The sequence below is a fragment of the Mytilus galloprovincialis genome, chromosome 12, assembly GCF_965363235.1.
Source record: "Mytilus galloprovincialis chromosome 12, xbMytGall1.hap1.1, whole genome shotgun sequence".
Taxonomy (NCBI): Eukaryota; Metazoa; Mollusca; class Bivalvia; order Mytilida; family Mytilidae; genus Mytilus; species Mytilus galloprovincialis.
Genome location: NC_134849.1, coordinates 31490418 through 31562506, shown reverse-complemented (window position 1 = coordinate 31562506; position 72089 = coordinate 31490418). Strand labels below are relative to the sequence as shown.

The following is a 72089-nucleotide window of genomic DNA, read 5'->3' as shown; positions in this document are numbered from 1 at the left end:
AACAACATGTGCCTGAACATCAACATGTGTCTGAAAACCAACAAGCGTCTTAACATCAACATGCGTGAACATCAACAAGTGTCTGAACATCAACATGTGCCTGAACATCAATACGTGCCTGAACAACAACATGTGTCAACAAAAAAGAAGTCTGAACATCAACATGTGCGTGGACATCAACACGTGCCTGATCATCAACATGTAACTGAACACCAACAAGAGTCTGAACATCAACATGTGTGAACATCAACAAGTGTCTGAACATCAACATGTGTCTGAACATCAACAAGTGTCTGAACATCAACAAGTGTCTGAACATCAACAAATGTCTGAACATCAACATGTGTCTGAACATCAACAAGTGTCTGAACATCAACAAATGTCTGAACATCAACATGTGTCTGAACATCAACATGTGTGAACATCAACATGTGTCTGAACATCAACAAGTGTCTGAACATCAACAAATGTCTGAACATCAACCAGTGTCTTAACACCAACAAGAGTCTGCACATCAACATGTGTGAACATCAACAAGTGTCTGAACATCAATAAGTGTCTGAACATCAAAGAATGTCTGAACATCAACATGTGTCTGAACATCAATAAGTGTCTGAACATCAAAAAATGTCCGAACATCAACAAGTGTCTGAACATCAACATGTGTGAACATCAACAAGCGCCCGACTATCAACAAGTGTCTGGACATCCACTTTGTCTGAATATCAACAAGTCTCTGAACATCCAGTGTGTCTGAACATCAACGAGAGTCTGACAATCAACATGTGCCTGAACATCAACAAGTTATGGACGTCCAGTGTGTCTGAACATCAACTAGAGTCTGATAATAAACATGTGCCTGAACATCATCATGTGCCTGAACATCAACAATTGTCTGAACATAAACAAGTGTCTGAACATCAACAAATGTCTGAACTTCAATAAGAGTCTAAACATCAACATGTGTCTGAAAATCAACGTGTGCCTAAACATCATCATGTGTCTGAACATAAACATGGGTCTAAACATCAACAAGTTTCTGATCATAAACAAGGGTCTGAACATCAACACGTGTCTGAACATCAACACGTGTCTGAACATCAACATGTGTCTATAAACATCAACATGTGTCTGAACATCAACATCTGAACATAACAAGTGTCTGAACATCAACATGTGCCTGAACATCAACATGTGTCTGAACATCAACACATAATTCATAACTGTACTTCAGTGAATTTCAATTCAAATATTTTAATAAATAAATTGCTTCACTGACTGCAGATGGATACGTCTGCAGAGGTCCAACTCTGAATAGTTGGGTCTAAAATTGAAAATTTTCATGCTTGATACAGGTCTGAATTTTGGATTGTATTTAAATATTTGACACATAATAAGTTTTTGACACAGAATAACTGTATTCAAAGAACACAGAATTGGTTATAGGATTAGAATTTATACTTAATTTGTTTGCTTTTGTGCAATTTACTGTGCTGTTGCCAATTGACTCTCCCCCCCAAAAAAATGGACCTCCTTTTTTTTTACTTTTGTGCAATACACTGCGAATTGATCCCCCTCCCCAAATAAATTTTATTTTTAAGTTCACCCTTTTATCGCAAAAAATTCACGTTTTGCCTATTACTGTAAATTAAAAAATTATTGTGAAAATGCTTCAGAGTTGAAGAAATTTTCCTTTAATTTCTAAAATCTGAAATGAAAAAAAATTGCCCCCCCCCCCCCCCTAATTCCTATTCCAATAATTTCCCTCAAGAAATGGTCATAATCTAGCTTCAAATTTTCAATGGAGTTACATGTATTACCATAACTTCCTATTTAAATACATAAAAAACGACACATAAGGATATTTCTTAATCAGCATTTTTTTAAATATTAACTTCTAAAATTAAATTGACAGCTTATCATCACAAGACAATACAACATTAATGTATACATAATTTAATAGCAGTGTAAGGGAGGTAATCCAAACTCATAGTTTGTACTTTTTTTTAATTGTCCAGGACACCTTTGTCTTTCACCCTAATTCGATTTGAGCCATAACCCCACCCCTAAAGCCAATTCTAACCATCCCTTTGTGGTATGGAACCTTGTTATATAATTTCAGAGAGATCCATAAAATATTGTCTGGAAACTAAAAAAAATGCTTATTTGGGTCCCATTTTCCCTAAACTTTTAGGACCACAACCCCCAAAATCAATCCCAACCTTTCTTTTGTGATTATAAACCTTGTGTTTAAATTTAATAGATTTCTATTCACTCATACTAAAGTTATTGTCTGGAAATCAAGTGTCTTCAGATGACGACGTAGACGACCTCAAAATTTTTGCGGTCGTATAAAAAGTTATATATACAACATTCTTCCCGGCAACCAACTAGAGGATCTTCCTGTGTTACTAACCTGCATCTTCCACAATTACAATTTTTGTATACAAATCATCACAAAAGGGTAATAACTCTAAAAAGACTTACTTATTAATTTCAATCACATAGGTGTTAAAAATACTGTAAATTCATAAATTATTGTGTACATTTATTATTGCAATTTTTACATTTACCACTGAAATTCATTTTGATTTTTGCCATATTGAAAAAAAATCCTGTTTAATTCATATAAAAATTTTCAAAATGAGAGTTTAAATTATTGATATTAAAACTCTGAAGCATTTTCACAATAATTTTTTAATTTACAGTAATAGGCAAAACATGCATGTTACCCTTATGTTCTACTTTGCAGCCATGTTGGACATGAACTAGATACCTTAATGATAATTGTGTCCAAGTTCGATTCAATTTGGGTTAGTAGTTTCACAGGAAACAATTTTGTAAAAGTTAATGACTACACCAGACTGCAAGTGATGATTAAGCACACTTATCCTCTCTATTACGTCAGCTAAAATAAATCAAAGAATACTATCCCAGTTTTTATCTATTCTTTTTGGGATCTCGCTAACATGTTTAACCCTGTCATATTATGTATGTATGTGCCTGTCCCAAGTCAGGAGCCTGTAATTCAGTGGTTGTCGATTGTTTATGAGTGACCTTTTTGTTTTTCGTTCTTTTCTTGTACATAAATAAGGCTGTTAGTTTTCTCGTTTGAATTGTTTTTCATTGTCACATGTGTCATTTCAGGGCCTTTGATTAGCTGACTATGTGGTATTGGCTTTGCTCATTGTTTAAGGCCATACAGTGACCTATAGTTAATTTGTGTGTCATTTTGGTCTCTTGTAGAGAGTTGTCTCATTTGTAATCATACCACATCTTCTTTTTTTTTATATTAAACAATATGCATTGTACTGGACATCACAAAAGTTCCTGAAAAATTTTGATGTCATAATAGAAAATATCTGTTGCTACATTGGAAAAGAGTTTGTTGTAGGACGTCAAAAGTTTAAGCGGACCGATTCTCTGTCAAACGGCAGAAGCGTGACAGATTTCCAAATAGTGATAAGATGAATTTCTAGTGACACTGAACAAATCATGTTGTCCCCTCTGAACATTACCTCATGTGAATGTTGCAAACAATTTATCTTGTATTTCAGTGTTCATTTGTTATTGTGATTATATCATGAAGGAAAAATCACTATTTAACTGCATATATTAATGCAAGTTTTATTACTGCAAATCCTAATACTGTCACATTTTTCACATTAATAATTCCTGAATTTACAGTATCACATGAAATACTGTAATCTTATAGATCTAAATCTTTGTCTATACTGCAAGAAGATAACATGGGTCTGGACTCTTAGGACTAAAATGTCAGACAGTGAGATCATTTTCCTGTGGACTGTTGTCCTCTGTTCCAGTTGGTGTTCCACCAGGTGTTATGGTCTTTGCTGCAGCCACTTTTTTCTGGTGTTTAGAACCTATCAAAATACGAATAACTGTATAAGTAAAAAGTAAAATTACAAAAATACTAAACTCTGAGGAAAATTCCAAACAGAAAGTCCCTAATCAAATGGCAAAATCAAAAGCTCAAACTCATCAAAGGAATGAACAACTGTCATATTCCTGACTTGGTACAGGCATTTTCTGATGTAGAAAATGGTGGATCAAACCTGGTTTTATATATAAAGCTAGCTTAATCCTTCATCATTGTTCATTTAATTTCAAATAAATCAAATACAAAACGGTATTAAACATGCTAAAGTAAGATTAGAAACAGCAGTGTTCCAGCTAGGCTGTTTCAGAGGGCGCAGCGCCCGCCCTTTCCCAGGTGCCGCCCTGTGCCCTTTTTACAGTTTCCTGGGCGCCCAGCCTTTTTTAAAGATCGATTGTATATTATTTTGTTCGTATTTATATGATCCGCTAATTACTAAATTTACCTGGCGAAAAGTTTTAACAGGATATAAAGATTTAATCACTGCAAGTGTGTTATGATATTTCTCCATAGAGAGAGTTAAAAAATTTAATATTTAAAGGGCGTTGCTTGCCAACCCTTTTAAATAATTAAAATTTCACTAACGTTGAGAGTGGAAACATATCATAATATACAAGTTTTAGTGGTAGAATCTGTTTTTCTTATGATTTTTATCCTTTCTTTTCAAACATTTGCAGAACATTGTGGTCTTTTATAAATGTGACTTCATCAGGCAAGGTCACAATAGGAAATTCAGAAGAAATCTAGCGTCATAATTAAATTTTGACCGATCATCATGATCATTTGCTGAGAAGATTTTGCACTAGTGATGATAAACAATTTTCTCGCACCTCTTGGGAAATGTGAAAATAGCACATAAATTAGAGAAGAGTAAATCTCCTTGTACATGTTCTTCTCACCTACTTTACAAATGTAGAAATTTAAAATTTATTCATTCAGAAAATGAACATATAAATGAACAAATGTATTTAACCTTTGTCAAACAGTTAGATTTTGGCTACTGTTAATTCTTAAATTTTTGCATGCATTTTATTATTGCAAATTTTGTAGACTGAACAGAAATGATCGATATATCATTGCGGTTTTTTTCAGGGGAAATCTGGATACAGTGTTATAGGTATCAGATATGAGAATGAAAGTATTATAGCTCTTCAATTGTTTTTATACTACTGCAGTCTTAAGCTTGGCTTTTAAATCATTCAGGAAAGGGCTTTTGACATATACAATTTATAGTGATGTTTCCATTTTATAGATAACTCCTATAAGTTCTCTTTTGTGAAATCTTTGAGCTCAACATATCACCTGATGTTCACTTGAACTAAAAAAAAACACAATTGGTGCCAACATGCAGAGCAGGGACCAGAGCAACCCTGGTTTTAGGTTCATACTGTTTAATCTTAAAATTTATGTATGGTATTTTGAATTGTGATTTGTTATAGTTTTTTTTAATAATAACCACCAATAGGGTAATATCATTATGTTATATGAAGAAGTAACCAATTGGTTTTCAACGCAGCAAGAAAATCATGCACCTGGAGGTGGTACTCAGCTGGACCCTAAATAAAATTGTGTACTACAAAATATACTAGTTCAGTGCAAATGGACCTCACACTAAAATCCAAAACATATAAATGAAATAAAATTAATAAAACATACAAGAAAAACAATTAAAGGCTCCTGACTTGGAACAGGCAAAAAATGTGGTGGGGTTAAACATGATAAATTTTTACAGCACTTAAACAGTTTCCTTACAAAATACCTGTTCCGGCATCTTTATCCAGGCCATAACAAAATCATTCTATATCTTAATACAACAAAAGTCAAAATCAATGAAATGACAAAGAACAGTACAAAAATTACAAACAAGAAACCTAAAAGCTTAGCAACACAAAAACCACCATAGGGAAGATCTCAGGTGATCAGGAAGGGTAAGCAGATCCTACTCCACAATGTCTCACCTGTCATGTTGAATTTCCTCATTTTCAGTCTACATATATATATGATATTTCCTTACCAAATCTATGTTGTTCCAGCTGCTCCAATGAATTCAGCAGCACATCACAAAATTGACAGGTAAATCCACTAGCTTGTAGTACTGAGGGCGATACTTCACCTGAAATTGATTTACATTATTATCAACTTAATGAATTAACAAAAATTTTTATGTATTACTGTGTGTACTGTAAATTCAGAAATTATTGCGATGTTTTTATTATTGCCACAAATGTGATAGGGTTATAATCGCAATAATTTAAACTTTTCATATAAATTGAACAGGATTTTTCACCATTTTGCAAAAATTTAAATCAGGTTTACATGTTTAAGTCCAAAATGACAAAAATCACAATAATAAATGCACGCAATAAGTTCTGATTTTACAGTTTTAAATATCAGTTTATCAACAGACTACAAAGTTTTCTTTATCCAATATCCAATAATAGGCATTAACATATCTTTTACACAGAGAATATAATCTAAATATGTTTTTAAATTTCAAATGTACATAAAAACAAAGTAAACATCACTATCTCAAACAAGAGTATCTTTACAAATCCTTGGTTTGCAAAAGTGGAGATAGTTCAGTTATATTACCTCCAGGTTTGATTTCTAATGCCAATGTCCTCATTCTTTTAGCATGTTTCTTTCCATCATAATGTTGTCTTTCTTGTGATTCAGCATTGAATTCAATATCACATGCATCACATCTACTGATGTGTAGTTTTCTCTTCAGGGGAAGGTTCCCTAGAGCATTATTCACCACGGCTTTCATCACCGGAGTGATTCCCAGAAGAGAATTCACCGTCTGCTGGTCTATTGCTCCTGTTTGTCCATTGTCTAGTGTATCACTGAATCTTTTTCCTTTAATTGGTGCACACAGATGAGATGGAGGCCGTGGTGGTGCACACAGATTAGATTGAGGTCTTGGTGGTGCTCCCATTGGCATCAGGTGAGGAGGGAGAGGTCTAGCTTGTGGCTTTATGTTAGATGCAGGGGATCCTCCCTGTGCTGCAGGTTGTTTGGGTGCACTCTGTGCCATCAGATGAACTGGAGGTGGAGGAGGAGGAGGGGGGAATAAAGGCTTGTTACTCAAGTCTATCTTCCCAACATTTCCTATCACAGGAGTCAGTTTAGATGCAACGAAAGTTCCATAGAGTTTAGGTTCAGCAGCAGGCAAGGCATCTTTCTCTGAAAATATATATTTATAATATAACTTGGGGTTTTTAGGTGGGTTTTTTTCAAGTCATCAATCTCGGCAAAAGAAGAACAATGGAAAATTCATGTAGACAGTTTTGGCAAAATCTTAAGTCTATGCATATGGGATTCTGCAAAAAATATATATGACAGATTGTGTAATGTGGATTTATTTGTAGGTGCAGGGGCCAGGGCCTAATTTCCTCCATAGAAATGTAAATCATCAATACTCATAAAATTGCATATCAAATACTACAATGTATTGACTTACTCGGGCATTGGTGCACTTTAATCTAACCTAGACACAAATTTTTACTTGTAAACAATGTAGAAATTTTAAAGCAAGCTAAACTCTTGCATTTTCTACTTGTCTGTGCGAGACAAAAAATATATGGATAACATATAATTAAAGATATCTTCATGATCACTCTTATCTTTTAATCGTCCTGAACATGCATGAAATATTTGCCATTGGAGTTAGGAAATCAACAATCAATCAACATGATCAATCTATAAATTTGAAAGCTTTTCTTTTTTTATCTCAAGCAATGGACTATTTCAAAACCTTTGAAAAAATTGCATTGAAACTGGAATTCTTTAAAAGTCAAGAACATAATTACAGTGCTGTAATATTCTTTTCTGTAAGTCATGTATTAAAGTGATTTGGTTAAAATCAATATCTTTATTAAATACGGTAACTGTTAATTTGATTAAAGAAAGGATTCCAGCTTAATACTACAGAATACCAAAGGTTTTAAAAGAAATATTCCATTGCATACCATCAGACAGCTAAACACTTAGTTGATTCTGTATTCTATTGCCCTGAAATAAAATGTACAGGAACATATTTTATTATCTATTAAACTAAAAAATGCATTTAAAAATTCTCATTTTTTTCAGATACAGGCCTTTGCTGTTCAGTGTAAGCCAAGGTTCTGAGTTGAAGACTAAAATTTGACCTATAATGGTTAACTTCAATAAATTGTGACTTGGATGAAGAGTTGTCATTGGCATGCATACCAGATCTTCTTAAACATGTATCTACTCTCTATTGAAAGTTAATTCAACGATCTTCCGAGAACTCGCAGGACCTGCATATTGACAAGAGAGCAGATAGATATATCCCAATACTTCACGTTATATGGTGAAATACTGTGCTTATGGATAATACACATGTACACAAATTGAGGTTCTGAAGTAAAATTTTACTCTTGATGAGTTAAAATGGCTTAAATTTCAAAATTATATATACTTTAATTTGTAAAAGCAGTATTACACCATATACAATTTAAAGCTTTTGGTAACATACATAGATTTTCAGGTCAATATTCAGTTCTAGTGTATTCTCAGGGAATTGTGGTACATGTACCAAAAACTTACTTTACCATGTCTCTATGTCAGAAAACAATATAAATATCCCCTAATTATTTTACTATTTTCTTTGGTTGCACAACTTGTAATTTTGTAAATAATTTGTAATAATGCTAAAGGACATTTAGACTGGTAATTTTAAACAAAACAAAAATTGTCAGGAAATTCCATTTTTAAGTTATTTTATATCAAAGTGCCAGCTCTATTGATAAGAATGGGTATATAAATTCTTGTCTTTCATTCATTAAGTAAAGGCAATTTCAAATAAATAGTATGACTGACTTTAACAGCCCTGATTTTTAAGATCAAAATATCTACATCAGCATTTTAGACTTTCTATTTTTTTTAATCACTGTAAATTTAAACACATGATAAAACATTAAAGAATATGATGAATAAGTTCCTAATCAGAGAAAAAAAAGTTGAAGAGTTTTTCCTGCAAACTATTGAAATAACCTTGCATTGGAGTAAAACGCAGAAAAGTCTGCATGAAACTATCTAAGAATTGGATCACAATTTCAAATATTTTATTTTCCTTAAAGCAAGATTTCCATTGAGAATTTAACACACTAACACCATAAACATTATAAACACCATTACAGATGCAATGTCAATCTTTGTGTTCTGTAAGTAATATTCTGTAAAAGCAGAAATTAATGCGATGTTTTTATTATTGCAAAAAATGTGACAGGGTTATAATCGTAATACTTTTAAACCACATTTCAATTTTTTTATATATACTGTATGGATTAAACAGGATTTTTCTCAATAACGCAAAAATTTAAAATCGCATTTTGACAAAATTGCAATAATAAATGCATGTAACGATTTCTGAATTTACAATAAACAGGCTATTATCTGAACTTGGAATTATTTTTAATTATGGAATTTGCATAATTTCTTGAGCTTGAAAGTTTTAATAAATTCCATGTTGATCATGTTGATTTGGCATTATCATGTTTTGAGCGGTTCATATAAATTTCCATACAATGTATTTTGTATAGATAGTGTTGTTTCTTCTTTGTAATACACTGAATAGCACAGCACAGAACATTAGAGTACAGAATAAACATGGAATATTTCAAAAATTTCAAGCACAAGAAATTATGTAAATTCCATAATTAAAAATAATTTCAAGTTCAAAAAATAGACTATTAATAATTGTTTAGGCTTAAATTCATACCTGGAGCCAATCCAATGCCTTTTTCTTTCAGTTTCTTGAGGTGCTTTGCACCAGCCCTGTGTTGAGCTAGCTGCTCCTGGGAATTTAAATTAACATTACAAGGCAGGCACTGAAATCCTGGCATCTTTATAAAATCAAAAGGTCAAAGAAATCCACTACAAATACAAGAAATACAATCATGAGTATTGACAATACAATATTGAAAAAGACACATGTATTATAATTAAAGACATATAAAAGCAAAACAGCTTGAAAATTTTCAACAGAGACTGAGCTCTGCTAACATATATCTAGCCTACAATATGTACATGTACATTGTAGGTCCTGTAGCAGCAAGCACAATTTTTTACATTACTTTAAATTTTGAGTTATCTTTTATCTGGATCTAAAGGCTGAGAAAATTTTCTTTTCTGAGTTCTGACAAAAAAATGGCATTTACATCGCTGTTAAAAGGTAGTTGGAAGCTGACACAGAGAGAAAATTTATATGATCATTATATACAAATATTCTAAGTACAAATGTACATGTATTTGAAAACAGTAAGTTGCATTGGCATATAATGTTTCATGGGCTATCCTTTTCATGCATGTGTATGTGGTAAAACCTGCAAAAATTAGTTTCTTAATGATCTATTTTATGTACATGTTGGAGACTTGGTGTAACATGTTAACTAATTAACCAAATAATATAGGTTGTTTTTTGTTTATTTTTTGTATTTTGTTCTTGGTGTCTTAATATACATTGGAGTTATCTCTCCTGTACCAGCTTTTTTTTATTAATCATAAAATAATGTTTAATGATTGTCTTTGTCTTAAATGATGTATGCATGTTTGTATTTTATTTTCTTGTTTGTAAATGTAATTGATATTCCCTTACGCACCCTTTAATTTGGAAAATAAATGATTTGAACTGATTTTTTAACTAATAACTGTACATGTAGATCTTTCATTGCTTCACAAGGGCTTGTATCATACATTTGTAGGTATTTTTGGGAAGGAAATATATGCCAGCCTACTGCTATGTATTTCACATTGCAGCCTTATCACCTATTTAAATTCCTTTTTAATTTAAACTTATTAGTCACAGGTATTTGGGGCATGTAACCCCTTGTTTTGCTGTACTGTAAGCTAATATTTCTTTAGGGACAAAACTTAAAGGGAGCCCAATCACCCATGTCTCCTAGATTTTGAGCTGGGCCCCTATTAAATCTTTCTGGTAAATTTCAGTTGAACATATAGAAATTAATTATGTAATATCTGGTCTGGGCTCCCAGCTTGAAATTCCCTTGGAAGTTTAGTCCCTGTTCTTTACCTTGGGTTCGTGTGGATAGTTATTTAAAGTTACTGTAATCGACTAGTAGTGAGACTTGTTTTAAAATGTCTATATGTTGTAGAAAATGTTTAGTATGGGAAAAAAGACTTCAGTGGGCCCAAAAAAAGGGCATGCCCCAAATACCTGTGGTAAAGACATAACGTAGCTGCAGAACTGTATAACTAGATCTTTGATAGCTGCGGAAACATAGCTCTACAGTTCTGCTGCTAGATCTTTGACTAGTCCAAATAATTATGACGTCTTGAGAGGCTATTATATTCATTTCATTTGATGTTGCTGTAAGGCGTCAATGCAAAAAAATATAATAGACTTTCAAGAGGTCATCAATATTTAAGACTAGAACTTGACATGTCATGTGAGTTGATAGAGGGGGGATAGGACCTTTATCAGGATTCCGGGATCGGTGTTTTTAAGCTCGGTATTTCGGGATTGACCGTTTCAGGATCCGGGAATTCTTTTTTTCAAATTTCAGGACCTCAGGATTTCTTGTTTTTAAGCCCGGGATTTCGGGATCAGGTGTTTTTTTTTACCCAGGATTTCAGGATCAGGACCCCCCTCTCTTGATACATGTACAGTGACTGGTCTGATAGAAGTTATTACAAGTATCCTGTCCAAATCTACCCCTTAGCATGTATCTTCGCGAGAAGCTCTACTGCGATAGTCGATTTTAACATACACCCAAGGATTTGTATTGTTCTTACTAGGCAAATCCTTGAAATTCCGTTATTCAGTTATTGGCATAGATTTTCCAACTCCTGTGGTTTCTTTTAAGTATGACAATCGCTATTAAAAGATCAATCCTTTAATTGCTTACGTAAACATCCGTTTTATGAAATATGATTGTTCATGTATGTCAATTTATTGAGTATCAAGAGACTTTTGGTGTGGTCCTTTTTGATTTTTGCATGGTCTAGGAGCTCAATCCGAATTTGTGTCCGGTTTTAGTTTTTATGTTTTACGATAAAGTGTTCATTTACAAAAACTGTCAATAAAGTGCTAATTTCATTTTTTTTTTGTTACTTTTTTTAAACTGAAAAAAAAAACTTATTCTTCAATTCGTGCATATAATAACCAATATATCATATATTTTGTAATACAAAATCCTGATTTCAAATTTTTGGGGATCGATGAATATTTAACGTGAGGGTACCCAAATTGAACACATCTCAGAGTTTTTTTTTTAATATTAACAGCGCGTATACTAACATCTGAGATTCTAAAAGCAGATACAATAACAACCACCAAGTATTTACATAAATTTTACAATATGATATGGATTCAAAATTAAATTGGTGAAACCATATAGTAAATAATGATACATCTACAAGCCTGAAGCTTAAATAAACGGTAGGTTATTATTGTTATGCCATCTATGCCTCCTGACTTCCCATTTTTCAATCTTTTCAAGATTTTTGTAATTTCCTCTTACCTGATCATGGACCTGTATCTATCTCTCTTTCCTCGAATTCATAGATTATATTGATATTAAATGGTATTTCAGGTTCTGGTCTGTTCAAGACTACTTTTTGAAAGTGGTCTTTCCATCTTTTAAGTTTTTCGTCATGGTTAGATAATGGACTTCCAGACTTATCTTTATTGACTTGGGGTGATTTCAGTTTTTCATTGCAAAGCGTTGAATGTTCTAGGTATTTCATATACTGTTTTCATTATACCATTGTTTGCTGCTTTTTCTGCTTCTTCTATAAAAGTTTTCTGTCCATTGCCTTTTGTCATTTCTCATACTTTTCTTCACCTCCTTGTCTTTGTCACTATACTTGGCATTTAAGCTGTTCTTAACTCGTTCTGATCTACTGTTGTTAGTTCTTTCCTTTAGTTGTCTTCCCTCATCTACAAGTTTCCATGACTCATTGGATAGGATTTTTACCAACGCGCTCGATCTTTGAAACATATATAGGGTGTTAGTTGCTTTTTCTTTATAGCATTTTCTTATACCATCCCAGAATGTGTCTATGTTCTCTAGTTCGTCTAAGAGTTGGAATTTCGTTCATCAGCTCAATTGAGAATGTTTTTCTTACTTCTGGACGTTGTAGTTTGGTGGTATAGAATCTCTTTCTTTGAAGTGTCTGTTACTACATTGTATTTCTTAAGTGTTATTCTTTAAGGGAGCTACCATTTGATTTTTATGGGGGGGCTAGGATGAAAAATTTTGTCCTGCATTTTTTTTTAACTGTAATATCTGTCCTGCCTTTTTATTTTTCACTCTGTTCGGTCCTGCCTTTTTTTTTTTTTTTTGTTTATCCTGACTTTTTTTACCTAAATTGTCGTCCTGACTTTTTTTTTTGCAAGTGTCTCATCCTGCCTTTTTTTTTGACTCATAACTCCTGTCCTGCCTATTTTTTTCAAATTTCATCCTAGCCCCCCCCCCCCCCCCCATAAAAATCAAATGGTAGCTCCCTAATTTGCATTTGAGGAGTTCGTGATCGCTGCCAATGTCTGATCCTCTCATTGCCCTTGTGCCGGTTCAGTATTGAAGTTCTGTGTTGTGCATATACTCATAAGTTAAAAAAAATTATTTTCACAAAAGCTTTTTTAATTCCTTTTTCGACAATGGTGTCCGGTACTTCTCACATTTTACAGTAAAGGGAAAACAATCATTTTTGATAAAGTTAGTAAAAAAAACTATTTTTCAATCTTGAAAACAAATTGCCTTGCGTGTAAGGTAAAGGTAATATCTTTGGTTAGCTTGCTTGCTAGCTGAACCGTGAAATCATTATGAGGTAAGATATACGACCATCCTTTCGGAGTAGTGTACGTAATCCTACAGACAGATTTTGTTACCCGTTAAGACTAAAATCTACTATCAAGGGAGGGTAGCATACATAACAAAATAATGACTTCATGGTTTAGCTAACTAGCAAGCAATCTAACAAAAGATATTACCTACGCCTACACACTGAGGCATTTTGCTGCATTTCAATAACAGCATTAATGGAACCCATTCTACTTCATCAGATGCACAATTTGACAATCAGTGTCTCTATAAGGAGCCTTAAAGGATGCTTCGAAAAACGTATTTACAAACATTTCAGAGCTGATTTAACAAAATAGAGAGACCTCACCAATTGTATGGTCAGAGTTTAATATTCCTGAATGCCAAAAAAAAAAATCAACAATAATTAACATTTTGTTTATTAACATAATTATAAAAGCATTGGGACATTGTATTCAACGTACGATTGTCCCATTATCAATGTTTCGTGTCTATCCAAATAATGTTAATATGGCACGTGAATTTCAAAGGTTTTTCGAATTATCATGTTGGTTAAAATTTTCACAACACACACACTGCAACCGATTATAAAGAAAATACCAACGAGCTGCAGTATCACATACATACTAGTGTGTGCGTATGTATTGTCATTTGATAATTCACCTTGGACATTTACATAACTCGCACTAGTATTATAAAGTTCAACTGCTGAAATCAGATGTTTGTCAGAATGATTATAAACATCAAAGTTTCTACTAGAATTATAAGCTCCAATAATGAACATTAGGGTTGTGTTCCACATGATTTTTTAAAAGTTAATAATACCCTCCGCGTTCTCAATGGCGTTCGAGTCACGTTTTCAGGGATGCCATCTGGTCGTTGCGTTCTCGACGTTATGAAAGAGGGACGAAAGATACCAAAGGGACAGTCAAACTCATAAATCTAAAACAAACTGACAACTCCATGGCTAAAAATGAAAAAGACAAACAGAAAAACAATAGTACACACGACACAACATAGAAAACTAAAGAATAAACAACACGAACCCCACCAAAAACTAGAGGTGATCTCAGGTGCTCCGGAAGGGTAAGCAGATCCTGCTCCACATATGACCTATGCGTTCTTCGTTATAGTGAATGGTGTGTTCTACCAAAGTGTTCGTTCTCTTTGTGTGTGCTATCAATAAATTGTCTACAATAATTTCCACTAGATTCGTTATGATTGAATTGGAAATTCGTATACTTCGACAAGGTATGTTCTTTTTTGTTTTCATAAGACAATTAATTGTGCTTATACCTTTCAGCCATATCAATTGCAAATAGACGCACTTCAACGTATGAGAATATTCCTTTATATACAAAAAAAAAACCTGTAGCCTATAGACTAAATACCTTTAATCCTAGTAAAGTAATACTGTAGTTAATCAGGATTTAATCCGCATAGACAGCTTAGTTTAATGTTTTCTCGAAGTATCATAGGAAATACGCAAAGTATATTTCTAAGTTTCAAATAACTCGAACGGTGTACGAAATTGTTTTTTTCTTCTAATCAATACCTTGCAAAAAAAATTGCTAATTTGAAAGAATATTTCTTACAGGGATGTTTCTTTCTTACTTCAGCGCGGTTATGTTTCTTACCATTGTAAAACGTTCATCACTTTCAGTATCGGAATATAGAAGTTCATTCTCTTTCCGAATCCGCTCATCTTTATAAATTTCAAGAAAATCACAACAAGAATTGTCGTTGATACGAAGTAAACTGTAAATTTCGATAGAACAGGGATTTGTGTAGCAATATATAAATATTTGTATTGGACCACACACTTGAAAGAAAAATCTGAATGGATTAAGTGCATCAAATATATCCTTATCGATTCATTGGTGATTCTTTCCGAGTATTTCGGCTTCCTCTACCATAATAACAGACTTCCCGGTGTCCTACACGCTCCCTTGGGCCTGTTGGGTGGGGATTGGTCTGGTGGTGGGATAATATTTTAAAGGATACATCTCCATTAATCCTTAGGGAGTGTACATGGATCCGCTGTACCCTTGCAGTCAATCAAGGGGTGCGTCTCAACTGGCAGAATCTCGAAGTACATACATACATTGAATCATGAATGGCTGCTGAGATACGCCTTTTTAATCTATCCTTCTTTGACAAATTGGTTTCATTTTCATCTCTCATGATATCGATTTACAACGAGAGTTTGTAAGTACTTTCTCTGTGATGTATAGTAGAAGCCTTTTTATGATTTAAATAAGTTCCAAACAGACGAAATAATCTGGAACAAATATTTCTGATTGAAACAAGATATTGAATAGAAACAATCTAATGGAAGGCTTATAATTTTGCATATCAGTTTCAGATTTAGGTAACATAATTAACACTCATACTCAGTAGCAATCTAATTAAAAACCGATCTCTCATCGCTCCTGTTTCTGATATGTCGCGTGGGAGCTCGCGACATATCAAAAACAGGAGCGATGAGAGATCGGTTTTTAATTAGATTGACTCAGTAGTGCTCGAATTGAAAAAAAAATTGATATACTAAATAAAATACAAAGTTGTAGAGCTTTAAATACCGAACAATTGTGCCAAATACGACTAATGCAACCTTTCCCTGGGGATAGGGACTATTAATATTTTCTATAGTATATATTGTCCCTGCTGGGTATAGACAATTTTTTTACAGGGAATCCTAAGCGTTTTGAATAATTCAACATTTTGTATTCAGTAACAGCTCATGACTCGAACTTCTCTTGGACTGAGTTTTACTACGTATTGTTATATGCGTTTATTTTTTTACATTGCCGCTAGAGGCATAGGGGGAGGGTTGAGATCTCAAAAACATATTTAACCCCGCCGCATTTTTGCGCCTGTCCCAAGTCAGGAGCCTCTTGCGTGATTTTTAATTTTAGTTTCTTGTATATAATTCGGAGTTTAGTATGAGGTCCATTATCACTGAGCTGATGTAGATATTTGTTTAGGGGCCATGCAGCTGAAGGACGCCGCCTCCGGGGGCGAGAATTATCGCTGCATTGATGACCCATTGGTGACCTTCTGCTGTTGTCTGTTCTATGGGTTGTTGTCTCTTTAACACATTCCCCATTTCCACTCTCAATTTTACTCAATGATATTTAATGTCAACACTTAAAAGCCGACTACTGGGCTGTATAGTGATACCCTCTGGAACGAAACATCAAGCAGATTTTAGTGCCACATTTTTGGCAGCTGAATCCAAATTTAATTTATTGTCCCTTTATTTTTTTTTTGTGTGTCTGTTTTGGTTGTTTACCCATTTCTGTCTCAATAATGGTACTATAAAAAAAAATAATGAAATGTCTCGCCTTCTTTACTGACCATTGATTTTATGTTGATTGTCCTAAATATAAAACTTTACTATCAGTATCACATAAACTTAACATGATCCAAGAAAATGAGGTCAAGGTCAGAAAACTCCAACGGAAAATACATGTTCACCTTACAATCATTCAATACACCAAATAAAGATGACCTATTGGTTATAGTTTCGCATAAAAAGACTTAACCAGTAAAACTTAACATTGACCAATGAACATGAAAATGAGGTCAAGGTCAGATGAACCATGCCAGAAAGACATGTACACCTTACCATCAATCTGTACATTAAACATATTTGCTCTATTGCTTATGGTATCCAAGAAAAATACTTAAAAGAGGGACGAAAGATACCAAAGGGACAGTCAAACTCATAAATCTAAAACAAACTGACAACGCCATGGCTAAAAATAAAAAAGACAAACAGAAAAACAATAGTACACACGACACAACATAGAAAACTAAAGAATAAACAACACGAACCCCACCAAAAACTAGGGGTGATCTCAGGTGCTCCGGAAGGGTAAGCAGATCCTGCTCCACATGTGGCACCCGTCGTGTTGCTTAAGTGATTACAAATCCGGTAAATAGTCTAATTCGGTAGGTCATATTCATGAAAGGGAAGGGGATTGTAGTTACGACGTAAAGAACATATCCGATATCATTTGTGAAACGGTTATTCCATAACGGTCAACCAACTCGTGATGGCGTCCGTAAAATTTACGAAGGGATGATTTCAACTTCACCATTTGGAACTCTTGGTTTAATAGCTTCCTTGTGAGCAGCAAACCTCTATCAAGAAAATCATGATAGGAAATGCAAGCACGGGAATATCGTATCAATTGGGAGATATATACCCCGTATGCAGGTGCTGCTGGAATGTTGCTACTTAGAAATGGAAAGTTCACAATTGGAAAGCTGAAATCATCTCTTTTGTCGTAAAGTTTTGTTTTCAACCGACCCTCATTGTCAATTTCTAGATGTAAGTCAAGATATGAAGCCGACTTAACTGTATCTGTAGTATCCTTTATCTCTAGTTCGATTGGATAGATGCGTTCCACATAGTCACCAAATTTTGAATTGTTTAGTGAAAGAACATCATCTATATAGCGGAAAGTAGAGTTAAAGGATATTGCTAACTTCTTATCTTTCTTCCTAAGAAGTTCCTGCATGAAGTCAGCCTCATAATAATAAAGAAACAAGTCGGCGAGTAGAGGGGCACAGTTTGTTCCCATTGGAATGCCGACAGTCTGTTGAAAAACACGTCCTCCGAACGTAACAAATATGTTGTCAATCAAGAAATCAAGCATCTTGATAATATTAAGTTAGCATTGACCAATTCATATATGAACCATGAAAATGGGGTCAAGGTCAAGTGATACCTGCAAGACAGGCATATACACCTTACAATCATTCCATACAACAAAATTATAGTTGACCTATTGCTTATAGTTTAAGAAAAATATACCAAAACACAAAAACTTAACTTTGACCAATGAACCATGAACATTAGGTCAAGGTCAGATGAAACCTTTCAGTTGGACATGTACACCAAGGTACAAGCAGTCTCTGATATATATTGACTTGACCACTAAAACTTAACCTTGTTCACTGATCCATGAAATGTGGTCAAGGTCAGATGAAAACGGACATGAGGGCCTTGCAAGTTCGCACATACTAAATATAGTTATCCTATAATTTAAAATAAGAAAGAAATTAAGGACTACAAAAAAAACACCTTTTTTTTAAAAAAAGTAGTCACTTAACCATGAAAATGGGGTCAAGGACAACAGATATATGACAGACAGAAAATGTGTAACATAATGCATCTATATACAAAGTATGAGGCATCCAGGTTTTCCATCTTGAAGTGAGCTAAAGCTGGATCAGTATCCCCATGTAGAGCTTTCTGGGACAAAAATCCCAGACTACATATATTGTTGTGCAAGTGGGAAATTTAGCTAGCTATTTCTTCAGGTTTAACCCACCATTTTCTCCAATATATGCCTTGTTTTGAGATTTGGTAAAACAAGTCTGATAAGAAAAGCCAAGAGTGGTTATCCCAGACTTAGCAACTTTTACAGGTTAACTTTATATAATCAGCACCGGTAACCCTATTACATAACCATCGCCTGTCTAAAGTCAGAAACCATGTAAAAAATCTAAATACCTTTTGTTTTTGAGAGAAGTAAAGTGTTGATGTCAGACCTTTATAACTCATTGTAACTGCTTTTTTTGACTTACTACTATTCACAGCTTGACAATATAAAAATTTTGTAAGGGTTCCGCGAAACCCAGTGTCTTGCCTACTTTTGCTGTAAATTGCAGGATCAACAAAAATGAGGGGGAAAATCAATAAAAATATTCCGCTTGATAACATGTTTGGATTGTAGGAAGCTTCTGTCCAAGTTTGGTAAAAAATCCTGGATAGTTTATGAATCTAATAAATGTTTTAAAAACTTTAACTGCAGACTGGATGTAATGTTAACTGGAAGAAAAACTAAGTCCATTTATAAGTAAATTACAGATACACAGGTACAAAATATTAACAAAATTTCCTTCTAGATACTAGCTTTTGATCATAAACAAGCTTCTTAGTTTGGTACAAATAAAAAATAGTATAAGAAAGTTATCAAATTTTTTTAAAATTTAACCACAGAGTGAATGTGTTGTTTCCTGGCAGAAAAAAAGTCCATTTAAAGTAAAATATGGAAAAAATGGATTTGTCATTTTACAAAATTTACTTCTGGATACTATCTTATGATCATAAACAAGCTTCTGTCCAAGTTTGGTACAAACCTAGGATAGTTTAAGAAAGTTATTAAAATTTAAAAAACTACAACCGCAGAGTGATGTAATGTTTTCCCGCAGAAAAACTAAGTGCATTTATAAGTAAAATACGGAAATAATGGAATTTTATTTTCACAAAATTTACTTCTGGATACTATCATATGATCATAAATAAGCTTCTGTACAAGTTTGGTAGAAATCCAGGATAGTTTAAGAAAGTTATTTAAATTTTAAAAACTTTAACCACAGAGTGTATGTAATGTTTTCCCGCAGAAAAACTAAGTCCATTTATAAGTAAAATACGGAAAAAATAGAATTTTATTTTCACAAAATTTACTTCTGGATACTATCTTATGATCACAAACAAGCTTCTGTCCAAGTTTGGTAGAAATCCAGTATGGTTTAAGAAAGTTATTAAAATTTCAAAAACTTTAACCACAGAGTGAATATTTGTGGACGCCGCCGACGACGACGGGATGTAGGATCGCTTAGTCTCGCTTTTTCGACTAAAGTCAAAGGCTCGACAAAAAAGATGTGGTATGATTGCCAATGAGACAACTGTCCTCAAAAGACCAAAATGACACAGATATTAACAACTATAGGTCACCGTTGACAATGTTTACTTTAAAATCAGTGATTATCCTTTATCACTTGCAAAAAGTGTGAAAACCAATCAATGTGATTGCACAAAATTTATGAATGAAATTATGAACATGATACATGGGAGTTTTTGCAAACTAGAGGCCCTCAAGAGTCTGTGTCGCTCACCTTAGTCTATGTGCATATTAAACAATAGACACAGATAAATTCATGACAAAATTGTGTTTCGGTAATGGTGATGTGTTTGTAGATCTTATTTTACTGAACATTCTTGTTGCTATAAATATCTCGATCTATAATGAACTTGGCCCAGTAATTACAATGGAAAATATTTTGTAAAAATTTACCAAAATTTATGAAAATTGTTAAAAAATGGACTATAAAGGGGTCAATTGACAATTTTGTTCATGTTGATTTATTTGTAAATCTTACTTTGCTGAACATTATTGTTGCTTACAGTTTTTCTCTATCTATAATAATATTCAAGATAATAACCAAAATCTGCAAAATTTCCTCAAAATTACTAATTCTGGGGCAGCAATCCAACAATGGGTTGTCCGATTTGTTTGAAAATATCAGGGCTGATAGATCGGGACCTGATAAACAACTTTACCCCGCATCAGATTTGCTCTAAATGCTTTGGTATCAGAGATATAAGCCAAAATCTACATTTTACCCCCATGTTCTATTTTTAGCCATGGAGGCCATCTTGGTTGGTTGGTCAGGTCATCGGACACATTTTTAAAACTAGATACCCTAATGATGATTGTGGCAAAGTTGGCCCAGTAGTTTCAGAGGAGAAGATTTTTGTAAAAGTTTACGGACAACAGACGCCGGACGACAGACACCGGACGACAGATGCCGGACGACAGACGCTAAGTGGTGAGAAAAGCTCACTTGACCTTTGAGGTCAGGTGAGCTAAAAAGTAAGTCAAAGACAAAGACACCAAGTAAAGATATTTTATTTGTTACATCTTTGAAAACATAAATAGAACTAAAATAAAATTAGCACAAATAACATTAGCTCCAATCACAAAACCAATGGTGAGATATGTTTCTAAAAATAAATATCACAATACATGGTTCTAAACATATACATAGTAAACGTGTCTGTCTTTATGTATGCAAAATAAGATATTAAATTAAAATAACATGCACTAATAAATACCATTAGCATGTGAAATTGAATTTTGCAGCATAAAAAAAGATATACAGTTTAACATCCAATCAATGAATACAGGTGATGCAGTACATATTATATTCATAAAAATCAGATAATTATAATCATCATTTACCTCTATTAACCATGTTTATGATAGGAAAATAGATACCTTTCAAATTTGTTTTGGTAGTGTTGTTCTAAGGGATGTAAGTTATTATCTCCTTTTTGAAATTTGTTACAATATTATCTCCCTTTGGAAATTTGTTACAATATTATCTCCCTTTTGGAAATTTGTTACAATACATGTATTATCTCCCTTTGGAAATTTGTTACAATATTATCTCCCTTTTGGAAATTTGTTACAATATTATCTCCCTTTGGAAATTTGTTTAAGGGGAGATTAACAACTTACATTTCTATTATTCTTTTGATAAGTTTACTAACATATGCGATTTTCTTTCATTAAGATTATGAGATCATGTTTTGAAAGCCTTAACCAATCTAACGATACTTGTTGTAAGTAAGGTTTGAAATAACAAAAAATAGGAAATTTTGTTATGCACATATTTTTGATATTAAAAATCACTGAGAGAAAACCCAACTCCAGATACACCAAAATTATAGAGAATGATAAAAAAATTCAACACCTAAACACTCTATTAACTTTCATTCATTGAAAATTAACAGAAATGTGCTGTCTAAAATTAATCATCACAACCATATGGTACTGTGTGGATAGATAGATTAAATTAAAAATACCAAGGTTGAATTAAAAATACCGGTTTTAAAGAAAACAAAACTCTACAAAAATTTGGATTGTACAACTATATGTATATCATTGAAATTACAAAACAGCATTACTGCATAAATAATGAATGTAACAGTCAAAAGCAAAAACTTTTTAAGAGGCATAAATTACTTTCCAAGAAAAAATTTACAACCAATTTATTTTTTTACTAATATAAACCTAGTTTAAATAATAACGACCTAATTCTACAAATGAGGTATATCAAAATCTGAATGTATTAGATATATGCATTATGGAGCATTGGTACTGGCATAAATTGTAGAATAATTTTAAAATTAAATAATCCCTGCAACAACTCATCATGGATAAGGATGACATATTTGCTACTGGAGATCAAGCAAAAAAAAACAACAACAAATGTATTATGATTTGTTTCTTTTTATATATCATTTCCCAACCAGAAGAGGTCATCTAAGTTAAAGTTAACATAATGTAGAGGTCAACTTATTTAGATGACCTCAAACCTTTTCAGAGATAAAGCAACATATTAACAAATGGCTTTTCCCTTTGAAATTTCAATTTCGTTAGCTTAATAGTAACTCTAGAGGAGATTATGAAAATATGATTAAAATAACTTATGTGCTGCCATCCCATAATATCATTCAATCAGCACATCATAATATCAACCAATCAACACTTCACAAATCTGTGTTAAGGATCTCCTAATTGTTATTCCTCAATGGATGGAAAGATATGGCCTTGTAGCTTCTAAGAAGAATGTTGAAAAGTAACCAATCAAAATCAAGCATTGTCTCTGACAGCCATGTTTTCTATCAGTTCGAAAACGAAATAGGAACTTTCAAAAGGGACCATCTGTACATTCAACTAAGTTTTAAATGATTAAGAGAATTGACAACAATGAGCAATGATTTGAATGTTGGACATTGGAGCACGGATACGAGACAGATAAAACCAGGTGCTCAGCAGGGCGCAGCTTTATACGACCGCAGAGGTCGAACCCTGAACAGTTGGGGCAAGTATGGACAAAACATTCAAGCGTGATACAGCTCTGAATTTGGATTGTGATCAAATTTTTGACATTACATGGTTTTTTTTACACAAAACAAATGTCAAGATTTTACAAATCAATTAAAGATTTCTTCTTATTTAAATCTAAAATTAAATAGTTGACACAGCATAGGTTTCTGACACAGAATGAATGTGGTCTAATGAACTTAAAAGTTTTTTTTTGCCTTTGAGCAATTCACTATGCTGTTGAATATTAATCCTCTCAAAAAATGTTTGAAGAAATTTTCTTTTTATTTATGAAATCTGAAATGAGAAAAATTTAAACCCCCCCCCCCCCCCCTTTTTTTCACATCCCCGTTTCCCTTTTTCCAAAACTGATATCAATTCAAATTTCTAATGGAGTTTGCAACAATAACTACTCTTTTAAATACATCATAAAATATTAAAATGTAAAATAAAGTGCTTGTTATCACTGAATGGTAAAGATTGGTTGGTAGTAAAAGTGAATATACATTGTTTATTGTATAAAACAATAAAAAAAACTTCATCAGCAACATTTTATATTGGCAAATTTCCAATGAAGCTATTTACATAAAGTTATTGGCAAATAAAAATAGAAAATGACATCATAGTCATGTCTGGCAAATTTCCAACATACATTATCTAAAAACATTTTAGATAAGATAAGGAAAAAAAGCTTCATCAGCAACATTTTATATTGGCAAATTTCCAATGAAGTTATTTACATAAAGTTATTGGCAAATAAAAATAGAAAATGACATCATAGTCATGTCTGGCAAATTTCCAACATATATTATCAACTACTATTCTATACAAAGAAAGATAACTCCAATTGAAAATTAATTGCTATTGCACAATATTGTGCAATTAGATATTTCTTGCTATTGTGCAATACTGTGCAATTGAAAATTAATTGCTATTGCACAATATTGTGCAATTAGATATTTCTTGCTATTGTGCAATACTGTGCAATTGAAAATTAATTGCTATTGCACAATACTTGATATGGAATCCTGATTTGGACCAACTTGAAAACTGGGCCCATAATCAAAAATCAAAGTACATATTTAGATAAAGCATATCAAATAAGCCCAAGAATTTAATTTTTGTTAAAATCAAACTTAGTTTAATTTTGGACCCTTTGGACCTTAATGTAGACCAATTTGAAAACTGGACCAAAAATTAAGAATCTACATACACAGTTAGATTTGGCATATCAAAGAACCCATTTATTCAATTTTTGATGAAATCAAACAAAGTTTAATTTTGGACCCCCATTTGGACCAACTTGAAAACTAGGCCAATAATTAAAAATCTAAGTACATTTTTAAATTCAGCATATCAAAGAACCCCAAGGATTCAATTTTTGTTAAAATCAAACTAAGTTTAATTTTGGACCCTTTGGACCTTAATGTAGACCAATTTGAAAACGGGACCAAAAATTAAGAATCTACATACATAGTTAGATTCGGCATATCAAAGAACCCCAATTATTCAATTTTTGATGAAATCACACAAAGTTCAATTTTGGACCCTTTGGGCCCCTTATTCCTAAACTGTTAGGACCAAAACTCCCAAAATCAAACCCAACCTTCCTTTTATGGTCATAAACCTTGTGTTTAAATTCATAGATTTCTATTTACTTATACTAAAGTTATGGTGCAAAAACCAAAAATAATGCTTATTTGGGCCCCTTTTTGGCCCCTAATTCATAAACTGTTGTGACCTCAACTCCAAAAATCAATCCCAACCTTCCTTTTGTGGTCATAAACCTTGTGCTAAAATTTCATAGATTTCTATTTTCTTATACTAAAGTTATTGTGCGAAAACCAAGAATAATGCTTATTTGGGCCCTTTTTTGGCCCTTAATTCCTAAACTGTTGGAACCAAAACCCCCAAAATCAATCCCAACCTTCCTTTTGTGGTCATAAACCTTGTGTCAAAATTTCATAGATTTCTATTCACTTAAACTAAAGTTATAGTGCGAAAACCAAGAAAATGCTTATTTGGGCCCTTTTTGGCCCCTAATTCCTAAAATGTTGGGACCAAAACTCCCAAAATCAATACCAACCTTCCTTTTGTGGTCATAAACCTTGTGTTAAAATTTCATAGATTTCCATTCACTTTTACTAAAGTTAGAGTGCGAAAACTAAAAGTATTCGGACGACGACGACGACGACGCCGACGCCAACGTGATAGCAATATACGACGAAAAATTTTTCAAATTTTGCGGTCGTATAAAAAAGGATAATGGAAGCTTCCACAAATATTTGAAATAAAATAATCAAAAATGTAATTTCAAAACCGGACAAAATGTGGTAACCATTGGAAATGTTCATGCGTAACAATTTAATGCATACCTTAATCAAATTTACTATAAAAAAAGAGGTATGCTATTACAATTTGTAAATAATAATGCCATCAACTGATAATTGTTTTACTTGTAAGAATTGGGAGTTTTAATGTATGTTTGAAAATAAATGGCAGTGAAGCGCTGAAAAAGCTAATGAAATGTTTTATAAACAACCTTTACCATTATATGACATCTTTATTTTTTGAAGCATTTACCGGTCTACAATTGAGGCTATTATCATGTCAATGTCAATTTTGACCTCTGCTATGCCAACAAAGACTAACAACATGGGAAAAGAAGGCATGAAACATCCTGCAATGGATCTTTTTGAGTATATACACAACACTGAATTTAAACAGCTGCCCAAAACACATTACCCATGCAAAAGCTTAAAATATAAATAAACCATTTAAAAATATGATGTTTTTTCAATGAATTTTGTAAGAATATTTTCTCTAGGATACAAGTTAATGAACTATTTAAGTATTAAAAACGTAATATGTCATAAAAAAGGCAAATGAACTAACTCATTTTGCTTTCCCTCATAATAGAAAAATATGAAAAATGACAACCAACTGCAATACTATAGTCTGGAGCTATAAATATTTCTGCTATGCTTTATTTAATATATAAGGACAATGGCTCATTTTAACCTATTTGTGTACTGTTCTTGGTATGCATTCTTGTTAAAAACGACAATGACTTTTATGCAATTTGGTAATTATATTTCAGCCATGTAAAACAATGTAGTTTAATTTCAGAGAAAGATATTTATGTTTGAAATTTAGAACCTTTTGAAACCATGTTAACATTTAGTAACCTCAAATTATATATGAGCTGCATCCGATAGAAATCGACCTTGTGCAAATGAATATCAGTACATCTGTTAACCTATTTTGGGTTGAAAAAATCTCTTTAAAATGTCTGTAAAAGTTTGAAAATTGCGGTGATACATGTATAAGTATCATACTAAACAGACCAAAATTCATCTATTATCATGGTTATGCTATATTTAGGTTGCATTTCTGTAAATATTGACAATGCAATTTCCCATAGGAACTCCTTTTACAGCTAAAACTGTACCACTTTTACTATGAAGTTTTGAAAAAAATCTTATCCTAGAATTGAAAGTTCATTTGCACCACAATTTTTTTCAAAGGTCAAAATATAGGGCTGTGCGGCATATTTTCAACGTTTATATGCCCCGAACTTCTCAGAGTTGAAACTTACACTAATTTTCTTAACTACCCCTACCTCGAATGAAAGGTTACCACAGATTTCAATGTAAACAATATGCACGTGTTTATTTACTGGTAACATTCCCCAGTTCTGTCTCTTCGATATGGAACACAGAGAGCATAACTGGGAACCAGTATGTAAACAAAATTAATTTTCTATGAATATTCTATTTCTCCCCAAAAGAGGCGTGTTGTCAGAAACAGCTGTATTTACAAAGTGCAACCTATACAGACATTTATTCAAATAGAAAACTCTCTAAAATCAGTTTTTCTCACATTATGACTCATTTATCAGAATTATAGTCTTAAAGAAATCACTGTGTATACTCTAAGTTTTTCTTTACTCTACATTTTATACCCCCTCCCCTGTTGCATTTTTTTAAAGAATTTGAAAACAAGACTTTAATTATTGCCAGCTTACCCTATTTACATATTTTCTGATAAAAAATGCCTAAAACCTGTTAAAAACTGTTTTGATAACATATTGAAAGCATATCAGAATATTATAAATGTAATGTTTAGCAGTCAATCATCACAACATTCAAGATTATATAAAGTATCCAATCCAGCCTCTGTCTCCAGTCCACATCTTACTGTATGCCTATTTGTCAATTAAAGAACACATTTTCTGCCTCAAATGGTCAATTTAGAATTCTTGTCACAACAGTATCATCTGTAACCATATATCTGACACAATTTAGCTACTATATATACTAGAAGTGTTCAAACAAAGCCATATTTGCAATAGTTGTATGTATGCAGATACCAGTCTGAGATATAAATTCACTTAAAATGTTGTAGAGATGACTGCTAACATCTGATTTTTGCATAACTTCCAAACATAGTTATTGTTTCTATATCAAGAACTTTAAAATCAGAAAATCATAGCATTTACAAGTTAAATTATTTGTTTTATGACCCAGGGGGTAGGCAATTTTCTATGTTTTTTGCCCCTTGGGCCTCAAATTTCCTAAATCAATCTGCAGTTTCTAGCAATTTGAAATATTTAGTACATATTCAGGATAGAACACACTATTGTATGTTTTCTTGAGATATTTTTGTTTTTCTAGCTTGTATTTGTTATGCCGTGGTGACAAAAAAGAAGAATTAGGTGTTGCGGCTTAATTTTGGGTTATCAAAAGGACACAAATACTCCATAAATAATATTCAGGAAGGATCTATGAGTTTCAATGACTGCGAAGAGTAAATATAAGCACTTTTTAACAATTTAACTTACAAATATGCAAATGTTATGAATTAATTTTGTATCCAGGACTTTAAGTAAACTATGCATACTGTAAACTGTGAATTTATGCTGAGTCATCATATCTAAGGCCCAGGATTCTATCAATCTTCATTAAATATTTATAAAACTTCATATTTGAGTTAATTTCTTTAAAATCTGTGAAATAAAGCAAATTTGGTTAAATTCTGAATGTTCCCCTTTTTCACCCTATATAGGTTGCATTTCTGTAAATATTGACAATGCAATTTCCCATAGGAACTCCTTTTACAGCTAAAACTGTACCACTTTTACTATGAAGTTTTGAAAAAAATCTTATCCTAGAATTGAAAGTTCATTTGCACCACAATTTTTTTCAAAGGTCAAAATATAGGGCTGTGCGGCATATTTTCAACGTTTATATGCCCCGAACTTCTCAGAGTTGAAACTTACACTAATTTTCTTAACTACCCCTACCTCGAATGAAAGGTTACCACAGATTTCAATGTAAACAATATGCACGTGTTTATTTACTGGTAACATTCCCCAGTTCTGTCTCTTCGATATGGAACACAGAGAGCATAACTGGGAACCAGTATGTAAACAAAATTAATTTTCTATGAATATTCTATTTCTCCCCAAAAGAGGCGTGTTGTCAGAAACAGCTGTATTTACAAAGTGCAACCTTTAAATGTTCCAAAATCAATCAAAGTCTTTTATCACATATTTGATAAGAAAAAAATGGGTTTTGCATATTATACGTAATTTTTGTATCCAGAGGATAATTCAATTGAAGAACTTAACATTTTTTGAAGATTTTTATGGTTTTACTTGTTGTATATAATTAAATAATTATACTTCAACTTGTTTTCTCTTTTCTGTAAATCTTAAATATGTGATTTATAAATAGATTATAATATGTCTTTTCCAAATTGGCCCTGGTATCATCCCTCGGCCCTTGGTTGATATAGGAGTCTTGGGATAATACCAGGGCATATATGGAAAGGACATAATATAATCTATAAATATATGTACTTGTATACCTGCACTTCCATAAGGTTGATTTTTATTTGATGCAGCTAATATGATATAAAAACTTGACCAGACAAACATATTTTTCAGTTGAGAAAATTGGTAATATCTAAATCACATAAAGAGTCGACAAAAAAAAAAATGTGTCCACTCTTGGAGGGAATATACAACTTTAGCACTATAAATTATACCACAAGACATTACTAGTAATAAATATATGTATATATTACAAATATCAACAGCATGGAATACATATAATTACACCTAATTGTTAAAAAAGACAACCAATAGACAGATTTTATTACAAGAATCATAATACAATATTGAAAGACATGTAGATGGTTTAATACAACCCACTATTAAAGCACAATTAAGTGTGTTTCAAACACCTCTAATTCAGCCCTTTCACTGTTACATACAACATAAATTTGAACATGGCGTATTTCTAAATTTACAAAAGTTGTTATAATATATAAGCAGTGATAAATATATTAGTTACAATGCCTTTTCCTGAACTCGTAAAATGGTTCAAAACATGGAAACTTTTACTTTACTTAACAGGGGAACAAGTCATTCTTTCTTTTTATATGGACAAACAAAATTATGGAAGTACTTCCTAATTATTCAATGCACCATTTCAAAATTTCAAGTAATATCAAACCTGCTTTAAAGGTATTACAATTGGATCAAATATATGTCATGTCAATTCACCATGTCTCTGTCCCACTGCAATAATACCTATGCATTTTGAACCTCAATTCAAGATCACTTCTCTTATATGGTCAGTTTTCTCTGTTTTAGATGATGACCTTTACGTACAGGTTTGACTGTAATTCTAAACACTTTTCATTTTTCTCTGTTTTAGATGATGACCTTTACATACAGGTTTGACTAATTTTAAACACTTCATTTTCGTTCAAAAATAGTCAAGTTCAATCTTTGTTCCTAAGCTCCAACATGGACCAATATCACTTAAAAACTAAGCCAATATTTAGAAAGCTTACTAAGGAAACGTTAAATGGCACATGAGATAAAGCTATCTCTTCAAAGCTTTCAAATATACTGAGTAATTCAAATACAATCAAATTCAAGTATGCAAAAATCTACAGTTTTTGGTACAGAGATCTTCTACTTTAAAATACATATGTTGCCAATTAACTGGTTCTGCTATGATAATCAAGGAATAATAAACTGATGTTTAGAACTTCAGATACTGTATATTTAAATATGACTGTTTCAGGTAAACAGCATTTATAATATAGCATTATTAAATGGTTATCACATTGGACAATGTACCTCAATTCTAGCCTATTTGAGTACATGTTTGTCCAACATTCTTCAACTAAACTAACTGTTACATCTTTTTATATAAATTACACTAATGCTAAAAAATCTATTTTTTACTATTTGGTAGTTGACATACTTATATTAAATCTACTGTAAGCAGCTTTATTTTTGTTTAGACTGATTCAAATTCAATTGCTGAATGGAAGACAAGAAAAAAGTAAAACCCTTCATATCTTTTCAATAAATAATAATTTTCATTGAAAGACCTAGTTCCTTGAAGTAGTTAACGTTGAAAAACTTAATACTACGACTTTTTCATACTGTACAACACTCCATTACCTTTATCGATACCTTTATTACGGTAGATAAAATAGAATCCAAGATCTGATTGCTATCAAAACAATTGTTTGCTAAAGTGTACAGAATTTTTTTTTCTATGTTTCAAATCCCTATTTCAATACACTGGAATTTGCAATTGTTAAAACAGATTTTGATCGGTTTTTATTATATATTGAGTACCAACAGCCAGTTGTAGAGAGTAAAATGTAAATTCAGAAATCATTGTGATGTTTTTATTATTACGAAAAATGAGAAAGTGTTATCATGGTTATATTCGGAATAATTTAAACTTGCATTTTGAAATTTGTTATATGAATTCAGTAGAATTTTTCTCAATACATTGTATTGCAAAAATTAGAATTGCATTTTGGTCTAAAATGACTTAATCGCAATAACAAATGCATACAATAATTTCTAAATTTACAGTAAATATCTCTTCATAAAAAAACAAGCACATTTAACATCTACAATATAAAAGCGGTCTTCTATAATATCCTCCTTGACAATTTTATAATATATACTGCATAGAATTATTAAAAGCAATTGTCCTTGTAAGACACGTTTGTTCTTGATGTACCCATACCAGTGCCTTCCTCTAAGCCAGACAAATTACAGCTATTATATAAAGCACTTGAACATGGATTAGCACTTCAGATCTATTCTGTATTTACAGTTGCTACGAACTTCTTTACTCAAGCACTAGCGAGTCTTCTTATATAGTTTACTGCAAGCTTTTAAAGGAAGCTATTTGTTTTTAGCAGCCATTTTATGAGTTTTCCACAACGAATTATGAATTACAACAGCATCAATTGAGACAGATAAATGTTTTGTGCTTACAACTTGTGTAAATTTCTTTCCACCACTATTATATCTGAAGAAAAAAAATCAAAGAATAAAAATAAATAAATGAATATCTATTTGACAAAGGATATTTAGCACACAAATCAATCTATTTGAACTTTACACATCTCCAATGATAAATGAAACAGGAAGTTGTTGAGAGATGATGGTTAAAAGGCCATGCAGTGATCTTTAGTTGTTGACAACTTTAATTGTTAGTCCTTTGGTGGATAGTAATCTTATAGGTAATGATACCACACTTCCTTAAATTTTGCCATGACGCAAGGTATACATGGGATTTTGAGATTTTGTTTATTTTTTAAGGTGGAACCTAACACTACAGGGAGATAACTCTGTAAATTCAGCTAAACGTTTTAATTACATTGTGTTGTTAAAGGAATATTAAGCTTCTCAATGATCAAAATTAGTGTTTGTCCAACTGCTATATAACCAGTGTAATTTTTCTGATAAAATGGTTGGTTCAATTTTTTGGAAATTTCTATATTTTTGTCATAGGGTCAAAGTAAATCATTTGTCAAAATTTTATGAAAATTAAACGAGCCATAAAAATTTCAGTGAATGTGTTGGGTACCACCTTAAAGACTCGAGTCCTGCTACTCTTAAGACACAAGTGTCAAAATATATATCAATCCTGCTTGTTTGGTTAATGGTCTTCTTTTTTGTGTTCTATCTGTTCTGTGTTTTCTGATGCAATATTGTATATATATATATTTATGTATTAATACTTACTTATAAAACTTTTCAATCATGGAATTTGTTATCCTATTTGGCCCTACTCCATGTAACTTGATCATGAAATCTGTATCTGTATAGTACATGTATAGACTTCTATACTGACAACTATGATCTCTGAATAGAATCATAAAATGGTGAGCTTCAGAGCCTTCTAAAACCTGAAACATATAATCACAACTTTTAAAGCAATTGCAAGTCTAGTAATACTAGCATCATGTGATCAATATTTTGTAATATTACAACAACTAAATACTAATAGTATCTATACAGAGTCTTCCGAAATGAGATTTTTTGCTATCAGAATTCGAATTGATGTTGGAATAAGTGGATGTTTGGTGTCACTTTTATACCAAGTCTTAGTGTGTCATATCCATTTATCACATGTTTCATAGCGCCAGAATGTTCATACTGACAATTGATCCTTAAGGTAGATCATAGGTAACTATATATTTCTTGAGATAGAATTTTTTAACTCTTTGCCAAAATGAAGATTTTACAGAAAGCTTTTTTTTTCAAAAATGTAATAAAAAGTATGGGTCATCATATTTTCCAAGCTATGAGTCGTTGAAAATTGCCTAAATCTGTGACTTACCTCTAAAACTGTGTTTTTCATGGTCGTGTTTACACTTCCAGCCAGACAGCAGTGACTTATAGCATTATTTATAATACTTTTATTGGATTTGGTACTAGGTTTAACATACAACTTTGGACCTACAAAAGAAAAACTATGTATCAAACATTTACAGACGGTCACAATGGCATCATACACTTGTAATAACTGTAAAGTGAGAGTACCCAAACAGCACCTTTTTCACAGTTTTTTCACCTACTTTTTTTTTATGATCCGGACAAAAGTTTCCATTCTGTGTTTATTTTGTAGACCTATCCTTGTTTACTATACAGATTCGTGTTGCTTAGTCTTTAGTTTCTATGTTGCGTCTTGTGTACTATTATTTGTCTGTTTGTCTTTTTTAGCCATGGCGTTGACAGTTTATTTTCAATCTATGAGTTTGACTGTTCCTCTGGTATCTTTCGTCCCTCTTTGGAACCAATATAATTTTGAATCTATGTTGAATCCTAGAAAAGTGGACTTGAAGCTACGTATAACTTCAAACAATCCATGATTCTATAATGAGGAGTAGCAAATTGCATCCATGATTCAATTCACATCCTTAAAATTGAATAACAGATGTTTTGTTCATATCTATAAATATTTAGAACACCTTGACATAAGTCCATACTAATTATTATTTTTTAACGAAAGGGATACTTGTAACAGACTTTATTTGTTCATTTTTTAAAAAGATGACTTTTTTTTAACATCGCATGACAGCATTTTCACGGATTTTCCTTTTTTAGTGAACAGTTTATCCATTGATATATATACTGAGAATGTTTTGTGCTTATTTAACCATGTTTACCTATACTATGCTGAAAGTTGTGTATAGTGTCCAATCATTAAATTACAAATAGCTTCGTCTCACAGAAAACTTTGTAAGATTTCAGCAGCTATTTTTGTTGATAAGGTGCAATTTGGATACTAGACCTTGCCTTCGAATTGACTTTAAAAGAATTGTGTATTTCTTACAGAGTACCAAAGTAGTTATTCGTTGAAAATTATAAAGTCAAAAGTAACAACATCATAACATAATACAACTGCAAATAAATTTGCGATGGTATAAATAGTGGGAAATTTGAATTTGTATACTGTGGATTCATTTATTTCCTTGGGAACCAATTTTCGTGGTATGAGGAAAAATCATATTTTTGTTGATATTTGATTTCGAGGTTTTTCCAAAGTCTGAATAGAAGCCAATAGAAATTTAGTTTTTCGTTGAACATTTGAATTCTTGGGTCACATGTTAACAGGAAATCCACAAAAATTGGTATCCATCGAATATTTATGAATCCACAGTATCATGAATGAAATGAACATGATTACCTGAATAATCTGATCCGGACATAGAACCAGCCTCACTACTTCCTGAAGCAGACATTTTACCTCTACCCTGTAAATCTGAAATGACAGTCATATTCTTAACTAAAAATGGTTCTATTTATGAGAAATATTAAGAATAAATGGTGAATGGTGAAGGTGTCCATGGGACACAGATGATGCCCCCTCTTGCATATCATATAGAGGAACATAACTGATTCAAATTTGTATTTTAGATAACTATAGAAAATTTAGCAAAATTCAAACTTAAATCAGTATTTTGTAGTAATAAGCATTGTGTTTAAGTTTTATTGCATTGGGTTGAGGCAATCTAAAGTAGAGAACGTGAAGGAGTATAATTCTAGAACGGTTAAAGTGACACAATAGCAATACAATATTAAGAGGGTGGTAAAGGGAAATTTTCGTGCAACATGTTTTGCCCTATTTATTTCACTTGCAGCCGTGTAAAAGGTTCGTTATTCATTGTGTTTTGTAAAATCGGCTAAAAGATCAATGTGCAAGAATTTTTTAATTGTTCGTTCATCTTGAAATGGCAATTTTATCTCGCGTTCTTCCATGCAGATTCCCGCACTTTTGGGCCCCTCTATTAAACATGAAGAAATCCAGTAAATTATTGTTCCTAAATTGATTTTTTATTTTTGGTGTTTAAGCGCCACTTTTTAGCACTGCATTTGAGCTATTTCGTTGTGGCCAGTTTTAATTAGTGGAGGAATTGCCTTGAGAAAACCATGAACCTTCAATAGGAAAACTGACAATCCTAGTCAGTTAAGATTGGAGTCGAGTGCCCCTGCAGGAGTGGGTCTCAAACTCACAACCTCAGTGTTGACTGGCTGATGATTAAATTATTAACTACTTAGACCCCTCGGCCCTATGTTCATACAAAGACCAAAGAATACCTGGAGAGGGTGGTCTCTTTCTATGTGTCATACCTCCAAAGGCTAATGACTTCCCTTCTGCTGAAGTTGTTAGCTGATTACAGGAAACTAAAAGGTAAAAAATACAATATTACAGAGTTGATAGCATCAGTACTTCAAATTTCTGTTTAAAAAAAGAGCTATAAATATGTGTTAATAAATTAAATCAAATGTTTCCAAATAACAAATACAAAATGTAAAGTATTGCAAGTAACTGCCAAGCAATCAGGCAAATAAACAGAAAATATAGTTTTTAGTCAGTGACCTTATTTTTTTTATATTTGACCTTGATTTTCTTACCATGACTGAACTGACGAACTGTTATCCAGCAGGAACAGTACTTAATGAACCTAATGACAATCATACAATATTTTTCAAGTCAAAAAGCTCATAACAGAAAATACGGCAAATAATAAGTCTACATGCTTTGATTAATAGCCCATAATTAGTTACAGAATTTTTCCTCATGCAAAATTTCATCTAACATCAAACAAGACGTTTAATTTGAACTGTGACATTCATCAATAAAAATACATTATAGCTATTATCAGTGCTTTGAAATGTTTTTAAACAAGGTGTTTTTGGGGTTATGTTTATCATTGTGTTGCACTCTCAATATCTTACACTCAACATGTTGGATAGAAATTCATCTTATGCAAGTGCACATATAATACATATACATGCATATGATTTTGATTGATTTTGAAACAATTCATTACAAAAAAGGATATTTTTTTGGTCTGTTTTGAAAGGTTGCATATCAACTTAATTTCATAATTAATTAATAGATTTAAGCATACTGTAAACTCAGAAATTATTGCGATGTATTATTATTGCTTAAAAGCGACAGGGTTATAATTGCAATACCTAACATCCTATCTATATAGCAATTAAAAAAAAAGTTTGAACAAACCTGCTTTTCTCATTTTTCCATGATGAAATGTGTTACTGCGAGGAGGATACCGCCTTCCAGCTAAAAATAAATCATGCCAACTAAACAAAATGCAAACAAAGCTAAAAGCAAACAAATAATAATAAAAAAAAAGCAATAAACTAAAAAATAAAAGCAGAACTGGAAAGCTTAGGTGATGTAAATGACTCTGGTAATCTTATGCAGTTACATAGGCAGATGCAGTTAAAGGAGAGGTTGGAGCTATCAAATATTTTTAATACAATTAAGTACAAATAATTGGCTGATAGGAGCTCAATTAACATCAGCTTTCATCATCACCTATGACAGGGTTTCAATTAACATTAGCTTTCATCATACCAAATTGACTGGGTCTCAATTTACAATAGCTTCCGTCATATCAAATGGACAGGGCTTCAATAAACATTAGCTTTCATCACACCAAATTGACTGGGCCTCAATTAACATTAGCTTTTATCCTACCAAATTGGCTGGGCCTCAATTAACATTAGCTTTCAATGTACCAAATTGTCAGTCTCAAATAATATCAGCTTTCATCATATATAATTGGCAGGGCCTCAATTAACATAAGCTTTCAGCATATCAAATTGACAGGGTTTCAATTAACATTAGTTTTCATCATACCAAATTGACTGGGCCTCAATTAACATTAGCTTTCATCATAACAATTGACAGAGCCTTAATTAACATTAGCTTTCATCATACCAAATTGACTGGGCCTCAATTAACATCATCTTTAATTATACCAAATTGACAGGGTCTCAATTAACATAAGCTTTCATCTTACCAAATTGACAAGGCCTCAATTAACATAAGATTTCATCATACCAAGTTGACAGGGCCTCAATTAACATTAGCTTTCATCATACCAAATTGACTGGGCCTCATTTAACATTAGTTTTCATCACACCAAATTGACAGGGCATCAATTAACATTAGCTTTCATCATACCAAATTAACAGGGCCACAATTAACATTAGCTTCATCATACCAAATGTACAGGGCCTCAATTAAAATTAGCTTCATCATACCAAATTGACAGGGCCTCTATCAAAATTAGCTTTCATCACACCAAATTGACTGGGCCTCAATTAACATTAGCTTTCATTAAATACCATATTGACAGGGCCTGAATTAAAATTAGCTTGCTTCATACCAAATTGACAGGGTCTCAATTAACATTAGCTTTCATCATATCAAATTGACTGGGCCTCTATCAAAATTAGCTTTCATCACACCAAATTGACTGGGCCTCAATTAACATTAGCTTTCATCATACCAAATTGACAGGGCCTCTATCAAAATAAAATTAGCTTTCATCATACCAAATTGACAGGGCCTCTATCAAAATAAAATTAGCTTTCATCATACCAACAGGACCAAATTGACTAACATGAAAAAGGACGTCAAAGCTGTATTTGTGATTTAAGCTATAGTATTACCTGTCAAAATCAATACAAAGCAATGTCTATGATACTTAGCGCTTCTATCAGGTCTATTAAAATGGGTGTTGAAGATAAAGAAGAAAAAAACGGACAACCAACCATAATTTGAGTAATTTTCTTTACATTAAATGGGACAGAAAATCGTAAATGACCCGTGATAAAAAATATTACTTCCCTTGTTACCCAGCCACATTCAATTTAATCAAACAGCCCTCAGGTAATTACTTTTTCATCTTTTCAAAATCTTCCGTCTTAAAAGAACAAATTTTACAGTACCTGTCTGACCAAAGACTATCTTCATTGAAAACAGTTCAGTAACAGTCAGCAACTGATCATGTTTAAATACTGTGATTTCATAACCATGATAACTATGGGAATCTAATTTTCATAGATTTTAAGAAGAAAAAAAACAAAAGAATTTAATTATCACATGAAATATAATTTCCAATTGGATCTATATAAAACTAGTGAAAATCATGAAAACATCTGAAAAAAAATCTATGTTTCATGAGCCCATGTAAATTGGTTCCCATGAAGAAATAAAACCATCCACAATATGTCAATTTTACATTAGTATCAAACCTGTATTACCCGTTAAGTCTTCTTGAGAAGTGTGTAGGGGTTCTTTATGGGCAGGTTTATTTGGTTTGACGAACATGGACTGAGGTCGCGATTTTTGCCTAAATGATCGCTCTCGTTTGACGACAGGACGAGTCTCTTCATCTTCTTTATGTTTTTTCTCCTGGTACTGTCTGAAAATCTCTTCCCTTCGTAACTTTTCTTCTAATTTTCTTTGGTCTGATTGCTCCTGTTTTACCCTAGAGAGATAAGAATAAGAATATTTATTGTTCCAATTTTGTTGGTATGACCAACATGACATTTTAACATACAAACAAAACACTATGATTTGTTAAAAAAAAAAAGTTTAATCTCACATATTGAGTTTTCAGATCATTTTACAGCTCTTTTCATAATGCTAGCAAGTTAACAGTTTGTTTGGCTTGCTTAATTTGTTTGTATAACAACTGAAGAAGGCCAATGGCCAAAACGTCTTGAACAATTGGTTTATTTATACAATTATAAAAGATATGTTCCCTATTGGAATTTTGAAAACAAGGATAATTTGTTTGTATCAATGTTTGCTCAAGTATTGTTAAGATTGACAGTTTAATTTGATTGGACATTATAAAAAAATTACCTGTACACAGATTAACCTTGCCTACTTATATTGTTAGCAGATGTCTATCTTATTTACAATGCTTGAGTAAAAATTTATACAAACAAAGCAAGCAAGTCGACCAAACATTTGTCTTACTAGCGTTATGAAAAGAGCTGGAAAATGCCTGAGAGCTCATTATATATATAATTATGCAAAAATTCATGAGTATACTTGTAAGACTCAGATCAACGTCCGGTCTCTAATCAACGTCCGTTCCTCAAATCGACGTCACAATAAAATAACATTCCAAATCGACGGCCAATTTTATGCTTCTCTAATCGACGGCCAATTTTAGGCTTCTGTAATCGACGTCCAATTTTTAGCTTCTCTATATATGTTTCACTCCAGGTGTAAACAGAGTTCAAAATATGATACTCACAAAACAATTGGCTCTACTTCTTTATTTTGTGTATTGTTGAAGACTGGCCAATGCCCTCTTTATGTCGTTTGGTTTCTTTTCATTCACTTATTTACACATACACGCATGTCAATTATTGATATGAATAGGAATGACATACTACAATGTAGATTAATTTGACTAACTTTTATCAAGATAAATATTAACATATATGTTACCTATTTCGGGTTGAAAAAATCTTTATGGAATAGAGTATCAAAATATTGGATGTCAATTTGTAAATGATTTGGATGTCGATTTGAGGTACGGACGTCGATCTGGGTCTAACACACTTATGCCCTACCTCTCCTGATCTTTCCTTCTAGACATCTCAATTTCCTTGTACTGACGCTTTTTCTCCTGTTCTTCCTTCCTTTTCTGTTGAAGCTGAATAAGTTTTTCTTTCTTTTTCTGAATCTCTTCAGCTTCATCCTTAATTAAAAAAGTATATGAAAAATTGCATCCAAAGAAAAAATATGAGAACTGAATTTGTGATTTCAAGATATTTAGTTTCTTAAATGTCATTAATGCTCTTTTCATGCTGGACCTGATGTTCAATAGTTGTTGATGTGGTTCATAAGTGTTTCTTGTTTCTCATTTTTTATATAGATTAGACTTGTGACTTTCCTGTTTGTATGGTTTTACACCAGTCATTTTTTGCGGCCCGTTATAGCTTACTGTTTGGTGTGATGCATAGATGATAAATTGCTTCATTGCGGTAATAATGAGGAAATGAAAAAAAATCTGGAAATAAAGAAAAAGCGTACAGTAAAAATGTTGATTTTTTCATATACTTATATAAATGAATTTGTAGGATACTTATACAAGTGAATTTTATTTACTTATATTATAATAAATGCATATCACCTCATGTCAAGAACAGTATATATATCACATGAACTAGAATAAAATGCATGCAACATCTTTTTAAAGACATGTGTTTCATATATGGAACAAACAGGCACATTGAAGGCACATTGAAGGCCATACATTGACCTATAACGGTTTACTTTTATAAATTGTTATTTAGATGGAGAGTTGTCTTATTTGCACTCACACCACATCTTCTTATATCTACATATATATTATTTCCAAAAATTAATTTTATAATGTAGAATTAAAAAATATTTTCAGTGAGTTAACTAAAGACCTCATTCAATACGTGTCCAATAACAGACAAATGTAATGCAACATAGCCTTAATTCCATCACACATTGCTGTCAATACAATGGGACACTACAGAACTGTCATACAAGTGAGAGGTTTAGTTACTTTAAAACAAGGTTGAATCCAAAATTTTCAACATAAGGAATACCCATATCAAGTAAAAATACAGCTGTTGTTTTCCATTCCTTTGATGTGTTAGAGCTTTTGATTTTGCCACTTGATAAGGGACTTTCTGTTTCAAATTCCCTCGGAGTTCAGTGTTTTTGTTATTTTACTTTTTTCTAAACTGATTGACAATGAAATTGACATATGTCCTCCAATCAACTTACCTGGTTTATGGATGTTTCATCTTCACCAATCACAAAGCCTATACCAGAAATATTTTGTCCTGAAGCATTCTGGGATGCATCACTTCCTTGAGAGACATCCTGTGTATGACTAGTACTATCCAATTCAGACCGGTTTTGGTTGGAATTCACTTGTTCTTGTACTGCAGAAACTGAATCAGCTTTTAGTCTATTTTTACCCAATATTGGTTTGGCTTTTGGAGTACTTTCATTGAATGATACAAAGAATTCATTTTTACTTGTTAAATCATTTTCTCCTGTATGATTTGAAGAGACACCACTTAAGTCATTACTTATCACAGATTCTAAATGACCTTGAGCATTAGTCCGAGACGTGTCTGACAATGAGGACACTTGAGTCAGCGATGTATCAGTCGTTGCCCGACTAGGAGTCTGTGAAAAATTCTGATACTGTCCAGACACAGGCGTTTGAGAATGGTATGAATTTGGTACTGAATAATTATTGGAATGTATATTTGTAACGGTTGAAGTCACTGGTTGGTAATTTGTCATTGGTTGTGCTGGTGGTGGATGATACATCTGAGCACCAACATGACTAGAAGGAACAGCACTGTGCTGCAGTCCAGGAGTAGGAATACCTGGTCCCATTGGACTGAATGCTGGAACCATACCATGAGTATGAGGGGAAGACGTCATAGGCCCAGCCCCATGTTGTGGGGGCACTGGGTATGGTGGTGAATGACCAAATGCCTGTGGCTGAGCTGGAGGGTATGGACAAGAAGGAGAAAATACTTGCTGGTATCCATTATAGGGTGGAACATACTGGTTGTGACCAGTACTTGTAGCTGGATGATATTGGTTTAGACCAGCACCTGTGGCTGGCATATACTGGTTTTGACTCGGTACAACTGGACCCACTGGGACCTGTTGAGGTTGCATGCTTTGAGGATTGTAAGAAATTTCAGGACCTCTTGTCATGTGATGCTGTGTTGTCATGGGAACACTAGTATTAGGCAACCTTTGCTGGACATTCCTCTGTTGTTGTGGAGGAAGTCCTCTTGACTGTTTTATTTGTTCCTGTTGCAAAGACAATCGATTTATTTCAATTTGCAGATCTGACAGGTTCCTATTAAATTTATCTAAAGAAGTATTATAATCAGCTGTAGGTTTTGGTAAATGTTTTTCTGCAAGCCGACTATCAAATGGCGGTGGACTGTCAGGCGTCTCTGGTTTCTCAGCATAAGCCTGTGTCACAACTTCACCATCATCTTTAAACCACTTCTTGCGTACATTTTCAATAGTTTGCTGTATACCTTCACGTGAGAATGGTCGTTGTGACATACCATTAGCACTGTCATATTCATCTGATCCTGCTCTTGCAGGTGAAGGGGAATGTTCCTTTTGAGTATATTGAGGTTTTCGTTCCGTAGAAATATCTTGTCTTTGTGCGCCTGCCAAATCTTCAAATGATCCACTAGAAGAGCTTCTTGCCTCCTCTTCCAGAATACCATTTTCTGTATCACCAGGTTTCTTAAGGACATGAAGGAAAGCAGTTTTTCCAAGCTTTTGTCTAAGCCTTTGTTGCTGAACTTCATTTCTTTGTTTTTTCTTCTCGATAAGTTTCCTTTTTTCTTCTAATTTCATTTTAATTTGCAAGAGTTCTGAGGGAACTGGGGGTTCTGCTGAACCTTGTGCTGATTCCCCAGACGGACTGGCATTCTGTAAAGTTTGTTGCCATGTAGTGTGATTATTTGACGGGGCAAATGATGTCTTTTTTTCAGATCTTGCCCCATTACTGCTATTGTTAAAAGATGACTTTTTATTTTCTCCACTCTTTGGTTCCTGTCCATGCTGCATGAAAACAAGTCCAGAATTATCAACTTTTCCAAGACCTTGCTTAAGACGACGGATTTCAGCAAAATTTGTTGTCATGATTTTTTTCTCTGTATTAGGTTTAATATCATCACCAGTCTTAATAATCAGCATTTCTGGTTTTTTAAAAGAGATATCAGTCGGAGTTTTAACATCCTCAGATTCTTTAATTTTATGATCTTTGTGTATTTTATGAGATTCATGGTCGGAAAAGTCACCTGAGCTTCTACTACACACACTTCCTTCTCTCGACACTGACGTTTTTCCATCTGAATGAACAAAAGAGGATCTATCGGAACTACCTGTCACAATAGGGATGCCTGCAGCCCGTGCCGTTTCAGGAGTATATACCTGACTCTGAATGGTGTAACTTAACTTGACAGAATCAGAACTTTTATCAACTGCTCGTTCAGAAACATTTCCAGGAATGCTAAACGCGGAAAATATTGGCCTATCCAATGATTTCTGTTGTGATGTCTCTGAATCAGATAACATATCATCAGGAAGAGGCGTCACTGAGTCAGTCACACTGCTGTCTTCACTTAAACTAAACGAACAAGCGCTATCGGTAGATTTTCCTTTTGACCTTGTAGGTGACCTTAAGTCTCTACTGATCAGTTCGGGTTCCTTCCTTGTAGGGGATTTTTTGTTGATTATATGACTACGTTCTTGATCTTTACTGTGATTATTTGTTTTCTCCTTTGCAGGTTTCAGTCGTGCTGTCAAAAGAGGTTCTACGCTATGAGAACCAGACTTTATATTTGAATTATTCATGCTAGTATCAGAATATAAACCATTCTGTGTGCGAACATCGTCAAATCCACTGTGATCAGTCATGCGAGAAACACCTGATGTTACACTTTGAACTTCCATGTAATCTGGATGATCCTGATTATGTAAATTAGAAGCAGTTGTCTCCCTTTGTTGATCAGATGGATGAGTTAATGTGGGAGGCGGTGTTGGGTTAGTGTCATCCCCTATGTCAATACTTCCAATCACATCATCAGAGAAGCTGTCCATCATTTCAGTATCAATGCTTACATTGGCTAACAGATTGGAGGAGGTTGATTTTGTTGCTTCATCATCATCATTATTACTGGACCTGCAGTATATATATAAATTGATTTAATACATTCTAATTATTGAATGTTTGTTCATATCATTATCATTACCCTTTTTTGCATAGTGTATTATGAAGCAAGTCTTTCAACTAGTTGTTGAAGAACAGGTCTGTGTTTCACAGGAATCTTACACCTAGCTTTTTTTACCTAGATTAATTTAATTCTTAAATTTGACAGCAATATGTACACCAAACTTCATAATAGATACTTGTTGTTTATGTTTTGACTACGTTTGATTTTTTTGGCTTTGTTTTTTTTTTACCTTTGAACTGCTCCCTATTGATGTATACCCTCACTTGCTTTCATACTTTTATACTTTTAAACTCTATATATGCTATTGAACATTATTAATTTAATTAAGGAACAAAATGTGATTATATTCCTAAGGAATAACCTTGCTATTTTAAAAGGGTGGTACTCTTTCACCCATAGATTTCAATCCCCATGCTTGATTGTTTAAGATTTAATGAGAAAAGTTTAATAATGCCTTCTCTCATATCAAAGCTGCGATACAAGTATTATGGAGTTACTGACCAGGGTGATATAGGAGTATGGAAGGATGATAATATCAGATTATTACATGGCATTTTTCATATCGCATGTATTATCAGCCCTAGGTTCAATATCAGCCCAAGAGCCGCATGGCTATTGACCAATTTAAAAAAGATCTGCACGAGACTAAAGTCTTCTATTCTAATCCAAACTTAATCCCTGCCTTAACTGGTATTTATAGTACCTATCTTGCCAGGCTAACATTGTTTCTTGTATAACATCTCTTTCTTTAGCTGAACTTAATGACAATGATCTTCTTCCACCTCTTACTGACTGGGTTACTGAAATAATATAAGCTGCATCAGATAGAAATTTACCTTAAGCATGTGCATGTATATGTTTTAAGACTTTCATTGACATTAAAACATTCAAATATGAATTATTAAATTTATTTAAATAAATAAATAATTAAATGATGCTATAACTTTTGCACCGAAAATTCTAAAACAATAAATATTCAATTAGGGTTGACTTCATTTGTAAAATTCCATGCACAAAGTTTGTTAAAGTTATTGATGTGTAATTTCTTTTAATTTTGAGATGGTTTCAATGTAAAGAGCAAAGAGCACAATAAAAATCCATATGAAAAAATAATAAGATAAGCCCATTTCTATAGTTCTCACACAATTTATCCTTTTCCTGACCTGTTGATTATTTTTATTTAATCAACGTGTGTGTTTTTTTTTATCTCAGTTCCTCTTCAGTCAAAATTCGATTATGACGTCAAATTTTTTTGCTTTCCTCTGAATTTCCTATTGTGACTTCATGAAAAATGACGACCATGTCTGATGATGTCATATATAAAGAACACATTTTTTGGCAGATAATTCTAAAGGAAGGATTATGATTGTCTGTATATCATCTAAAAATCACAAGAGAAACAGTTCCCACCACCAAATCTCCTGCAACAAGATATTTATCCACACTTAAATTTATATTAAACATTTAAAATGCTTTGTGAGCCATGCGTTTTTTAAATTTGAAAATTTAAATGTCTGATGTGGATAAATATCATATCTCACTCAACGCAGTGGTAGAATCTATATCTATCAATCAATCAATCAATCAATCAGTTTAGACTTTCAAGAAGATAAAAGCAAAAAAAATTGAGGCCTACAATTTTTACCTGGAGGATGTTCTCTTTCTTCCGATCGCATCTGACGCTTCGGTAGAAGTGGTTTATGTGGGTGCACATGGACAGCTCCACCTTGTGGCGAATGTAGACCTGAGTCATCCATAGAACACTTTTTGAAGCTCTGTTTGGTTACATTACTTATTGGTATGTTTAGAACCTTGTTGCTTGTTATATGTTTTGCTGTTGATGGTCTTGATGCTAAAATAATAGTGAAAAAAATACATTCCTTAATGATAATGTCAAATGATTTATACAAAATACCATGATCTGTATATCAAGAACCCTAGAATTAATGTTTTTTAATTATTAATGTAACTTTATTCCATCTCTGAATTTAATGCAAAATATTCTTTTACTCATCCCCCCAAAGTAGAATACTGATGCAGATTATTTTTTTGGTCAGATTTGTAATTGTTATGTTTTTGTCATTGTCTTCCATAGTATTTAACATGTTTGGACTGTTGTTTTTTTTTCTTTTGAATTGTTTCACATTTCATGTCAGGGCTTTTATAGGTTTTGCTCTTTATTGAAGGCTGCATAGTTAGTTGAAGTTGCTAATTAAAGCCACTCTTTTATTTCATATAACTCATTATTATTATTTAATGCTAGGAAGCAATTTTTGCTTTATTAACAGCTTCAAAAACAGTCATGGTCGCAATTGTAATAGCCTTTGGTTACCGAGGATTAAATAAGATAAGCATTGTGTATAAGTTTCAGAACATTTGTTGGAGGAAAAGTCAAGTTAGAGAGTGGAAATAACAAGTTTAGCATAATTTGTTCAATATTCATTAAGGGACATAACTCCAGAACAGTAAAAGTGATTCAACCGAAATTTTCAGTTGATCTGTGTCAGTGGTATTCAGCTTTGTGCATAAGTTTCATATCATTTGGTAAAAAAAAGTTAGAGAAAGGAAATCAATTTCAGGATGTACCTGAGGACATAACGACGAACAAAGGAAAACCTTAATACCACTACGAAAAATATCATAAATTTGTATCTCATACCCTCCTTTTTTCTCATGCTGTTAGACATGGTTTGTTAGACGTCACATGTGTTCTTGACCCAGAGATCAGATGATTCCTTTGTCTCTTACATATCGTTAAATTTTCAAATACTTATTTTTTTTATCAATACAAACCTGAATCCTCTCTTGATGGGGACCTCACACAGGGAGCTGGATTTATCTCAAACCAGTGGAATAGATCAGCAACCAATGCATACAGATTCTGCTTCAAGTTATTGTGTGTATATAGGAAATCTTCATAAGACAGGTGGAAACAATTGCTGGGTAAATGTTCACCACAGAACTTCTTCACTAGACTTAGGTTATAAAGTGAGTCTGCTATACCAAGATTGGACTTCAAACAAATATCTGTCAATGAATCAATTCAGCCATTAAAATCTTAGTCCATTTGGTGTGTACTTCAGTCTTTAATTTATTATTTATTCATTCAATCTGGTAGGCAGTTGACATGCTTGAAATTAGTTCAACAAGGCCATATTTTTGTGTACATTGTATAACTGTCCCTATTCGGGAACCTTAATTCTATTAAAAAAAAGTTAATGGTTTACAATGTAGGGACTCATTTCATATCTAAGGAACAGTTAAATACAGTAAATATGCATTTTTTCTTCTTCTTAGAAACGGTGACTAAATGGATTTCAGGTATGGTAAATTTAGAAATTATTTTGTGCATTTCTTACGTGTATTATTGTGATTTTTGAAAAAAGAACAAAATGTGAGATTTATTAATGTGAAATCAAGATAATCTGCATACATAATATATGTATTGGATATTATTGAATGTGAGTTTTTATTATTGCAATTTTTCACCTAGTAGCAAAATTTCGCAATCTAATTTCTCTTGAGTTAACAATAAAATTGAGAATGGAAATGGGGAATGTGCCAAAGAGACAACAACCCGACCATTGAAAAAAAAAACAACAGCAGAAGGTCACCAACAGGTCTTCAATGTAGCGAGAAATTCCCGCACCCGGAGGCGTCCTTCAGCTGGCCCCTAAATAAATATATACTAGTTCAGTGATAATGAACGCCATACTAATTTCCAAATTGTACACAAGAAACTAAAATAAAATAATACAAGACTAACAAAGGCCAGAGGCTCCTGACTTGGGACAGGCGCAAAAATGCGGCGGGGTTAAACATGTTTGTGAGATCTCAACCCTCCCTCTATACCTCTAGCTGACTGGTCAGTCCGGTGTTCTCCATAGGCCCTTTTAGTGTCATGGTAATGTGATGCTATCTGAATTGATTTTCTTATAGATTGTGTTATGGATGTGATGCTATAATTCTAGAAACATGATGGTACTTCAAATTTCCTATTTTAGCCGGATGCTATATCTGAAATATCTGGGGAGAACACTGTGTAACACAATCGACTACTAAGACACAGTATATTTAAGTATTTTTTTATTTTCTTACCTGTCAGCTTGAGATGTTCAGGACAATAGAAATGTACCAGCACAGCCAGACAACAACCATCACCAATATCCTGCAGAAACTCCTCTATAAATGGCATGTCTAATGAGGAATCCCCTGATCTACTCACAATTCTCACCTAAAATATAAATTAATAGTAATAATTTTTAATGAAAAAATCTCTGAATTCATTATTTTGCGTTGGGATATCAATTTTCTAGATTTCATTAGTAGAGACAAACCACAAATTAAAATGTTGAAAGAATTTTCTATATAGGCATGCAAGGAAACTATTGCAAATCTGCACAATTAAGTGGGGGTCTCATTGGGGGGTTCCGATCCCGGATCCCGCTTAATGTTTTGTCAGATTCCTGTATCCCGCTTACACTATGTACGTAAGCAATTCTCATTTTTTTGTCATTTCCCGGGTCCCGCAAGACCTCATTTCCCGTTTTCACGACACAATAATTTGACTTTCACGTGTCACGCTTACAAAAAATCGACAATCCCGCGTCACGCTTAGACCCCAATGAGACCCACTTAAGTTTCCACAAAAGTACAATGGTTCTTCCATCCATAAAAAAATTGGTAAAATCTCTTGATCTATCCATTATCAACCTGAAATACAAATTAACTATATGAATCATGTCTAGATCTGTAGTTGGGACTCTTCTGATAAATATCATAATGACCAATATATTGTTAAATGATCATAATAGTACATCTACAGTGTTCACTTGTAAGTGAACTCTGAGGTTGTGTGCTGGAACCCACATACAACACTCCAGATTCTCCATCATTGAAGATGGCCCACTTATACTGCAAAGCTTGATGAAAGTAATGCTAAGGTGGTACCTAACACTACAGGGAGATAACTCTGTAAAATCAGCTAAACGTTTTAATTACGTTGTGTTGTTAAAGGGGCACTAGCTATCAAATTCATTGTAACCGATTTGACTCAAATTCTCATATTTGGTTTATAACAATGTAAAACATTTATCCAAACTATCAAAAGTCTAAAATAAACAGTTTACAGAGCATGGGGTAGATTATATATAGGTTCGTTTCGTGTGTATTTTAGTCCATCAGATGACCATATAAGCGATGTAAACAAAACAAAAAAGATACGAATAGATTAAACCAACACGTGCAATTGTATTTTTATAGGTCTGTTTGATTTTATTTTATAGATTAAAAATAGATGTTTCTCATTCTTTTTAACCATATAAGAATGATTTTATGTGCATCGAATTAGTAATCAAATGGTTTACCGTAGTTTCACTTTCATTGTTGACATTCTTTTTCTTTAAATAACCTGTACACGTACAATGCATGCGTTGTCAATCTCTAGCTAGGGGTTAACTTGAAGTTCACATGAATACCGGTTAGAATGATGATGACGTTTTCACTTGCAAGTGAATCAGTCAAAAATTATGTTTAATCGCTTATTTCAACAAAATTAAAGGAAATTGATTGCTAAAAGCAAATTATTATTTCATTATTCCAATTTGATTAATGATTGATCTAAAAAAAATCATACTTTATTTTTTTATATATATCGTAGCTAGTGCCCCTTTAAGGGAATATATTAAGCTTCTTAATGATCAAAATAAGTGTTTGTCAAACTACCATATAACCAGTGTAATTTTCCTGATAAAACGGTTGGTTCAATTTTTTTGAAATTTTTATATTTTTGTAAAAGGGTCACAGTAAATACTTTGTCAAAATTTTAAGAAAATTAAACGAGCCAAATTAATTTGAGTTAAAGTGTTGGGTACCACCTTAAACACCAACAAAAAAACAAAAAAAATCTGCAATTCCTAATTGAAATACAAAATACTTTATGATTACTCATGTCATGCAAGGTAAAGCAGAATTATGCAAGTTTATCAATACCTCTATGATATATACATCATCAAAAACTTTTCTTTATGTTAAATCTTTTTTTCTGAAGACATAGAAACTATCTATGAAAAAATAAACCTAAAAAAAAACCATTTTCATCTTCATGAACCCCAAAATATTAAATTCATTATCTAAATCTTTAAATTTCCAGAGTGCTTAACTCTCTTAGTAAACATGGTTACAGTGTACTTACATTTTCATCAGTTTAACATACCTTCATTTTGGACTGTCCTTCTAAAACCTGTGACCCCTTCTGCTCTTTACTTTGGACTGTACTACATACTTTATTGAACCAGAAGTCAACAGCATTTTCTGTGTCTGATGGTAATTCACTTGATGCATTGAAAACAGCAAAACGTCTGTCAATGAACAGAATATATTACAATTTCTACTATTACTTATTTCACAATTCAATTTTTTCATATACCTTTTGTCTTTCAATTAAAAAGTGTTTATATCTATTAGCTGTATTAAGTCACCAGCATGGATTTTTTTTTATTTAATGTTTTTGATCGGCAAACTCCGCTCCTGGAATCTGATCCAGTATTTTATTGTCTACATTTTCAATTTATGGCTGCCATTGTTGTCAATGTTGTTGTTTTCAGCCTGATATGTTTTCCACAGATTTACACATAAAATGTTGCCGTTTTTGTCATAAAGCTAGCGGTGTAATGAAAATGAATCGCTGCCATGAATAATAAAGATGAAAATAAATTTTTGCGATTGTTTGGGAAATCCAGACAAGGCAAGAACTACTGTATTTAAAAAGTTTATGCTTGGTGGTGTAAAATTTATCACCATAAATCCCTACAACCCCACCCTTGCCTTTTAAAATATTTATAAAGTTCCACTTACCTTACTGCCTGTACAACTCTTTCTACACTAACTGTTTCACTTATGTAAGCCATCATGAGACAATCGATCAGGGTTAGATGAGCATTCTGAAAGAAATAATACATCAAATTTAACATGCACAGAATCCCCATTAGCTCTTATCATGCTTATAATGTAGTAACTGTTTCACATATAGTCAATCATTGCCAGCGTCTGTTTTCTGATATTAGGCAAGATTGTTGTCCTTCTGACACATTCCTCATTTTAATTTTTAATTTTATTCTATATTATTTGGTCTCTGGTGGAGAGTTGTTTCATTGGCAATCATACCACAAATTCTAATATGACGCGCTTCTTTCACTTTATGAATAAACCAATGCTCTAAATCCAATCATTTGTTTTTTTTCCTATATATTGACTACTGCAGAATAATGAATTTATCAAATTGGCATGTATTTAATATATTTCAATAACTTAAAACATTACTAATTCAGTTATTATGACTGTAAAGTGTTGCATTCCAAAATTGACATATATGGATATAGGAAGATGTGGTGTGACCTAGATACGACAACTGTTCATGCTGGCTGTTCAAAAACTCCTCCCTCTGAAAAATCACAGTACCAGTCGTTTGCTTCTTTACAAACAAATAAGGGAGGTTTATGGAAGAGCCTACATAATCGCTTTACCCATATACACACCAGACATAGAAATTACCTTAATTGTCCTAATCAGAATCAAAATAATTGATGCAAGTTAGACTTTATTGTAGTTTTAACATGGGTAGGCATTATATTCGTGTTATTTAAGACCTCACTATCGCTTAGGCAAAAATAATCACAAATATAATGCATACCCATGTTAAAACTACAATAATGTATAGCTTGCATCAATCATTTCTTAATTCTAATTTTCATATTATATACATTGATGGGATTTGCCCCCTACAGTGAGTATAAAGATGTCATTAATAACCTGCTGAAATGGTGCATTTTTCATCAGGATGGTCTCTGTAACTTCTGTTTCATCTGGTTCCACAACATAAATACCCTTCCTTGACAGCACCTGAATGATACTCCAATGTCCTGTAATGGTCAAACATACACACATTTACAAACATACATTATTTAAATGAAGCTATATTGTGTAAAAAAACATGTTGATGTGGTTCATAAGTGTTTCTCGTTTCTCATATTTTATATAGATTAGGCTGTTGGTTTTCCTGTTTGAATGATTTTCCACTAGCTATTTTTGGGGCCCTTTATAGCTTGCTGTTTTGTGTTAGACAAGGCTCCGTGTTGAAGACCTTTGATCTATAATGGCTAAATTTTACAAATTGCGACTTGAATGGAATGAAATTACCCATGGTCCTACAGATTCTGAAAAGACCAATTATATATGATATTAAAAATGTACTGAAATCATGTAAATAATGTCAAGGACTAGTCTATACTTTAAAATTCTATTGGGTAAAAGATTATCATGTGACAGAATACAATTTAATCAATTTACATTTAAATGCAAAATTACACGTTACTCATGTTACTCTAAAAAGAATTTACAAGATGTGATGAATTTATTAACATTACTCACTATATCACATTAAACATTGTTAAAATGATATCACTGGCATACATGTACATGTATGTAAACATAATGACAAAGGCAAAATTTTCTTCATACATGTATTTTGAGCCAGACATTAATGAGTTGATACCTTGCCATTGCGAGTGCACGTTCCCAAACATATTCCTACATGCTTGACAGTACAGCTCACTTGTTACCATCAGATTAGCTAGTCTTGGTTTTACATGCAATTGTCCCTGAAAAAAAGTATACATTTAACACTTATTAATTATTTAATTTTGTTTGTAATTTATATGATATAGCCATATTGGTATCATCTGAATTTAAAATGTTCTATACACATGATACAGTACTCTGAGAAGAGATTTTCCCTAACATTTTGAAACAGTCATTACATGTGTGTTACTTTTGCTGTTCTAATTATAGTTGTTTAACTTTTTTAAATGTTATTTTTAAATGTATACGGTAATACCTAAAATACATTTTTTTTCTTCATTTAAATAATATACATTTTAAATCATACACATTGTACATGTTGTATATCAGCAGTCTCAACAGAAAATAATCACTTATAGAAGGTGATTATAAGTTTGTAGTTTTATCATGTTTCTGTTACAAATGCATATGTTTTTTTTTTAGATTTTCAATTATGGCATAAATAACCTAAAAATGAAACTAACATACTTTAGATCCAAGCAGAAGACTTGGCATTGTAAAATTTTATTCAATCACCACTTGGAATGTGCTTTTAACAAGCATGAGAAGTCTGATTACTTTTATCTTATATATAATTATCACCTTTTGGAATTTCCATTTTTTTCAAGTGATATTGAACTGTTGCTTGTAGGTTTTAAGAGTTTTATATATAGTAAATAATTATTTTATATTCTTGTCTTATGAGACAATTACATGTACAACCAATTGCAATATGCTTTAAAGAAAGTGATCAATTCATAATACATAAATAAGGCCGTTAGTTTTCTTGTTTGAATTGTTTTACTTTGTCATTTCGAGCGTTTTATAGCTGACTAGGCGGTACAGGCTTTGTTCATTGTTGAAGTTCATACAGTGACCTATAGTTGTTAATTTCTGTGTCATTTTGGTCTCTTGTGGAGAGTTGTCTCATTGGCAATCATACCACATCTTCTTTTTATGTTTACATGTATAAAGAGTGTGTGGTAACGGTTGGCAAAAATGGTTGGGGTGTCAGATCATGGTTTCTGTAGTTATATATATATTTCTTTTTTTTCTACAATTTTTTATATATCAAGAAGAACATTAATCATGTTAAGTTATAAGCTTAAACAATGACTGTTTTTTTTTATTGTTGTCAAGCTTCACAAAGATATATATATTGAAAGAAGCATAACCTTTTAGGAGCTCAGGCCAAATAAAATAGTATATGTGGTTCCAGTTACATCTAAAAAAAAAAGATAGGGTAGGCAGGTAGGGATTTTTTTTTTATTTTATGTTATTTTTTTACATTGAGTCTATGGGAGCAACATTCTGACTTTAACAGTGCTTCATGGAAAATGACAAAAAAATCTTTAGGGTAGGCTATTTTTACGACTAAAAAGTAGGGTAGGTAGAGTAACTGGAACCACACATGTATTTTTATGGCCTCATCAAGTAGCACCTGCCTCATATATCTACATGTAATCTTGTATGCATTAAACATCATAATAACAATGCTATTTCATTTCTTTTTAAATTGTATTTTCTAGTTAAATTTGACATAAATTGTAGCTGTTGCTTTACCTCTGATGTTTCGTAAAATGGAGGCTTGAATTCTGCAGGAACTTCACCTTTGTATGATTTTTCCAGGATCCAGGCAAGTGATGCTTGTAACTTTGCCTATAAAATTATACAATAATAATAAAGTGAGTTTCTCACAACGTTTTCATTGTGTTGTATTAATCATTATTGCATGTTTTAGTTAGTGTATTGCCATAATATTTTTTTTTCATTGTTCATGTTGTTTCAACATACATTTGACATAAAGCAAGATTCTGACAAACATGACAAAGTGAGATTCTGACATTTTTGTTTATGTTGAATTAATCTTAATCATATTTGGGTGAGTGTATTGTTATTACATTTTTTTTTCAAAACAATTATCTGTCATGTTATTTATCATGTTTATTTGAAATCTTCACTGTTTTACTCATACCAAGCTTAATGCATGCAGTATTGTTTTAAAAGATCAAGATAAATTCATAAAAATACTATTAATATAACTTATTGTATAAATTATACAAAAATGGTATGGAGTGAATATTTACCCATTTATATCAAAGTAAGTTTAAAACAACAATCATGATTCTCAAACACACAAAAATAATTAAACAATAACAATAAAGGCCGAATTTAGCTGTGAATACATTTGTAAATACCAATTAGCAGTAATCATATATAATTAACAATAAATAATTTTATTATCAAATCAATCATAGAACATTTCATAAAATAATTCCCAGATTTTTCAAAAAGTAAGGAGAGCTGTGGTGTAGTGGTTACTGGATAGCCCATTTGACTACTAACATGACAAACACAAAGGTTCCTAGTTCTATCCCCATTCTTGGGTGACCGTGAAAAAATTAGGGACTGAATTTTTCGGCTCTCCCTTGACACCATTTGCAAGTATGGTCTTGAGAAACGATTACAGTTTATTGGAAGGGGGCAATAAAAGGCTGACCTGTGTTCAGAGAGAGCCATATCTCTTGAACATAAGGCCACACCAATTTAATTTCTTGTTCTATGAATTATTGGACTCCAAAAATTGGGGCGAGCGATCGATTTGAAAATTTTAATAAAAAAATATTTAAAATTTGCAATTTTTTAAGGCGAGCTTGAAAAGTATTTAAAAGTAAAGGCGAGCGATTATAATTTTTTTTTGTAAACATAAAATAGTAGGTTTTGACAATATTAAAACTTGATTTATCACTTGTACTTTGACATTCCTTTAATTTAAAAAAGTAATTTTTCCCTGTTCACCAAGAAATAATTGAATTATTAAATCTGGTCTATGTATGTGTGACTGACAATGAGACAATTCTCCATCCAAGTCATAATCAGGTTGGGAAAAACCCCTTAATGTTATAAATACAAATGTATCCCTTTTATGAGGGTTCAATATAAGTTATAACATGTATAATATATTTTTTTTTGTAAAAAACACTTTTTAGTACAAAAAGGGCTCATATTTTACCAAAGAACTATATATCTATCTGGGATTAAATGGTAAAAACATGTCCAAGAATTTTGTAATATTCCTGGACTTTAACCATATTAACACATTCAATTCATTTAATATTCAAAATAACTGGACCCCTCTTTTAGAAAATTGTTTAAAATATGCTGTAATTCTCCTCTTTTTGAGTAAAAAATTATAGGTTTTCAAAGGTTTTGTATAGTAGCCAACCTGATAAAAACAAACAGATCAAAGTACAGCCTTTTACACAGGGCTTTGATCCAGATCAAACAGAAAGCTACATTGTACATGTATAAGGGACCCTAAAATTATTAGTGTACACAATTTGAACAGGAAAACCAATTATCTAATTAATATATCCAAACGGGAAAATACCAATGAACCACATCAACAAACGATAACTGCTAAACGACAGGTCCCTGAATCAATCAGGACAGGTGCAATAGATGCAGTGGCTATGGATAGTTTTGTTTCGCCAGCATAAAATATAATTGCAGATGAAGGCAAATCCTTCATATTCTAACAATGAACATTTTTTGATAGGGAATATAGGTAAGGGGAAAGACACCAATGTTTTGTTCTGTACAGGTATTTCCGCTGTTATATATTTATATCTGAGCACTCCCACTGGGGATAAATTGGTTTCATGCTGAAACAATTATTCTCACAGATATTTACACAGTCTGGTGGGGTGCTAATAGGTTTAAAATCGTTATATACAGGTTCGACTGTGATTTTCAAAACAAATGTTGATATCTTTTTATAATATTTACAAAAAAAAACAGGAAATGAACATGATTACATTTTCGGATGCGGGAAGCGGGATTGTAAAAAAAATCTGTTTTGAAAAAAATAGGTGCGGGCAGGTCTTTAAAGGAATTAAATTAGTGTGGCCTAATTATATATAGACACACTTGTAGATTTCGAAAAAGAGGACCTGTGCAGCAATACACCTTTCGCTATATGTCCTGTTTGAACTTTTGGCATCATACATTTTGTACAACAGTTACTTTCCCATTGGGGTGTCAGATATTTTCTATATAAATGTCTAATAAGACCTCAAAATTTTATGGGAACTTTTGTACATGTGATGTCCAGGAATGGTGGACACATTGGGATAATGTGTATATAAACCTCATCAATATTTTGAAATTTGGCCCTGTTGACCTGAGAATCTGCCCAGCTTAAACTACATGCATTGTGGTCATGCAACAATCACTTTTCAATTGTGGTGTCAGACATTTTGTATTACAACATCAATATTTTACACGAATATATGTGGTGTTTATTTTTGGCAGACAACAAGCAATAAGGTGCATTCAAGACTTGTGGAGTTGGTCTGCTCCGTCTTTAAATTTTAATATTATTTTATACATGTTATAAATAATAATAAGCTTTAAAGTTACAGTATGTACCTTCTGAGAATCATACTCGTCCATAGGAACTATCTCTATGACTTCGTCTGAATTGTCCATTGTGTTTGTTTCTGTTAAAGCTGTTTATAATTTCAAAAACATCATCTTTCCAAACAAATTACGAGGTAGACGAACTGAAGTCCAGTCACCATACCCTGAAGAAAAGACCAATTTAAAGTGAAAGTATATTTGTCATAGGGACCAGACTCGTTCAGGGTGTTAATGGGTAGAAGAAATTTTCGCTGTTATTGGAGAATTTACATCTTTTTCAGTGTCAAAATATATTTTGTCTGAAAATATTTTCTAAATGTATTTGCTTTTATGCGCATGCGCTATTTCTGGTTCCGTTTCCTGCAGATTGGGTTTTAGCTAAAATAAAGACCTCACCTCCGGCCTAGGGTCCGGCCAGAAAATATACGACCGGTTATTTTTCGTGCTGTCCTAAGGCAACAACCATTTGATTTTCTGGCGGGGGGGGGGGGGGGGGGGGGCTATGGATTTTTTTTTCCGGACATTTTTTTTTCTCAGTGTCAAAGTTTATTATTTTTTTTCCAAAAACTGGAAACATACTTTTTTCCCAAAAATATCCATAGCCACCCCCAGAAAATCAAATGGTTGCTGCCTAACTCTAAGTTGTCGAGTCACTTGGAACAATTTGATAACAGGGCCCAAAAATCAAAAAAATAAATACATGGTTAGATTTATCATATCAAAGAAATCCATATATTAAATTTTTGTTGAAATCAAACCAATGTTAAATTTATCAAATTTAGTTTTATTTTGGACCCTTTGGACCTTGATGTAGACAATGTTGAAAACAGGACCCACAATTAAAAATCTAAATACACGGTTACATTCGGCATATAAAAGAACCTCAATAATTCATTTTTTTTATGAAATGAAACAAAGTTTAATTTTGGACCCTTTGGACCTCATGTGGACCAATTTAAAAACGGGGACGAAATTCCAATTAAATGCTTCGCTGAGAGCAGCAAGATACGACCGCAGAGGTCGAACCCTGAACAGTTTGGGCAAATTTGGGTACAATATTCAATTTTGATACTGACTGGCAAAATTTGAATTGTGATAAAAATTTTGACATAATTTAGGTTTCTGACCCAAAATAAATGTGGTCAAAGATCTTACAAATCTATTGTGCAATACTGTGCAATGGAAGATTTCTTCTTGAAACTTTTCAAAAATTCGAAATTAAAAAATATTTGAAAAAAAAATTGGAATACCCTTCCATCAACTTTTTGAACCCCCCCCCTTGGACCAATAACCCCATATCTCAATCCCAGCCATTCCTTTGTGTTATGGAACCTTGTAGTACAATTTCAGAGACATTCACACACTTAAACACAAGTTATTGTCTGGAAAGAAGAAAAATGCTTGTTTTTGGCCCTTTTTTGGCCCCTATGACTAAATACTACATGTTTTGGGTAATTGACTCCAAACTCAATCTCAGCCTTCCCTTTGTTATACGGAAACTTCGTGGTACATTTTCAGAGAGATACATACACTGTGGTATTAAACATTGTGGTACAAATTCAGAGCAATAGAAATACTTATACAAAACTTATTATCCTGAAACAAGAAAAATGCTTATTTTGGGCCCCTAATTCCTAAACTGTTGGGACTAACATCCCCAAAACCAATCCAAACCTTCCTTTTGTGGTATTCAAGTTTCTTAAAAAAAATTCATAGAGATCCATTCACTTGAACTCAAGTCATTGTCCGGAAACCAATGTGTCTTCAGACGACGACGCAGACGCAGACGACGACATACCACTATACGATCCCAATTTTTTTTTTGATTTCGTATAAAAACTTAATACACGGTTAGATTCAGCATATTTAAGAACCCAAAGAATTCAAGAATAAAACCCCATTGCAATTGGTCAAGAAATAAGCAATGTATGCAAAGTATTAGAAAAGTATTGTTTTTGGCCCCTTTTGGCCCCTAATTGTTTAACAGTTTGGGCCATAACCCCTAAAATCAATCCGAACTTTGTTTTGTTGGAATGGAACCTTGTGGTACAATTTCAGAAAAATCCATAAACTTGCACACAAGTTATTGTCTGGAAACTAAAAAAATACTTATTTTGACCCTTTTGGGCCCCTTGTTCATAAACGGTTGGAACCTTAACCCCCAAAATCAATCCCAACCGTCCTTTTGTTGTTTCAAACCATGTGTTTAAATTTCAAAGAGATCCATTCACTTAAACTTAAGTTATTGTTCGGAAACTAAGTGTCTTCGGACGACGCTGACGACGACGACGACATACGACGACGATGACGACTACAGACGACGACGACGTGATATACCAATATACGAACGCAAATCGGTAAAAATTGATTAAAAACGGTTAAATTATAAACATGGCCGTAGCAAAAAAAAAAGAAGTGCACCAATAATATATATGATTTTTCTTCATCAGTTACATTTTTATTGTCACATAAACCCCACGAATATCAGGTTAAGAAAAAAAGTTTGATTATAGAAATGTTGGCTCCTCAGAGGTGTACATTCTTAATGAAAGTGAAAACATGAAATAATAACTTAATTTTAGCAGCCAGTTTTGTTCAATTTGGCTAAAATAAGATAAGAAACATCCCTAATAAATTATTTACTTGCAAGTAAATAATTCGACCTCAATGAAACTGTTCATTCTATTTATAACCACTTAGCTGGAAAAGGCAATGTCAACATTGAAAATGAAACAAGGATAAACTATTCGGTTAACTGAATCAATCCACAAAAACTGATTCTAATACAGCTTAAACGATGATTTACATATTTTTTAACCTATAGTATAATATGAAATCAAAAGAAAAGAATGTCAACATTGATAGTGAAACAAGGAAAAACCATCTAGTTGACAGAATCCATCCAAAAAACTTATTCTTATACAGCTCAAACGATGATTTACATATTTTTTTTGTAACCCATGAGTTACACATGCACTAGGCGTATATTCAGCTATTAAAGGAAACGAATGTCAATATTGAAAGTGAAACAATACAAGGATAAACCATTTGGTTGACCGAATCCATTATCAAAAACTTCTTCTTATACAGGTAAAACGATGATTAACATATTTTTGTAACCTATACTATGAAATCAAACAGACATAGACACATTCAATTACACGAGTTCGCTATATATTTATATGATGATTATTTTTGGTTATATGACCGTCGGCAGTCTTCTGAGGTCACCTCGGTTGTCAATTAGATGGCATGTAGACTAAACTACACACGAAATGCTGATATATATTATCGAGTACATGCGTTGTAAATTGATTATTCAATAGTTAGACTTTTTATAATGTTATAAAACAAATATGAAAATTTTATTAAAATCGATGAACATTAATTGACAGCTAAATTAAATGCCCATTTTACATTGACCAGTGGTTTAAAAAATACGTTAAAGACATACTTAAACTACCTTGTAGTATAGGATAGGAATTATGTTAACGCTCGATCTATATAATATTTAACAATATAACCCAAGCATTAACAAGACACTTTGAACAACACGTTTAGCAAGCATTATGAGAGTATTGCACGGCAATACATAGTCCTCTACCTGTTAAAAATAATTGTACTGGAACCATTAAAATTCTAACTTGATCTATAACTTTTCAAGATGTAGACTGTATAATGAATATCAAGTTAACATCTTTAAGTATGACGAAACAAAGTGTGGAAAACTGATAATTCTAAGTGATTTTTTTTTCGAAGCCCATGGGCCATTACTCTGCAAATATTATCAGACCAGTACAAAATTCGAACATGATCTGTAACTTATCACGATTAAACAATATACCAAATATCAAATCAATATCTTCAAGCATGAACAAAAAATGTGGAAACCTGATTTGCTGGACTGACAGATGCCAGACAGACTGTCAGACAGAGTGCAAACCTAAAGCCTCATTTGACTTTGTCGGCAGGTGGATAAAATACTCACAATTAACAAAAGCAAGCTCAAATTAATTTCTATGTCTAGTTGATTAGAAACTATGCAACCCTTAATATTCAAATTTTCCTTTTGTAAAGGGGCATAACTCTAGAACGACAAAAGGGACGCAATCAAAATTCAAATTTCATCTGTTCTCTTGTTGTAATAATCATTGTGTGTTTGATAGAGGCAAATTGGGGTTAGAGAACGGAAACGAAACATTCAGCAGTTTTTTCCATTTGTATAGGGGTATAACTCTACAATGGTTGAAGGGATGCCACCGGAATTCATATTGATTTGTGTTTTGTGGTAATAATCATTGTGTATAAGTTTCATAAACTGAAGTTGCATGCGGCACGGAAACAGTTTCCGTTACGTACAGAAGAACAAGGGTAACACTTAATGCACCCATCGCTACGGCAGTCGCATTAAATAAACCATTAACATTTAACAATTTTACATCATTTAATTTTGATTTAGTACATGCGTTTTGTAGCAATCATGCATGCTTATGCTGCAAACTTGTCAGTGAATGAAACGATCTTCCACATACGCATTTGCAGAGGCAGTAACGCCTCCGGACCTCAAACTATGCATACCAAAATACTTTGTCTAATCCAATATATATTAAAGTAGATAACAAAATTTCTCTTACAGTAGTATAAGAAAGCTTACCATTTCTTAATTACAGATTTACAAGATAAAGGACGAAAAATCAAATATTTACTGTCCGATGTGATGTTTGCCAAATCTAAATATTTCATTAACATTTTAAAGGGACATGTATTTTTGTCAGTTTTTGAAATGAGCACATCTCTACCCTCACGGTAAATATCAGTTTTGCTAGTTTTTCTCTGTAAAATGATGTACGAAACATGAAAAACAATATTATTTCTTTTAAGATTTGCTAATTCTGAATACCTAAAAATCCAGCAAAACTTATAAAGCACATACAAGCTATTCTAACATCTTTAAGATTAGATTTATCGTTACCATTTAGAATAACAATTTGATGCAAAGTTTGTTCTTTCTTAACTACAATTTGTCCAAAAGTTCTCAACAATCTTTCTTTCACAGAAATAACCAAAACCGATTTACACGGATTTTCAACTGAGGCTAATCTATGAGTCAAACTTATAGCATACAAAGCTTCATATATGCTGTTACTAGATTTACCATATTTGTCAAATAAACTAAATATGATGCAACAGAAATATCTGAAGCAGGTAATTTGAAATATTAATATATAAACACCACTTACAGAAAAAGTTAAAAACATATCTATACTGTCGTTGAGTGTTGTCCGCTCTAGATAACAAACACAGGAAGGTAACTGGTCTACAAGGAGCTGCATGAATATATATTGTGACTGACGAAAAGAACCTATACAAATCCATCTCCCGGTTATGAAGATATCTGAAAAATGTGTTATACCCAAAAAAGAAAATTAAACAAGTATTCATATATTAAAATACATAGGACATAAACACAATCGACCGTGCCTACTACAATATCATACTACGACATATGATACTAGGACCATGTCGCTTACTATCCGTCATCATTTACAATCTCATCTGAGTAATATGTACAACATAAAATCTCATTCACCATGTCTCTGCATACCTAAATTGATATCAGGACCATGTGAAACATCACAGACTAGCGTCTAGTATAACTGCGAGAACAAGTCAATAAACATTTTTCATTTCCAAAGATATACTTTGGACTTCTTCCTTTAGAAATAGATTCTATTCGTTTTCTCTAAATTCTAGCACATCCTTAACATAAGCTTTGCAAGTCAAATCTTTATAAAAATATATGACCAAAATGGCGAAGATACCCATCGTGGGACAATCAAGACCATTTGTTTTATATTAAATAAGATGTTTAACTGTGCGTACAACTGAATAGATAGGGGTTAAACCAATTATTTTCTCCATGCCAATTTTGTGTAAAAGCATCTACAGCTTCAGATATCTGAGGTTGGATTCCAGACAAAATGAGTTGATGTAAAAAAAGAAGATGTGGTATGATTGCCAATGAGACAACTCTCCACAAGAGACCAAATGACACAGAAATTAAAAACTATAGGTCACCGTACGGCCTTCAACAATGAGCAAAACTCATACCGCATAGTCAGCTATAATAGGTCCCGAATTGACAAATGTAAAACAGTTATAACAAGCAAATGAACCTTTTTGTCTTGTTATTCATCCCGCTAGCGAACCTGTCAATAGTAAAAGGTCCCATAAACTCTCTAAAAATTTAAAAGATCAATTCAAAATTTGGCAATCCTCAAATATTGCTAACATAATCTGCCTTTGAATTTAATGTGCGAAGAATCCATTGCAATTTAATAAATATATTGTACTCTACAAATACAGAATATAGAATAGGTAAGATTTTGTAAATCTTCCTTCGTGCTTCCAGCTTGTTCTATATGTACACAGTTTTAGTTATCAGTAAACCATTAATAAAACTTTTGCCCATACATAAATAGAGTACTAAACAACAATTAGGACTGTTCAAATTTCTCTTATCTCTCTCCAGGTGGAGCTTTTACATTTTTCAAATTCGTTCCACATTTTGTGAATTATCTTATTTTCTAATTCTATACAGTATAAACCCCACAGGCTACATAACTAACATATGCAATGCTTTGCAAACCTGCCTTTAACGCCTTTAAAGATATACCGACTAGCTGAAAAATCTAATTTTTCAAGAAAATAAATTTGTGACATAAATTCGACATATTCGTCACAATTGCTTTCATAGCTAGAATATAAAAATAAAACATAAATCTATAGATACTTATCATTGACAGTAACTGGGTCATTGCTGTTTAGATACCTGTAGCTGTTTAATGGTTGCAGAAACTGTGGCTGATTTGAAATTGAGCGGACAGTTTTTTCTTCAGTGACCATACTGCTTACAGAAGTGACATATGTCCATGGAACACGGCTCACGCCGTGCGGTGCTGGTACAAATTATGTTGATAGCAACTGAAATCGTAAGCTGGAGGAGGAACAGGGACAGTAGCGATATGTTCAACTGCTGGAGTTGAACTAGCTGTATACGTCCGTGGGCGGATCTTTTTCTCCTTGATAACTTTAAGGGCCCTAGTCTCGGCCTGACGAATCTTTTTCTCTTCTTCATCATTGTCGGCGATATAATTACTCTCGTATTCTCTAACAGTAACCTATCCACCAGTGGAGTTATCAGCAATCCTGATGACTTTATTTCTTTCTTAAGTTTACCCACCAAATCACCGATAATAGACGAAAAGAGGAAAGCAACAGATACAAGATCCTTGTGTATTTTCTTTAGACCATCCAAAATACTCTTGCTAAAACGAAACTAAATCCGATTCCCTTCTGATTTAAACTTAATATTTGCCTCATCTCTGTATTTCTTTGACACATTGTGTTGTTCTGAAAGAATGTCGGACTTTAATCAACTAATTTCTTATCTAAATAATCTTTGAGAAGACCAAAAGTGTCTACTAAGTCACGGTTTTGTTGACTTGCTTGTGAATTTGAAGCGTTATGATGTTCGGGCTGACTATGCAAGGGGTCTCTTAACAAATCGTCTTCATTCAACTCGAGGACTGCACGGATAAATCTTTACCTAAACTAAACTGCACTTTACTGAACGGTATACGAGCGTCGAATGACAATATATCTTAACTTACTTTAACAGAAACTATTATATATAAGCTTTGGATTTCAAATATTTTGGCCACGAGCTTTACCAAAGAGTGCAGGAAAATTGGTACCGTTAATGCATGTTTTATTACTACCATTGGGTCGATGCCTCTGTTGGTGGACTGTTAGTCTCCGAGGGTATCACCAGCCCAGTAGCCAGTACTGGCATGACTATGGATTTTTGGTGTTATCAGAATTTGCCGTTACAAAATGTTAGAAATTACTATAAATTAAGGAATGTATCTCCCTCATGCAAAGCTCTGATTCCTCTCACGGATTTGGCTGTACTTTTTGGAACTTTTGAATTATAGCCCCTTATTCTTTATATAAGCTTTGGATTTCAAATATTTTGGCCAAGATCATCACTGAGACATGTATTGTCGAAATGCGCATCTGGTGCAGGCAAATTGGTACCGTTAATGTTATTATCTAATATATACACCAATAGATGACCACTATGTGGACACACACTCACGTGTTATTGTAATAAAATTGAGAATGGAAATGGGGAAGATGTCAAAGAGACAACAACCCGACCATACAACATACAACAGCAGAAGGTCACAACCAGGTCTTCAATGCAGCGAGAAATTCCCGCATCCGGAGGCATCCTTATGCTGGCCCCTAAACAAATATATATATACTAGTTCAGTGATAATGAACGTTATGTTTACATAATAGAAAACACGTGTATGCTCAACTTTAATAAATACATATGTTCTACTCTGCACGAATTTATAATGCATGCAACCCCGCCACTTTTTTTCTAGTACTATGTATACGTTGTATTCATACAAATGCAAGTTTTTCACTTTAGCACGCATGAGCTACAAATGATCTGACTCACATATTAGATATATAAATTTTCCCCTATTTTCAGGTAAAGACATTTACTTTTGTATTTCATATTAAAAGGAAACTTCAAGTTAACATTTGAAGTAGATGTTTATGATAATTATGTATTTTCAGTGTGAAATTGATAAATGGTTTGCAACTTTATTATCGTCACTATAATCAACGCCTTATTTAATTAGAACCAAGTGGCCATTTACCCTGTGGCAATAAAAATTGGCTTCAAATGAATTCATGCACTGTTTATGGCTTATTGGCTATAATAATATAACAACTCCAGCATTTGTACGAAGTTGACAAGAATATATATTTTTTACCTCGGACTTAGTCCTCATTGGATATTATCAGATTATTACATGTCATTTTTCATATCGCATGTAAACAGTAGAGAAAAATAACAGATTCATATATTGATCCTTTTACGTGGTTCCCGAAAAGAAGTTGAAAGAGTAAAAAGTTCACGGACGTCGGACCCAAAATTAGATACATTCAATATGAAATCTTTCGATTATATGCCTCAACAGAGAAAAAAACACACATTTTAATATGGACGAATCGACAAAAAAATAATAATTCAACAATATACATAATGAACATTGTTTGGAAAAGTCAACTTTTTTAAACTAACTTTCTAAATCATGTTTCAGAAAAACTTAAAAAATGCATTTATTTAATATATTTTTTTTCTAATTCAATTTTATTATTTTACACAATTTACTTTCCAGTATTCAAATAATTGTTTTGTACACTACTTTGTAATGTTTTTCACTGAAAACGTAGCATTGAGGTGTATTTTCCTGAATTTACCGAGTATCACCGGAATGCCATGTGATAACGTTACGGAAAGGCATGTGATAACAATCGAAGCATGTGATAAACTTTTCATATCAGCCCGCTAAGCACCAATTCGTAAAATATGGAGTTTACGTTAATTTAATGTTATTATCATACAGTAAAAATCATATGTTATTTAGTCTAAGTATATGATAAACTATCAGATTATTACATGGCATTTTTCATATCGCATGTATTATCAGCCCAAGAGCCGCATAGTTCGAGGGCTGATATTGACCGAGGGCTAATAATACACGAGATATGAAAAATGATATGTTATGATCTTTTTATCATATGCTTCAACAATGGAGAAAAATAACAGATTTCTTTTTTTTTTTTCCTTTTTTGATCCTTTTACGTGGTTCCAAGATCGAATTTCAAAGATTGAAAAGTTCACGGACGTCGGACCCCAGATTTAGTACATTCGATATGAAATCTTTCTATCATATGCTTCAAAAAAGAAGAAAAATATTTTAATATGGACGAATCGACAAAAAGAATAATTCAACAATATACATAATGAACACTGTTTGGAAAAGTCAACTTTTTTAAAGTAACTTTCTAAATTATGTTTGAAACTTTAAAAAAATGCAGGTTTTTTTTTTTATTATTTTACACATATACTTTCCAGTATCCAAATAATTGTTTTGTACATTACTTTGTAATGTTTTTCACTGAAAACGTAGCATTGATGTGTATTTTCCGGAATTTGCCGAGTATCACCGGAATGCCATGCGATAACGTTACGGAAAGGCATGTGATAACAATCGAAGCATGTGATAAACTTTTCATATCAGCCCGCTAAGCACCAATTTCAAAAATATGGAGTTTACTTTAATTTAATGTTATTATCATACAGTAAAAATCATATCTTATTTATTCCAAGTATATTATAAATGGACCTATTTCATGTCAATATGTCCCGGTATGAACCTCATTCATAGGCTATATTTGTATATTTTTTTAAGTTACAAATTGACACTTTTTTGTGAAATATTTATTTTAGTTCATAAATCAGCTTGTATGGTTACTTAAGATGTAAAACCAGGTTCAATCCAACATTTTCTACATTTGAAAATGGCTGTACCAAGTCAGGAATATGACAGTTGTTGTTCATTCGTTTAATGTGTTTTGTCGTTTGAACTGTCATTTGATTAGGGATTTTCCGTTTTGAATTTTCCTCGGAGTTCAGTATTTTTGGGATTTTACTTTCCACTCACATGACTCAGTTCGTGCAATTCTCATAACTACTGTACCAAGTATGATATTCGATGCTTATGCAACTTCCTGTCCGGAGCAAAAAATGTCCGAGCTCAGCATATCTGATGATCGGAAAAAAATGGAAAACAATACGATTAATAATTTATTGCGTCCGAAGCGCTTTTCTGGATTTACCTTCATCAGGAACGCTCAAAGCCAAACATTTGAAATCCGAAGATGTATAAGTACCGAAAATCGTTGAAGAGCTATATGTCAAAAATACCTAAAATAAATAGGCAAATTTATCTAAAGCCAACTTTGCCTGAGAGAGTTGAAACCTTTATTTCATAATAATTTCAAAACTTATAAACGGAAAATTTTAGTAAAGTTTGTTAAATCATGTCAATACCGAAGCACTGACTACTGAAGTGATGATACCCTCGGGGACTGATAGTCCACCAGCAGAGGTATCGACCCAGTGATGTAAAAAATGGAAAACAAAGCGTTTAATAATTCTAGAAGTTATTTTTTTTCTGAAATTGAACAGTACAGACATTTTTATCCTTTATTATTCTGTACCATTGACTTTTACTACTTTTCTAACGTATACATATACGAATAACACCTTACTAAAAGGGTAATAGAGCAGATTGAAATTCACAAAAAAACCATTGTCAATCAAGGTTGACAATGTCTTTTTTCAAGGTGATATTGTAAGTACAATGTAACTATCTTTGCTATCTTCTTAGATGACTATTTCATATGCATAAAGTCTAATGAAAGTTCACTCTCTTTTTTCTTTGATCCTTTTCGGTGGCTTTCCATCTAGTTGGTGAACGTAGTCTACAAGATAATTCAAAAAGGTCTATAAGAGAACAGGTAATACATTCTCCCCTGCTTACTAACTGTTTCATAGGGGAATACATCTGATTGATAGTCCTAATACTGAACTTGTTTTGTTTTTAAATATTGAAGAAATAAAGGAGTGACATATGTTTAAACGCAATTTTCTGTGTCTTATCAGGTTATGAATGAAATTAATCGATCTCAACTCACTCGAGTGTAATATTAAATTATTGCGTCCCGTTTATGTTTCAGGGCTGATATGCATTAAACTACCTAAGTTTAGATTTGTTCTGAACGGACGGATTTTTCAACAGATTAAACGATAAATTGGTACTTCGTTTAGAAATCTTAACTTAAGTTGCTTTATGCATATCAACACAGACCATTAAGGCATATGAAATGAGTCTCTGATGATTATAATGATATGAAAAGTCTTTAACTATAGCCTTCATATAATAAAACTAAAATTTTTCATTCGGTGATTGGAAACTTTGACTGCTTATCAACTCTCGGATGTGTTTGCCGATTGTTACCTTTATAAACAACCCGTACAGAATTATCAAGAATGGGTTAACTAAGTTAAAGAGCTTATGTTTATTTGTCAATTTCTTGGTGTTTTTTTTTTGTGTTTTTTGTTTTTTTAGATATTTTCGATGCGTCTCCGTTTGATAAATATTGATTACAACATGACATTTTTCATATCAGACCCTTTATCAGCCCTAGGTTATGATATCAGCCCGAGAGCCGACAACGTTACAGCAAATTATGCGATAATAACCGGAAGCAGTTGATATAAATCGAAAGCAGTTGATAACATAAGTCATATCACACGGCTGAGGCAATTCTTCAAATTTAATGAATAAATATATGTACAAATTAGTTTTATCATGGGGTTCAATTATACCATTATTTTCTATAAGTATATGATAATTAAACTTAACCACATCAGATGTTAAATGAATGGCTTATTAAACATTTCCCTTCAGAATAGGATAATACTATTTTCCTCCTACGTTAGTTTACTTTTTTTTTATCATCACGGTGTTTCCTTCGCACTTGCACAAGGGCAGTGCCGAATTTCTGACGTGGTGTCATAGTTGTAGTCATTACATAAGGAAAGGTGTCTTCGAATTAGAAAATGGGAAGACAATTATTCAATTGAAGTACTTCAACCATTTTAACATTAATGTTTTCATTTTAAAAGTATCATGTACTCTACATATACACTCACACACACACACACACATACACAGATAAAAAATGATGATTGTAATAGTAATTCTTTAACAGCATATCAATCAAGTCTGTACAACATAATCTGATCTTTCATGTCTGCAATAAGCAGCTGGTTTGTGTCTTTGTTAAGGAATAGACTTGTGGGCCTTCTTAAACCATCGTCAGACGATAGAAGCTGTTTATGTTCTTTCCCGTCTGGGGATATAATTAGAACCTTACTCTGGGCCATGTCTGCAACAAATATGTTGCCATTTTTGTCAACAGCCAGACTTTTTGGTACATTTAAAATATCTCTTTCATTGAAGTTCCAACATATATTTCCACTAAAATCACAACATGTTATTGCCTGGGCATGTCTATTAGTAAAATAAATGTTGTCGTCGAATGTTGTAACGCTTGAAAAATCATCCAGTTCACATTCTAAAATGGTTGAAATATCATTGGTTTTAAGATTAACCATTCGAATGCCCTTTTCTCCGGCACAAAAGATTATGTTATCTTCCTTAAACACGATACCGTGTGCTTCAGAATCGATACGGATTTTGTTTTTGACCAATTTTGTGTCCGTATTTACTACACTTATAACGTTTGGCGAACAACCATCAGCAGAGACGGCAATTGTGTTGTTATCAATAGATGTCATTCCATATGGTCGAGGTTTCATACTAAGGTTAAAATCTGTTTCACCGTTTTCACTCAGAAACGTCAAAATACCTTGCTGGAAACAAGAAAGTACAACTTTGCAATTTGGTAATAAAATACAACCTTCAACAGTTTCTACACTTGTCTTAATCGTTTTTTGTAAGTTGAGAGTTATGTTGTCTATTCGTCGTTTAGGAGCTAGCGGTATCACGATCTGGGCTTGCATCATTTTACGATTGACAAGAGGAATGTCCGAATGTATATTATCATTGATTATGCATCCGAAACTATCTACATTTAGTATAATTTTGTTTAATTCAGACTGAATTTCAGTTTTAAAGTTTACTTTATCTAATTGGCCATCTTCAATTAGACAATGTATAGTACTATCTGCGTGATTAATTTCCTTTTCTATCCTTTTCATTGTAAGAAATGTCTGCAGTTCAGTACCATCTTTATTAACTTTGTTAAGACACGTTTGACACTTAGTTAATTTGTTCTTCAATTTGTCAAGCTTATTGTTCAACTCTTGCGTACTTCTGCCAACTTTATCTGTGATTTCCTTTAATTCTCGCAACAATATGTTTTGAATTTCGTCAAGATGAGCATTTATTTTTGTTCTAGTTTCTTTAACTTGGTTCATTATACTCTTGGTATTCTGTATTTGTGTTTCCATTGTAGCTTCCCTATCTTTGCGGATTCGTTTAATATTTTCGGAAACGTCTTCAATGGATCCATTAATTTCTTGAAAGGCTGCCGACATCTTTATGTTCTTTAGGACTTCATCGATGTGGATCACTTGCGTACAGTCCTTATGGTTTTCAACGAGACATTGTTTACAGCAAAGCTGTTCATGAAGTGAACAGAACCTTAGATATTTTCTACAATGTTTATTACAGAAATCGGTCGAATCATTAAATTCCTCAATCAAAATAGTTGTATGATTCACTCTAGATAAATCATGACGTTCTCTACATTGTCCACACAGTCCTCTCTTACAGTCACGGCACCAATACGCTGACAGTTTTACAGTACGGCGACAACTACACATACTGCATCTTTCTGACATCTTTAACCCTGCAATTGATAATCCAAATTATATGAACGATTATTTTTTAAATGACATTAGTTACGAGTCATTCAGGTTTCCTCAAGTGTGACTTGATCAGGTGTTTCAATTTGTTTTATTGGTAATGATTAGTTCTTAAATTGGTGACGGGAAGTTTACATTTCTATATGAATAGCGAATTTTTTCATTATATTCTGTTTTGGAGTTTGGTTTTCATGTTTCTAAGGTCAGTTATTCTTCTTCTACTAATATATTAATTCTCTATACTTATATCTAGATTTATTCATTAGTCCTGAATGTAGGCAATAAACAATGATAAATGCGTGTTTAAATAATGTGTACATATGATATGCTAGTGTAATAATAGAAAACTTAAAAGAACTTTACAGCTGTTTAATAATTGTTCTTTTACGGTTAAATACGGTAAATTATATAAAACAGCTAAATTTCAGTAAATAAGATTTTACTATTGTATCTTATAGAGTGAATGTTTTATAGTAATTTTAGATATAAAATACTTAGTAAAGTCATAAATGGATAAAGATATTAATTATCCCATTTTTATATGCAGAATAAGTAAGCAATGATTTTAGTGTTGGCATCATCTTGATCTGATTTGAATATTGTCGTATTTCAATCGTTTACACATATCATGGAGGTAGTTTGTTATGTTGAATCTATGTGCGTTTTCCTTTTGTAAAACCTGCTTTAGAAAGTGAATAATGTTTTGTTTGCACGTATATTTTTGCTTTGCATGTATCTGTTATTGATAAATATATGCATATTTCAATTAGTTATTTAACAGTTCCGTATTTCACGACTGTTATAATGTATTACTAAT

The 72089-nt window shown here is 32.6% G+C and overlaps 2 protein-coding genes across 7 annotated transcripts; both read right to left on the bottom strand.

Annotated features, from left to right (window-relative positions):
* Positions 1-3595: 3595 nt before the first annotated feature.
* Positions 3596-11915, bottom strand: LOC143055489 (uncharacterized). 2 transcript variants are annotated; one of them, XM_076228640.1, is made up of 5 exons: positions 11791-11915; positions 9645-9799; positions 6491-7084; positions 5913-6011; positions 3596-3884 (listed from the first exon to the last, which is right to left on the bottom strand). In XM_076228640.1, the coding sequence occupies exons 2-5, from the start codon at positions 9766-9768 to the stop codon at positions 3778-3780; spliced, it is 924 nt and encodes a 307-aa protein (XP_076084755.1). In that variant the 5' UTR covers positions 9769-9799; positions 11791-11915; the 3' UTR covers positions 3596-3777. The 2 variants fall into 2 exon arrangements, with proteins under 2 accessions (XP_076084755.1, XP_076084757.1); XM_076228642.1 differs by having other exon boundaries at positions 11678-11914.
* Positions 11916-31265: 19350 nt separating this feature from the next.
* On the bottom strand, positions 31266-57232 carry LOC143055488 (calmodulin-regulated spectrin-associated protein 1-like). Of its 5 annotated transcripts, none has more exons than XM_076228637.1 (19): positions 56893-57232; positions 54025-54120; positions 52397-52502; positions 51655-51764; positions 50701-50786; positions 50060-50204; positions 47944-48079; positions 46639-46872; positions 45491-45697; positions 44549-44645; positions 40841-43793; positions 39649-39776; positions 38311-38546; positions 36266-36325; positions 35368-35421; positions 34424-34498; positions 33074-33192; positions 32476-32639; positions 31266-31756 (listed from the first exon to the last, which is right to left on the bottom strand). In XM_076228637.1, the coding sequence occupies exons 1-19, from the start codon at positions 56950-56952 to the stop codon at positions 31630-31632; spliced, it is 5193 nt and encodes a 1730-aa protein (XP_076084752.1). In that variant the 5' UTR covers positions 56953-57232; the 3' UTR covers positions 31266-31629. The 5 variants fall into 5 exon arrangements, with proteins under 5 accessions (XP_076084752.1, XP_076084754.1, XP_076084750.1 ...); XM_076228635.1 differs by having other exon boundaries at positions 31267-31756; positions 35335-35421; positions 56893-57231; XM_076228636.1 differs by having other exon boundaries at positions 31267-31756; positions 35335-35421; positions 38320-38546; positions 56893-57231.
* Between the last annotated feature and the right edge of the window lie 14857 nt (positions 57233-72089).

Excerpts from the sequence above, each read along its gene's own strand:
- LOC143055489 (XM_076228640.1), bottom strand. The coding sequence starts at position 9,768 with ATGCCAGGATTTCAGTGCCTGCCTTGTAATGTTAATTTAAATTCCCAG. Across the intron at positions 7,085-9,644 it reads AGGCATTGGATTGGCTCCAG|AGAAAGATGCCTTGCCTGCT; the intron begins GTATGAATTTAA and ends ATATATTTTCAG. Across the intron at positions 3,885-5,912 it reads GCTGGAACAACATAGATTTG|GTTCTAAACACCAGAAAAAA; the intron begins GTAAGGAAATAT and ends GTATTTTGATAG.
- LOC143055488 (XM_076228635.1), bottom strand. The coding sequence starts at position 56,952 with ATGGACAATTCAGACGAAGTCATAGAGATAGTTCCTATGGACGAGTAT. Across the intron at positions 38,547-39,648 it reads AGAAGGAAAGATCAGGAGAG|GGTAAAACAGGAGCAATCAG; the intron begins GTAGGGCATAAG and ends TTATCTCTCTAG. Across the intron at positions 35,422-36,265 it reads TGGAAAAATGAGAAAAGCAG|TTTCCTGTAATCAGCTAACA; the intron begins GTTTGTTCAAAC and ends TTTACCTTTTAG.